Source organism: Macrotis lagotis, chromosome 8 (assembly GCF_037893015.1).
Source record: "Macrotis lagotis isolate mMagLag1 chromosome 8, bilby.v1.9.chrom.fasta, whole genome shotgun sequence".
NCBI classification, from domain to species: Eukaryota; Metazoa; Chordata; class Mammalia; order Peramelemorphia; family Peramelidae; genus Macrotis; species Macrotis lagotis.
In genome coordinates, this window is record NC_133665.1 from 111,307,717 (window position 1) to 111,379,805 (window position 72,089).

Below are 72,089 nucleotides of genomic sequence, written 5' to 3' on the forward strand. Positions count from 1 at the left end.
ATCTTCCTCTGGTCATTCCACATTTGAAGTATTATATTCCATACTAGACACCATATTTTAGTGTACAGAGACTCTGGATTTAACTCTCTCAACCCCATATACACTGGCAAGTCAAATCCTTAAGACTTGTTTGACTATTTCTCCCCCCTCAAGGTTCTACTGCTCTCCCTGAAGGGGAGCAGAATTTTTCTAAAGGTTTGTACCACTATCTGATATTACTCCACCATATAACTGATTGGCACACCAATTTCATTTAGCCTAATGACATCTTTATTAAATCACAAGCAACCAATTAATATCAATCAGCTTTTATAAAGCTAAAGATAAACTTTATGGATACAAATAATGCAAGAACAAAAGGGCAAACATTCTCACCTTCTTCCCCATTCCCTACCCCCAAATCCTGGAAACATATTCTGGAAACATATTCTCCATTCTACTACTTCAGTTCTTGGGAGAGTGGATTCAAACTGAAAATGATTCTACCAACATTCTTCTCATTCCACACACTCCACTCCCAGTTCTGGTTGGTTTTTTTTTTTTTGGTTGGTTTTTTTTTTAGGTTTTTGCAAGGCAAATGGGGTTAAGTGGCTTCCCCAAGGCCACACAGCTAGGTAATTATTAAGTGTCTGAGACTGGATTTGAACCCAGGTACTCCTGACTCCAGGGCCAGTGCTTTATCCACTGTGCCACCTAGCCACCCCATCCACTCCCAGTTCTGGGTGTGGCATAGTCAATGGATAATTCACAGGGCATCTTAGCTGCCAGATCAATTTACTGCTATCCTATCAAGTAGGTCACCCAAACCTGACTACTTTCCAAGTTAGCTTTTGGACCTCTGATGGTTCTCAACCTTTTGAAGCTCACAAGTTTTTCAGCCTTGTCATTTTGACTCCATCTTCAGCTAATATCAGGGAAAAAATAAAAAAGAAGAAATATCAGAGCCCATCTATTCACAGTCCATATAACATTTCAGGTGGGAAGGAAAATAAGGGCCAAAGGTCTCTCTTCCTATGCAGAGACTTACAGCATTTTTCCTCCATTTACCACCAAAAAAAAAAGTTCAGTTTGACAGCAGCCAGTTAAAAAGTTTCTTGACATTTTATAGTGAACAGACAAGAAATAATCACAGAATGCCTGCCCCTGCTCTGAACTAGGGTGGGGTCCCTACTTTATTCATTAAGCCCCTCCTTGGGTTGACGGCAAGCAGAGAGAGTACCCCTCACATTCTCTGAGAGCAAGGATCCAATCAGCCAGTTCTCTGTTATATTTAGGAAGATATCAAAGTTGGTGGGATTCTAGAGGCAAGTGGCCAGGATGGCAAAGGATCTCATGATCATGCCATATGAAGACTAGTCAAAAGAACTGAGAACATTTAATTTAGAGAAGAGATGACTGAGCAGGAAATGATGAAGTGTTTGAAAGGCTTTCACATAAAAGAGACATTAAATGTGCCCTTCTTGGCCCCAGCAGACAAAATCGGGAATGAAAGGTGAAAGTTGCAAACAAGTAGGGTTAAATTTCCCCTAAAATTAGGGCAATCCTAAAATGGAGTTGGTTGTTTGGGAAAGGGAAGGACTCCCTCTTATTTGAGGTCTTCAGGTATAGGCAAGACTTGAGAGAGAATATTTTATTCAAATATAGATTGGCCTCAATGACCAGACCACTGAAGTCCCTCTGAGATTCTGTGACTTGGGCTCTATAAATTAAGAGTCAATCCCTTGTATAGTTAGTTGTGTTCAGGTTGGGGAGCATAAAAAGTCATTATCAGAATGTCTGACAAGGAGATCTTTGCTGCCCTTCCCTTTCACATTACTTGGAAAAGGGTAGTCAGTCACCCAGACCACCAGGTACATCTTCTAAACTTTCAGAAGCTCAGATCCCTTCTGAAGGATTCACAGCCTCACAATAACTTGGAATAGTTCTCCCAACCTTCCCCCTCTTATGTAGGGCTTCCCCCAACAGCATAACCTCATTTATCACCAGCCTCTGCAGAGGTGACCCTTCTGGCATTCCTTTGGCTAAGGGTCTAATTCCAGTGCTTCATTTCAGGGGAACATCTTCCAGTTCCTTCCTGGGAGAAAATAGTGATTATGAAACTCCACCATCCAAAGAGGCTCTGAGAGAGCCCACCACTCAAGCATCTGCCTTCACTGTCTGGTAATCCCTATACCCACCAACTTGAAGGAGGAGAAAGAGAATCCACAGATCTGGTTGCCTCCTGATGTTTCAGTCATCTTAGGAAACCTCAGGGAACAGGTGGCTTTTGAAGGGAGAAAAGGAAAACTGGCTCCTCCTCTTCACAGGTCCTCCATGTTTACAATGGGAGTCATTGGAAAGCTCAACTCTGTCTATCAGAGCCATCCAGGACTTTGACAGAATGCAGCCCTTCTTTTTGGTCCAGGGGAAATGGCGAACATCCTACTCATCACCCATCCCAGTTTCCATATCTAGAAGCAAAAACACTGGGGCGTGTGTGACTACACTGAAACCAGGATAGGTAGTAGAGGGCAGACATTTGAAGTCATGTCCAATCAGTTAGAAGCATCCCCTCAGAAAATAACTAGTGGGCACTGCCAGCAAATCCACACCTGCTATTCACTCTTCTGTGAACCATTCCTGCTGGCCAGACCTTTCAAGTCTCACTCTCCTGGATGTAAAGTTCTAGAAAGAGCATTGCCTTGAGACACAAAAAAACCTGAATCCATCACAGTACTGGCTGTGCAATCTTAGCAATGATTCCCTTAGAGCTAACTTGTTTTGACTGGTGAATTAGTAAGTGCAAACTCACCTAGCAGGCTCCACATCAGATCATGCTTCACATCCCATTTGACTGCCCACCTCGGACCATCTTGCCATCTGCCTAGTCACAACAAATGCCTCCTCCCAGTTTTCTGCCTATTGCCCTGAGCATAGTAATCAAATTAATTATACCATTGTTGCTGGAAAGGATATGTCAGTTGGCTGCCCTATGGATCACTTCACCACTCTTGTAATTCCTCAAACCAATACTCTTCTCTGATTGTGACTTTCCCATGTATTCTCTCTCCCTATTAGATTGTAAGATTATGTGTTACTCTTTCAATTTATATTCTGGAATTAATACAATGACTGTAACATTGTAAATGTTTAATAAATGTTTCACTCATTCATTCAGGAACTCCATTTCTTTGAACCTCAGAGTCCTCGTTTTTCAAAGAAAGACAGCAGTCCTATCCTGTCTCCCTTACAGAGTTGTTGAAAGGATCACAGCTATCATAAATGTGAATTTTAGTGGTTGATGAATATGCATCATCATAGAACTGAGAGAATGCTCACAATGCAGCTGGGGAGAGCAATACTCACACCTGTCCAGTCCCAGATATCAATACACTAAACAATTCAAATACTACAGAAAGATGGCCAGCTCATTTTATACACTGGTAGTTTGCATTAAATAATAGAGAATGAGAGGAAGGCTGGCTTAGTAAATAGAGAGCTGATCATAGAGTCAGGAAGACCTGCATTCCAGTCCTTTCTCTGATATCTAATAGCTGGGTGACCGCAGACACATCACTCCCCTTCTCAGAACCCCCCAGGAAACTTTCTAAGACAAGAAGTTGCAGGGCAGATTCTGATCAATGAATTGCCAAGCATGCACATTAACCACACACCTCTTGAAATGGTTTTTTTTTTTTTTGGACATGGTCACTGTGTAGATTCATTCTCATTGATTCAGCTTATTTGATACAAGGTAATTTTTTTTTGGTCTTTCAGTTTTTAATTGGATCTGTGGAAAGGGAAATGAGTGTTAATGATGTTAAAAAAGGGACCATTATTTTCCAAACTTTACAGAAAAGAAAACAAGAATTTTGGCAGGAAGCACAGACAAGCAGTACAGTTTTTGAAAGTAACACATAGAGTTTTTTAAAATAAACTTTTAAAAAACAAGTGATATGAAATGGAAATGTATGTTTTGTGTTCTGTTACTTGTACAGAAATGTTCATGTGAATAATTAAATTCAAAATATCATATAAAATTTAAAAATATTAAAGAACTAGAGAAAAACCACTAATAAAAGTAAAAGTAAGATGAAATTTAAAAAAAAGAAAATGAGATTAATAATCTTCAGTATCTTCTTGATATCAACATACTATGATCCTATGAAGTCTACTCTAAGAGGCCTGTATTTATTTCATGTCCAGGAATATACAAATATGTATATATACTTGTATACATACATATATATATATATATATATATATATATATATATATATACACTATACCTGTGTGTGTATATCTACACATGTATAAATGTATGCAAATTTTATGTATATGTTGTGATACCAAATCTAGGCAGGTGTTAAACACTGCCATATAAAGAGTCCTTTCAAGGTTATGCTTAAATCACTGCAACTAGGTCAGAAAAACTAATTGTTAAATTTTTAGTGTATGCTTTATATTTCAGAAATCAACAAATGCTACAAATCATGATTTAATTTAACATTTTGTTGATTGTAAAGATTTACAAATGTGATGGAGAAAATGTTGATAATCTAGATTTAACTTTCAAAAATTACATTGTGTCTGTGTACATTTTTGGACAGGAGATCCAATTGTTAAAAATTTGCCAGCATAACCTGATGTTTTTCATGCCTTATCCATAGCATTCCTTGTACTTAGACTTTCCTCGTCCCTTTGTACCACTTACATAAATCCGAATCATCCTTCAATTTCTAGCTCAAGTACATTACTAGATGAAGCCATCCTTAAACTGGCAGCTGCATCTGGAGGTCCACTGTACTTTGTTTCTCCCTAATTGGTTCTTATCAAGCTCTATCTCTAGGGCCATTCCTCTATCTTATCTCTCTATAAGACTATGAGTTCCATAAGGTCTTCAGGGACAGTGTTCTGTACACTGTATTAAGGGCCAAGGATACAAAGAAAGACAAAATAATAGCTCTTGCCTTCAAGGAGCTCACATTATAATAGTGAAGAAAATCTGCAAATAATTAAGTGCATTTTATATAACTAGATAAAATGTAAGTATATATGTGATAGAGATATACATATTGTAAATAATATGTTATATAGAGATAATATACTTTGTGTAGATTTTAAATTTTAATTTCTATATTATATAGCTCTATATAATACATATGATGTATAGATGCAATATACAGCATTTTATATACTCATATATAACATATTACATACCTATATAATATATAGTATATTGTATACTTCCATATTATATATCCTTATGTATATTATATATTCTTACACATATTATATAGGGAGAATAGATAGAAAATAACCTATAAGATATTGTCAGTTGGGAAAAGTAGGAAATACCTCTAGAGGAAAATAGGATTTGAACTGCATCTGAAAGAATTTCAGGAAAATGAAGAAATAGGAGTGAGAAGGCATACCTTTCCAGGCATGAGTCCAGAGATGCTCCAGGGGCAGTAAGTAAGCCACTAGAACTAGAGTGTACAAAGGTAAAGAAGGTATAGGAAGGCTGGAAGAGTAGGAAGGAGAGTTTCAAATGAGAAATAGGGCCAAAGCTTAGCCTTCTTTGGACTCCTTCAATGCCAAGTGCAGGGGCTTACACACAATAGGCTTTAAGGAAACATTTGTATAATGAAGTAAGTTGCTTGCCTAGGTGTGCTGGAAATACCAGATAGATATGTTTTCAGTTCAGAATGTCCGGGTCAGATAGGTAACTTTAGCTTTGTTCCTTGTTCCTTCTTTCTTGGGACAGCAACTGCAACAATTTGATTTGAGGAAGACTGGGGAGGGAAAAAGGAAACTCATATGTTGTATTTTTCAAAATGAATGCGATTGAGAAATATTACTTTATATAATTTCAAATTGGTGAGATAGAAAGAATGCTGGGACTCATGCCTGAAATTCCACCATTCAAGCTTCATCCCCTTCACTATAGTTTCGCAAACATTTTTGAGAGAAATGGTAGACCATCAACATCATCAGTTTTTAACTGCTTGGAAATTTTTTTAAAGGTCTTTTCCAAGGCAATGGGGTTAGATGGCTTGCCCAAGGCCACACAGCTAGGTAATTATTAAGTGTCTGAGGTCACATTTGAACTCAGGTCCTCCTGACTCCAGGGCTGGTGCTCTATCCACTGCATCACCTAGCCACCCCTTGGAAAAATTTTTGATGGATGTAGAGAAGGAAGAAAACAAGAAATCCCTGTTTATGTATGGCTGAGAACCAAAATTGTTATCCAGAAACAAAACTACTCAGACAAAACCTGTCAGCCTTTTTGTTTTGAGAAAGAACTTGACCCTCTCTTTTTTCAATTCAATTTTTTTGATATTTTTATTTTTCCAACTATATGTCATGAAATCCTTTCAATATTCCTAAGTTACACATTGTTCCAGCACTCTCCCTTGCCACCCCCACCTCCCTCAACAGTAAATGGTCCATTGACCCACTTTTAAGAAATTTCCAGTGGGCAGTTTGGTGGTGCAATGGATAGAACATCAGCCCTGTAATAAGGAGGACCCGAGTTCAAAACAAGTCTCAGACACTTGATACCTGTTAGTTGTGTGATCTTGGGCAATCCCATTGTCTTGCAACCCCCCCCCAAGAAAAAGAAAGAAAAGAAATTTCCAAAAAAAACCTTGAAGATAATCATAATTTCAGAGAGACAAAATATGAAATTATTTTTACACAGCCCATGACAAAAATAGTCAAAAAATTAAAATGGCTGCCTGGTGATCAATAACAGAAACCAGCATGGTGAATTGGATAGAAACCCAGAGCATGATACAAGAAACCTGGGTTCATCAAGTCATGACTCTTGGTGATGATCAGCTGCATGATCTAAGGCAAATTTCTCCCACATGGCCACTTTTTGTCCTGTGACCAATGAGTAGGTCATACTAGGTGGTCTCCAAGGTCTTACTATGACCTTCTAAGTAATATGTATGAATCTATGCTTCTACCATTCTAGGGCCTAAGGTGCCCTCCAGTCTGACATTTTGTGACTTTTGGTATTCAAGTGAAGAGAGGCCAGGATCCTTGATCAGGACTAAAAGACCCCTTTCATTTCTCCCAATTTATTTAGTAGCAAATCTAAAATCATGCTAGGTAGCTAAAGGGTACTATGTATAAAACCCTGGACCTGAGGGTCAGATAAATGTGAGTTAAAATTCTACCTTCAACTCTTGCTAGCTGTGTGACTCTGGGCAAGTCATTTAAGCTCTGTTTGTTTTCTCATTCGTAAAAATGGAATAATAATAGTCCTACCTCCCAAGGTTGTTGCAAGTATCATTTGAAATAATAATTATTAAGTGTTTGGTATAGTTTATGGTACATAATAAGCTCTTATATTAACTGTTATTAAGCTAAACTAAACTTGTGTTGTTTTCCTGAATTTTTCATCTATTTCCTCCCTCTGTCCAAGTGGCCATATTGGTTCTCTTTATTCTATAGTTCTTTGCCCAAATAATTTTAATATGCTTCTCCCTTCGGGTTCCTGGATATTCTCACATTATCATCCAAAAACCAGAATTTATTAAAGGTTTACTATGCACAAGGAAGAATATATCTTTTGAAAATGTATCTCATCTCAGAGACTACTTTGATTGCTAGTCTTTTCCCTACATTATATTTATATTCTTCTTTCATTGAAAGCTCTTCTGATTTTAGATTTAGAAGACTTCCAGAAAATTCATTTTTACTAACTTTTGTTAGAAGTACTCCATTTCTGATTTTTAAAAATTCCTGATTTCCATATTTTAAGCCCGGGAAGCTAGATAGCACAGTAACTAGAATACTGATCAGGAAGTCAGGAAGACTCGTCTTACTCAGTTCAAATCTGACCTCAGACACTTTCTAGATGTGAGACCTTGGGTAAATCACTTAATCCTACTTGCCTCAATGTCTTCATCTGTAAAATGAACTGGAGAAGGAAATGATAAGCAGCTCCAAGAAGACCTTAGATGGGGTCATGAGAGTTGGATATGAATGAATACAGAATAAATATATAGAGATATGTAGACATATAGATGTAGATGTAGATGTAGATGTAGATGTAGATGTAGATGTAGATGTAGATGATCCAGAAATCCAACTTTTGTTTCAGAAGCTACTTTCTTAATTGGAGCTGTTTTTCCAAATTCTCTTCTAAAGCCTTTGTCTTCAATGGCAGCAATGAAAGAAATACTTTGGAACTAATGTCTTGTTTCTTGCTCATGGTTTTAAGATTCTAACTTAGCAATTCTTCCTAAATTTCTTCTAGAATCTACTTCTAGAATTACTTCTTCTAGAAGTAATTGGAATCATGTGAATTAATGTATAATAGTTATCAAGTCTGACATCTCATGGGAGGTTCTCTTATATCCCAGATAAATATCTTTGAAACACAGCAGAATCTCCTATTATTAATTTTCAGAGCAATGCAAGATTGATATACGTTCCCCCCCAAGTAGGAAGTCACTAGCCATCTCTATGTGTCTCTTCTTGCTCTAAACCTTATTGCAAAGTTTTCTTAAATGGTAAACTGCAATCTTCAGGCAGTGATAGAATAAGAACCACTCATGTGGGGTAGGTGAAGCAATGGCCCAAATTACTGGATATTTTCAAGTACAACCCCATCATACATATATCAATTTTTTTCAATAAACTTCATATTCAAATCAAAACCCACAAAAGTAGTGCTGAAACTTATGAATTCAGTTGACAATGAACATCACTCAAATTATTTAACTTGGTAAGTACAAAGAGGAACTTATTCAATATGATACTTTGGGTGTGATCTACCACCTGACAATTGGCATGAGCTTACCATACAGAAGTGATATTGTCATACAGCTAATTCTATCTGAAGTGGTGTATAAACTCCAAAATAAAATATTTTTGTAGAAGTTAAAGGTATCATAATTATATTTTTCAAAAATCATCCATTTTTAAAAAGATAACATAATAAGGGGGGGGGCTACATGGTGCAGTAGATAGAGCACCAGCCCTGGAGTCAGGAGTACCTGAGTTCAAATCCAGCCTCAGACACTTAATAATTACCTAGCTGTGTGGCCTTGGGCAAGCCACTCAACCTCATAGCCTTGCAAAAAAAACCCCTAAGATAACATAATAAGCCAGTTTACAAGAAAACTGCAATTTTTAAAAAACATTGAAATAAGTTATAATTTATTGAAATTTTCAAAAAATTAAATTTATATTCAATTATCTTACATTTTTGTCTGATCATTTTAAATGGTAAAATAAATAGATAATTTGTTTGAAGAGAAAAGTCCACTGGAGCAACTAAAAGCAGGAGGAAATTTAGTAGAGATGGTTTAATTAGAAGAATAACAGAAACACACAGACAAATCCAGAAAATTTACTATACTTTGTCATTATGATTAACAAATACTGTTATTGATGGAAAAAGAAAAGACCATTGTGTTTACTCTGTAAATGCTTTAGCTACAGATGTCATGAAATCTAATAAAATTAAACCTATTGAAAGTGTATATGCAATATAATATTGACTTAGATTGGTGTGAGTGAGAAAAGATATACTATACTTTGGAGAGTGCTGGAACCAGTTCTAACTGGCTTGCATGATTATTCAAAATCAAGTGAGATATTATTTGTAAAGCATTTTGCACAGAGCAGGCCCTTGATAAGTACTTGTTCTCAAAAATAAATGAATAAAAAAAACTTGTTCTTTTCTTTTCCCTTGTTAAATTCTCAATATGAGCACTTATACCTTACAGTAAACCACAGAAATCAGTGCTTGATTTATTACTTTGTTGGTTGTCTAAGTTGTTAATAATGTAATAATGTATATAATATAATAATGCAATAATGTATATAAATACATGTTTATATGTTCTAATTCTCCCTCACTTCATTCCGCATCCCCCCCAACCACTCATTTGTTTCTCTATAAACATGGCTTGAGTTTAGTTGGAGTATAGAGACTAGAGACCTGGTGACTATGGGCTAATAATAATAGTAATAATAACAATCATTCATATAGCACTTTAAGCTTTGAAAAGTGCTTTATTTCCTTTATCTCATTTGAGCTTCACCCCTAGATCTAGTGAGAAATAAACATATCACAAAAACAAAATTTAAAAGTCACAAAAACAAAAAACCCAAAATATAGCAATAAAATTTACATTTTAAAAATCATCATGTAGAGCATGCAAGTAAGGTCAGAAAACTTCTAAAAGGAAAATTAGATGCTTTTAATAAGCAAAAGCAAATTTTTAAAAAACCATGTTCTTGACATAAAAAGGATTGCTTGTGTCACATAAAGTTGCTTTATAGTAATGGCTTCAAAAGTGGGGACTCACATCCAAAGAGTAAAGAAATAAATTAGAACTTTCATTTGTTTATTTTTCATCTAAAATGTTAGAGAAAATGAGCTTTACTAATATTTAATATTTAGTTGATATTGGTACCTTCACTTGGTCAGAATGCCAGATGCTCCTTTATCATGTACCTTATACAAAGTATCTAAAGGAGAGACCACAATATGGTAGTATTGACAATGGTGCTCTCAATCATTCTTTCCCTTTCTAGTTTTAAGAAGTCCTGATTTCCAATCCCATCTCAGATACCCTAGGCAAACAAGTTAACCTCTCTCAAATTCAGGTTCCATATCTGTTTAAGAAGGTTAATAACAGCAACTATCTCTCATGTTGTTCAGTCATGTCCAATTCTTCATGATCCCACTTGGGGTTTTCTTGACAAAGATATTGCAGTGGATTGCTGTTTCCTTTTCCAGCTCATTTTACAGATGAAGAAATGAGGTAAAAAGAGTTGAGTGATTTGTCCAGGATCACACAGCTACTAAATATCTGAGGTCAGATGAGTCTTCCTAACTCTAGCCCAGAGCTCTATCCACTGTGGCACCTAACTCCTGTGTTACTGTGAGAATCAAATGAGTTAAAAAATAATAAAGCTAAAGCACTATATAACTGGCAAGCATTATCATGATTTCAATGTAATTTGATATACTAAAGTTCATGTGATAATAAATTTATGAATTTTGTGATTCCAACTAATCTCACCCTCAATATGGACGAGTAGTTTTAAAAGATTCCTGCAAAACAATCATGGATTAAAAATAATACTGATAATGTGAGCTTGAGAGAAGAGAAAATATCATAACACCAATTCTATCAACATAATCTCTCAACTATGATAATATCATCAGAGATGATAAATAGATGACAAAAAGGAAGTTCAAATAATTTTCTTGAAAATTTTGCTGTATTTTTTGGATAACTACTTGTCAGCTCTGATGAGAATATCATTATTCTACAACTTATTATGTATTTAATGAATTTATCCTCAATTTCCGTAATGTTGACCTTGACCCTAAATGGAAATTGTGTCTTTGGAGATTAGTTAATGAGAGTATCAGGTCATTAAGATTAGTGAGATGTTTTAAACTAGGCTTTGGCTGCCAAAATGATGTGTGCCACCTCTAACAACTCTCCTATCTGCCCAATTAAGCTTGTAAACAACATTTCCCAGCCTGTTTAAAAATCTTCCAAATGAAGCATTTCAATAGGTCTTGAACTCACTTGTGGGGAAAAAAAATAAAAATGCAGCACTTTCAAGTTCATTTGCAAAAACAAGTAATTGGCATTAAGGAAGATGGAATTTGATGAACTCTTTGGTTTCTACAAAAGCCTTCCTCTAAATGGGGAATGGTGAAGTAGATAGAGTATGAGGCCTCTGGTAAGGAAGACTCATCTTCCTGAGTTCAACTCTGACCTCAGACACTAACTATGTGACCCCGGACAAGACATTTAACCCTGTTTGCCTCAGTTTCCTTATTTGTAAAATAAACTGGAGGAAAAAAGGCAAGTCATTCCACTATCTGTGCTAAGAAAACCCCAAATGAGGTCACAAAGAGTAAAACTGAATAACAACAGTAACAACAAATTGCAAAATGAGTATCATGTCTTAGTGAATGGAGCCAATAAGTCCCTTCTCCTTTTTTTGTATCTCCAAATCTTTGGGTAGTTGCCTTTTCAACTATGAAAGCCATTAATAGCAACAATCAGAGGAGATTAACCTTGGGACCTATGGGCAACAAAGTTTTAAATAGAGAATTTTTTTTAAACAAGCTGGATTGGTTATATTATTCTTACCTAGATAGTAATACAAGCCAAAGCAAATATATCACATGTTGTTAATAAATAAAATGAAATATTAAATTATTTTAAAAATACTAATTATGTTAATCTTTAAAACTGTCTAATTGGGGGGGGTGTTTTCTAATGTACAAAATGTTCTAAAAGTCTTAGAGCAAATTGCAGTATCTGATACATAATGCAGCATATAAATCTAATTTACAAATGAATTTAGAGAGAGAGAGAGAGAGAGAGAGCACACACAGTCAAAAAATTTTCACCGATAAGTACAACAATCAAAAATTTGGGATGCTATTGCTTGATCCTCTGTGTAGGGTTCTGAACAAAGTAATAATAATTATTATTATAATTATTATTATAATTATAGTAGTAATAACAGCTAACATTTACATAGAGCTCACTACCATATCAGGCACTCTTCCAAGCAGTTTACAATTTTTTTCCTCTTATTTGATTCTCACAACAACCCTGAGAGGAAGGTGCTATTTTTTTTTTAGTTTTTGCAAGGCAATGGGGTTAAAATGACTTGCCCAAGGCCACACAGCTAGGTAATTATTAAGTGTCTGAGGTCAGATTTGAACTCAGGTACTCCTGACTTCAGGGCCAGTGCTCTATCCACTGCACCACCTAGCTTCCTGGAAGGTGCTATTTTTATTCTCATTTTATAAATGAAAAAATGGAGGCAAGCAGAGATGAAATGACTTGCCCAGAGCTACATAGCTAAGTCTGAGGTCAAATTTGAACTCAGATCTTCCTGACTCCATTATATTATCAATCCATAGTGCTTACTTAACAAGCAAACTTATCCCCATGCTTTGACAAACCTAGGTCATTATCCTGAGTCCAGTGCACTAAAGTTTGGTCCGAAAAAAGACTTGGGGGACAAGATATATATATGTGTGTATATGTGTTCCTGTATGCCTATATGTGCATGTATATATATATATATATATTCATTTATGCATTCATTTCAATATTTTCATATAAATAGTATGTATACATGCCTACATATTTAGTATACCTTTTGTTTTTCCTTTTCCATTATTATCCTTCAATCTGTACAGGATTTTCTGTGAGTTCATTTGTTTTCTGTGTGTCAGTTTCTTCATCTGAAGGAGATATAACCTTTTATCTGTGTTAGTGGATTCGATGCAATGGGGCTTAGAAATCCTCTAGGCAGTGTGAAACTGCTGTGCTCCTCTGAGAGCATTATGTATTTAGGATTGTGGGGGGAATGTTCTCTTTCCTGAACCTACACTTTTCTTTACTTTTGGAGAGGGAGGCCCCTCTCCCCTGACTTTGGAAAAGCCTGAATCTTTTTCCCCAGGTCATAGAGCTATAGATGCTCCCTAGATTCAGAACATATTGGAATGGGAAGGAAACTGTAAAACATAGGCAGACCGTAGAGCAAAGAACTGTCAGAGGACTAGATGATTTCCAAAGGCCTTCACTATGGGTCTATATAGTCTTTAAGCTACAGTCTATAGTCTATAGACCAAAGATCCATAGCTGTGAAGGTCTTTGGAAATCACCTACTTCAGCCACCTCCTTTTATTGATGGGGAATCTGAGATAAAGAAAGAACAAGTAGCTTAGATAAGAGTTATCTATCCCTTTAGTACCCCAGATTCCCTGAAAAGCCTATCTTAGGGACTGGAGCTAAACCAGGAACCTCCACCTTCCCTAGGCAGCAGGCAAGAAGAGAAAGTCCAGGCCCAAGCGAACCACAGGAGGACTGATCCCGATGGCCTGCCCGGAATCCCTTTATGGTCAGTGGGTGGTAATGTTTTCCTATCCGAGAAACACCCAATTAAGGGTATCAGCAATTTACAAAATCCCTTTTCTCCACCCAGGGAAGGGAAGACCCCGCCCCACTGAGTGCTGGAACAGGGCAAAAACTGCCAGAAAGCAACAAAACCCGGCCTGGCCTAGAGCTTCCTTAATAAGCCAGTTTGCTAAAGGTAACTCACACTAATGACTTCCCGAGGTTAATTGCCGTGAGTAATAGGCTCCTCTAATCTGCCTGCCTGGGGGCTGCTCCCACCGGGCTCAGGGAGGCCCCACGTGCCTGTGGTTCCCAGGACCAGGCCTAGTGATCACTGAGATGCTAGGGAGGTCTCAAGGCTCCCTCCCAAGTACCAAAGAGACCTAGAGCACCTGGGTCCTCAGACTTCTTTGGCAATGGCTTCTTGTTGTTAGTTGTTGGTGGTGGTGGTTGTCCTTCATTCTCAAAGAGGATCAATGGCATCGGGAAAGTGATATTTTTAACTTGCTAGTGAATTAGAGTTAAGTGAAATAGAACTGTGCAAAATCACCACTTTCACTTTCTTCTCCAGAGTCATTGGAATTCAGTGACAAAACATAGATTGGGACAACTGGAGATAACCCCAGATGCAGTGGGAGATGTTGGTCTTTTTAAAGCCAAGGTCTTTCCCAAGTCTTTGAGGCAACACCCATTCAGTGATGTAAGGCTAGGTAAGAAATTTGGCAAAAGATAGCCTAATTTGCCTACTTTAAAAAAAAACACATCAAATTGGGAGGAGGAGGAAATCCTCAGAATTTCAGGCTAGAATGGAAACAATTGTTAAAATTTTCACGCAGAGCCATCAAAACCCAAAGACCTAGTGAGGTTTGAGCTAGAACCTATCTTTGTCCAATCAGTGGGTTTAAGACATGGTCAGGTAACTCTATTTGAATCCTAATAGGCTTTATCAAAACCTGATTTTCCAGGGCAGCATATCAAGAAATCATAAATGAAACTACATGGGGGAGGGGAAGAGTTAATTGTCCCATTTTTTAAAATGATAGAGTAAATAAATAGGGAAGAGAAAAAAATTCTAGCCCACAAATCCCAAGATATCTGGTGCAGTTTCAGTGATCAAAATTTATATTCCTTTGGTCAGAGTACCCTCTATGATTCCCCATATGGACAGAGAAAGTGGAGGCAGGGAGAAAAGAAGGAAGGAAAAGAAGAAAAGGAAGGAAGGAAGGAAGGAAGGAAGGAAGGAAGGAAGGAAGGAAGGAAGGAAGGAAGGAAGGAAGGAAGAGAGGGAGGGAAGGAGGAAGGAAGGAGGGAGGGAAGGAGGGAGGGAAAGAAGGAAGGAAGGAAAGTGAAAGGAATGAACAGTTGCATAAAATCTATCTATAGTTTGCAATAGAACTCAATGGTTTTAGACAACAAGGCAAGGTGGCCTACCAAGATCCTGCCCAAGGGAGGGATGGGAGTAGAAGAGACTGGGCTACAATACAGCTGCCTCAAGAAAGTGGGGTGGATTAGGTACAAATTTGCGCCATATTTCATAGTAGATTTTACAGTACAGTCATCCATAGAGGTATCAGAGTAGGGTTGCTAGGAAGGAGTGAACCCCACCTCCTAGGTTGCATATACAACCCAAGTGAAGGTCAGTATATAAAAATGCAAAGGCAAAGGCTGCAAATTACACTAAGAGATTCTGGAATGTCAGTACAGTCCTAGACCTGCCATATTTACATCCCTATCCCCTAGCTAGCCCCCAGAGCTAGACATTCTGAAGCAATCCCTTCATTCTATCCTCAGCATCATCTATTCTTCAACCCTTTTTCTGGTTCCCTTCATGAAATGAGTTCTAAGGCAGAGAAAGAAGGCACTGCTAATCTCTTAATCAGCAAGTCTAATGACTCTTTCTAAGACTTCCACATTTTCCAGCTCTCTAAATCATTTTTCATATGTCCTCTTGGATACTTTCCCATCACTGGGTTTTTGAGGCAATGCCCTTCCTTGTTTCTCCAATCTGTCTGGGTTTCCATATCCCACCTCATGTCTAGGTATATCTTAGAACTCTGTCTTGTATCTTCTCTCTACACACCCTGTCTTTATGACCTCAGTAGCTCTCATGTATTCAGTTATCATCTTATTTTAGATAGCTCTAATATCTATATATCAAGTCCTAATCTCTCTCCTGAGCACCCAACCTATATCACCAACTGTTTATTGGACATTTCTATTTAGATGTCCCATTGTCAATTCAAACTTAACATGACCAAAACAGAACCTGTTATCTTTTCCTCAAAACCCACTCCTGCTAAATTCCATATTTCTGTCAAGGACAACATTAGTCTTCTTTCTTTTCTCTTCTAACTCCTTTATTTTGGTTTGTTTATTTTGTATTATTACAATAATCTTGTTATAAGTGTAAATATAAACCCCCTCCCCCCACCCAAGAAAATGAGAAACATCAAGAATAGTGAGAGAGAAAAAAATGCACTTCAGTCTACAACATTAATCTTGTGCCATTATTTTCCTGGTCACACTTGACGCTTCACTCTTTTTAACACTTCACTCTTTTTAACACACCGCCCTCCTCCCATCCAATCAGTTGCCAAATATCTCGGATTCTACAAGTCTATGACATTTGACGTTTCCTCTCTACTCTAGACCATTATTCTAGTAGAGGTTTTTATCACTGCTTATTTAAACTATAAACTATTTCAAATTTTAAATTAATACCTCAGCCTTAAGTTCTCTTTCCGATCCATCTTCTCATAACTACCAGAGTGATATTAATAGTAATAAAACTAAAATGGTCAATCAACTCCAATCCAATCCCTCCAGGATTAAGTTATTCTTGTCATTTTTCAGTCATGTCTCACTCTTGTTGATCCCATTTGGAGTTTTCTAAAAAGATACTGGAATGGTTTGCCATTTTCTTCTCCAGCTCATTTTACAGATGAGGAAACTGAGGCAAACAAGCTTAAATGACTTGCCCAGGGTCATAGAGTTAGTAAATGTCTGAATTTGAATTCAGAAAATGAGTGTTCCTGACTACAGGCCTGGTACTCCATGCATTTCAACATCTAGGATTAACTATATACTACTTTGTTTAGTTTTTAAAGCTCTTTACAGTCTGGTTCCAACTTAAGCCTTCTCGACTTTCTGTTGTTTTAAGTTCCAGGTAGATTGGTTTACTTTACCTACTATCCCTCACACACAAAATTCCATCTCCAATCCCTGTGCCTTGACTCAAACTATCACTTTCACCTGGATTTCACTCTCCCTCCTCTGCTTCCCAAGCTTTCTTCAAAGATCAGCTCAAATCCAACTTCCTCCATAAAAGCTTTCTTGATACCCTCCCTATCTCTCTCTATCACCTCAAATTAATTCCTATTTCTTTTGTATATAATTTTATTTACTTAGGTAGCACACTTATTTACTTAGATAGCACACTTAGGTAGCATACTCTACTTAGGTAGAATTCCATAACCTAACTCATACTTAGTCCAGTTCCCAGAGAGCAAGCTATTACATTTTCCCTCAGAATTCTAAGGGTATCCCTGAGGACAGCTAGGTGACATAGTGGATAGAGCACTGGCCCTGGAGTCAGGAGAACCTGAGTTCAAATTTGGCCTCAGAAACTTAATAATTGTCTAGCTGTATGATCTTGGGCAGGTCACTTAACCCCATTGCCATAAATAAATTTTTAAAAAGCATCTTCATAATGCTAAAACTCACCATCATTTTAAAGGGATGCCAATTATTCAGCCACACTCAATCAGCTTTTAAAAAGAGGTGTTTTACAATAGACATTTGGTGATATAAAATATCTCTTAAAAGATTGTAACTTATTCTCTCACAAGTACAATACAGAATCCAGGAGAACATAGATTCAAACCTAGAGAGGATAAACACAGTATCTGGAAATCTTTTTGCTCAAAATGTTCCCCTCAGGTTTCAAATAATTTGTTTCCCCCCCCCTGGCTTCCTCTATAGAACTCTGAATCTGCATCCAGTTGTCAGCTATTCCTGAAACAGTTAGGATATCACTGGGAAGATGGAAAGTCTAAAATCCTTTGGAGCCTTTAAGCTCACAATGCCCTCCACAGGGCAAGGGGATAGTAGGAAGGAGACCAAGATTGAGGTGGAAGAGCTGACACATAAATGATTTTCAGGGTCCTTTCCAACTCTTAAATTTATGATCCCAGAGGTAGAAACTGTGGCAGTATCAGACCGGATCTAGAATCTGGGGTTCCCTGGGCTTAAGAGACAATACAAACAAGTAGTCTAACTTCTTGATTCCTTTAAAATTATTTGACTCTTCCTAACCCAAGTGTGGGACATTTTAGATGGGCTCAGGAGTCAGGCCAAGAATTCTCCGCTAGCTAGCAAGGAAACTGAGATGTGAAGGCCAAGGAAGATCCTTTTTAGTTAAAGATCTGAAGCACAGGAAATTCAAGGTTTCATGGAGAGATTCCTTCCCCTTCTCCCAAACAGTACCCCCTCCCTCCATTAAAGAACTGCTGAACAGAGATCTCCCTGAGGATTTGGTTTTTGTGCACAAAAAGGATCTAGGGGCAACTAGTCTTCCTCCTTCAGTAGGAGAGAGATGATTCTGTCTTTTCTCCATAGACTTGAAGTGTAGGTGGCCCCCTGTGCCAGGAAAAGAACCACAAAGACTGTTCAGGTCAAATGTTCCAACCACAAGAAGATTCAAAGCTAATCATGGGCTCTGGCTGCACCACTGGGAAATCCCACCTAATTATTAGTGCCTGCCCACTAAAGCTGTACAAGATAGAAGGCAGGATGGAGGTTCATAGAACCACAGATTCACAGAGATGGAAGGACCCTTGAGAACATCTGCTCCAAGTGCAAGTTTGAAAACTGAGAAACAGAAAGGAGAAGGGATCTGTTAGTGGAAACAGAAATAGAACCCAAATTCTTCTGACTTCCAGTGCTTTTCATGGCTCTTCTGGTTGGCTCTGCCCCAAAGAAGGCAATGCAGCAGAATGAAAAGATCTGTAATCAGAAGATGGTTAATACCTATGTGACCTTAGGTAACTCACTAGGCCTTAATTTCTTTATCTGTAAAAAAAAGAGGAGGTCGGACTACAAGGCTTCTGAGGTGCCTTCCAGTTCTACAACTGGGATCTTGAACCTAAGGAAGGGAGATAGTTAGAGCTTGGTGGATATGTGCATTGCCATCTTGGTGGGATGCCAATATGGTTTGTACCCTCAGATATAACTGGCTAAGGTAGCCCTGGACTATTCCTTCTTCCCTTAAATGAAATATAAAACCAGTAACACACCACTAGCAAAGGATCTATCTTGTCTTAGTTTACCCTTGCTATGTTCTCCACCAGACCCCAATGGAGAATAGCTCAGTCTTGTTACCCAGGATTAGATCAGGAGATAGGGACTGGAGTTCATTGAGCATTCTAGTTTGTGGGTGGGTCTTAGGGATGGTTCAGTGTGATGGATAGAGGCTGTCACGCCACAATTAATTTCAACTCATCCGCCAGAGCTGGGATACTCCTCCCATAGGAACCAGAATAAATATTATTTTTAATTAATTGAGATCATTTCATGATCTCCATGTCTTCCATATCACAATCTAAAATGGGGAGTCTGAAGAAAGAAAAAACAGTGAAATAGGCACCTGAGGTAGACAAAGGACCTATTATTATCTCCCTCCTCCTATCACAGACAAGAAAGCAGACATAAAGAGAGAGGAAAAGACTTACTTAAATTCACATAGCTATTAAGGGAAAGAGAAGAGATTAAAATCAACATTTCCTAACTACTCAACACTTTCTCTCTTTCTCTTGCACCATCAAATGAGTTAATGTGCTTGAAAACATTTTGGAAAATGTAATGCTACATAAACACCAGGAAGGACTTTTATCAAACAGTTAGCTCAAGATTGGACCCAAGAAATGATTTCCCCTTATAAGTAATGGAAGTGATGTATTCTATTCTGGTTGAACTTCCTGGGAACACTTACATACTAGGCTTAGATTTCAGCCTTATATGGCAAAGACCCAGAAATGAATGTAAGAGCACAAAAATACAAACTGATCCCTATAATAATGAATAATCGACATTTATACACCACCTTAAGGTCTATAAAGTAATTTATAGATATGATCCCATTTGATCCTCACAACACTCTTGTGAAGTCAGTGGTATTATTTTCCCTATTTCATAGATGAGACTGAAAGAGAGCTGAAATGACTGTACAGGGTCACACAGCTTATCCTATCTTCCTGACTTCAAGTCACATTCCATCACTGAAAATTCTCTCAAAAAATACCCCAAAAATCCTTTGTATTTTTATGAATTTAAAATTTCAGTGATGGAATGTGACTTGAAGTCAGGAAGATATCTGTATCCCACCAAAATTGTCATGTTAATCATATTGACTGTGGAGCAGATTTTAGGATAAGGAGGTACCATCCTGGATCCTAACTTATGAATGAAATACCAAAGGGATGCACGATAAGGTAATCTCAACTAAGGAGGTCACATACTAACATGGAAAGCACCCAGGATTTAAAATGCAGCTCAATATCCAAATTCCAGCTGGGGTGGCACAGTAGATAAAGCTCCAGCCCTGGAGTCAGGAGGGCCTGAGTTCAAATATGGCCTCAGATATTTAATATTTATTTAGCTTAAGCCCATTGCCTTGCAGAATTTCCCAGAACAAAAACAATCACAAAACCCAAATTCTCTCCAAGTTTAGAGGATGATGACTTTCATAGACTTGGAAAATTAGAAAGGGCCTCTCATTCCAAGATTTAGTACATTCAAAACACCAAAGAAAGCCTTTCTATGACACACAGGAAAAGTCGCCTCTCAGCCGCTGCTAAAAGACCTCCAAGGTGGGGGGAGGGGGGCAGGGTCCCAACCCCTTTGTGTAGAACATTTATATATTTCTTTCTACCTACTTTAAATGATGGTCTCATTTGATCTTCACAGCCCTGAAAGGTAGGTGTAATTATTACAATTATTTAAAGATGAGAAAGTTGAGGCAAACAGGGTTTAAGTGACTTGCCCAGGGTCACACAACTAATGAGTCTCTGAAGGCAGATTTTAGACAGATATTGCACTGAATGGAGACCTGAATTCAAATCTGACCTCAGAAATTTACCATGTGACCCTGGGTAAGTCACTTTACCTATGTTTAGCTCAGTTTTCTCCACTAGAAAATGGAAATAATAATAATAGTATCTACCTCCCAGGGTTGTTGTGAAGATAAAATGAGATGATATTTATAAAATGTTTAGCCATGACCTGACACATAGTAGACATTATAGAAATACTGCCTATTAATATTCTTAAACTATCTTTTCCTTCAACTAATACTCTCCTATTACCCTCCTCTGGACATTTTCCAGCTTACTAATATCCTTAAACCATGGTCCCCAGAACTGAACCCAATTCTCTCAATGAGATGTGACAAGGGCATGGTGCAAGAGGGACCTCACCTTTTTCCTGGAAGCTCTGCCTATCTTAATGCTGTCCAATATTGCATTAGCTTTTCAGCTACCATGTCACCCTGCTGGCTCCCTCTGAGCTTGCAGCCCATAAACCTCTGAGCTCTTTTTTGGATAAATTGGGATCTAAGCTATGCCCCCTCCATCTTGTACTTGTGAGACTAATTTTTTATTTCATCCAAGCATAAATTTCATCTTATTAGGTTTAGTCCAATACTTAGCCCACTGGCATCAAACTCAGAAATGGGAACCAATGGGTTGCATATTGACTTATTTTCAAATGGGGTATTATCGCTGTTTCATTGTATTTTTTATTTATTTTGTTAAATATCTCCAGTTACATTTTAATTTGGTTCTGTTTTACTCTGGAGAGTTGCAGGTTGTTTATCTGATTCTGCTGGTCATAACTGTCAAGGTCCTAGATGTCCATTACACAGTATGTTAGCTCTCTCACACAGTTTGGTGTTATCTGCAAATTAAATGCATATAAATTCTTGACTGTATCTAAGTCATTGATAAAAAATGTTAAACAGGACAAGGCCAAGCACAGATTCCTTAGATACTAAAGTGGACATCTCCTGCTTTGTTAACATTGACTATTCATAACCACTCTCTGAGTTCAGTCATCCAAAGTTCTAAATCACCCTCATTGTATTGTCATCTAGTTTATGTCTCTCCATTTCCTCCTCAAGAATAATATGAGATGCTTTTTTCAAAGGGATGGGGACTAAACCTGTGATTTTATTGATACAAGGATTCATAGGTGAAAAAACCACCCCACCTCCACCCCGACCTGTGCAAGTCAGCACCTTCTTTGCAACTAAAGTACACAGAGTCTATAGACTCTGCCACCCTCCACTCCAACTTCGCCAATGGAATATATTTATAGATTTCCTGATGTCTGTTATTTTTTAAAATTGTGATGAATATTTCAATATAATTTGTTTTCTTTGCAATCCTTTGTATTTTTATGCATTTAAAAACATCATTCTAAGACAGGGGTTCATAGACCTAATAATATAAACTAGCATATTATAGGAGACAAATAATAAAGGATATAAGGAATAAGGGTTTTCTTTCCCTTCTTTCTCTCTCTGCAAGTAGTAGTACTACTTGGTAATCCTCTCAACAACTCTGGGAAAGAGGTACTACTATTATCTCCATTTTGTAGATAAGGAAACTGAGGCCTAGGTTCAGTGACTTGCTTTGGGTCACATAACTAGTAAAGATATGAGACTACATTTGAACTCAGGTTTCTTTTTTATTTTTTATTTTTGCAAGACAATGGGGTTAAGTGACTTGCCCAAGGTCACATAACTAAGTAAGTATTAAGTGTCTGAGACTGGATTTGAACTCAGTTCCTCCTGACTACAGGACTGGTACTATATGCACTGCAACACCTAGCTGCCCCTCTCAGGTTTACTTTACTCAAGTCCAACTCCTGGTTTCTCCCCAGGACCATCTAGGTGTTGTATCATCAGACTTTCAAAGGGGTCCATTACATAAACCCCAAAATAGTTGAGAACCCCTGTCATGGAGGATAATCTAGAGCACTAAGTTACATGACTTACTGAGAGTCCCACAGGCTGTATGCATCCTCTGTTCCCAGGTCCTCTTGGCTTAGAAAGCAAATACCCATCTACCACAGCCCCTACTTCAGCAAGAGCTTTGATAAATCCAGATAATATTTGTAAAGCACTTAACAAACCTTAAATGTCTGATTGTTATTATAAAATGTTACTTATTTAGCCTATGCTGAGGAGGCTAAGGTTAAATAGACTGTCACTGACCTTGGGGACCTCCCAGCATCTTTGGCCCAATTCAAAACATACTCACATGCTTAGAACACATAGACCTAAATCAAAGTGTTATGGGAGTTCCAAGGGTGGGGTCATGTAGGGAATGAAGATCTCCATGGGTATCCCCAGTATTGGCTTTGGAGAAAAATATAGGGAATATAGAAAAGTTCAAGGACAGTGAAGTCCCTGTATACCTGCCTCCTATTTAGAAGAGGCAGGAAAGGAGCTATTTCCTAATTGATATGATCCAAGAATTTGGCTTTTTTGCCAGAGGAAGGAGATTTCTTGGGCAGTGAAACCTTAAAGGTTGTCTCTGAAGTTTAAGAATTTAGTGATCCAACTGTCTATTCAGAAAAGGAGAAATGTATAAACAGCATGCCTTTTGGAAGAGAAAAGGATTACCAGCATGGTGTTCTTCAACTGTCTTTTTTTTCCCTTCCCTTCACTGCCGCTCAAAGCTGGAGGAGCAAAAGGGGATTATAGTCTCAAAATGGTGTGTGTGTGTGTGTGTATGTGTGTGTGTGTGTGTGTGTGTGTAAAGACTTTGCTCTTTTTAATTACTATGAATTATTTGAACAGTATGGTTCTGATGGGAAGAGAGTTCTCTGAACACAAAAATGTGTTTCTCTTTCAGGATGCCATTATACAGGATGCCAAATACAGGATGCCATTATAAACCAGAATAAATGATTGTTTAGGAGCCTATGTAAAAATAGGATCCTCAAGAAATGGAAGAGAATTGAGATTAATATATATATAAACTATTGTGAGTTCCTTTGAGTTTTTACTGCATAATGCATGGCTTCTAGTGAGTCCTTTCAATTTTCTGTGGGGTGAAATGAAGACTATGCTATATCTAATAATGATTGCTTTGTTGTGTTCTGGAATAACAGATTTGAGGGCATCCTTTTACCTATATCTCTCACAGGCAGGGGAAATTACAAGATATAGACTAAATCCCCTACCCATATTGGACCTGGTCCATATAAGCCCAGAACTTAGGAGGCCCTAAGCCATAAGGGCACAAATTATTCTGCTCATGTTACAGATGAGACACCTGAAGCTCAGAAAAGTGAAGAAACTTGCCCAAAGATACTTGGTAAGTGGCAAAGGTAAAAATTCCATTCAAACTTTTAATAAAACTCTACTGTGTTTGCAGGACACTATGGTCAAACTAAGGATTAAAGATTAAAAAAGGGTGGAGCTTACACAAATGTTATAAACATATATAATACAAGATAGAATGGGATAGGAGAAAAGAAAAAAATCTGGAGTGTTCTAGGAGAATTTGAGGACCACTTTCATCTGGGAGATCAGGGAAAGTTTCATGAAGGGGATAACATAGGAGGAGCTGGATCTTCAAGAAAAAAAGAATTTTCTTTTTGTTTTTTAAATAATTTATTTTTTTAAGTTCAGAATTCTCTCCTTCCTCCCAATCCCTCCACCATTCATTGAGAAGGCAAGCAGTATGACATCATTTATACAAATAAAATCTTGCAAAATGTATTTCCTATTAGCCAATTGCAACAAAAAAAGCAAGAAAATAAAGTCAAAAAATTATACTTCAATATGTACTTAGTTTATTAATTCTCTTTCTGGAGATGGATAGCATTTTTGACCATGGGTTCTTTGGAACTATCTTGAATCAATATATTGATCAGAGTCTTTCATGATTGATCATCATACAATATTGCTTTTACTGTGTACAGTGTTCTTCTGGTTCTGCTCATTTCACTTTGCATCATTTCATGTTTTCCTGAGATCTTCCTGCTCATCATTTCTTATAGCACAATAATATTCCAACTTCATCATATACCACAACTTGTTCATCACTTCTTCAATTGATGCGTATTCCTCTTCATTCTTCAATTCTTTATCACTACAAAAAAAGAGCTGCTATAAATATTTTTCTATATATAGGTCCTTGAGAAAAGGATGCCAATAGATAAGGATGAGGAAGGAGTGCATTACAAATGTATGGGATGGCTTATACAAAAAAAAAAAAAAAGCGAAAGTAGATCAGTAACGGGTGAGATGGGATAGCCAGTAGTGCAGTTCGGTTGGAAAAATAAGCAACGTGAAAGCCTGGCAAAATAGAGTGGAAAAGAATAAGACAAATAAGTTTGTATTTTAGACTAGAGGCCAAAGGGAGAGACTCAAGGTATCTGAGTAGAAGAGAGGCACAGTCAAACCTGTTTAGTGGTGAGATTATTTTATTGTCTGTGTAATGCATTTAGTTGAACAATTTGAGAGAGGAGAGTATGGAAACCAAGGGACCAATTAGGAGGGCACTATTATGGTAATTCCCCCTTAAGCACTTTCTGAACTCAAGCCTTAATGAGGGAAGTAATTATGAAAAGAGGATGGTCCTTTGCCTTGGGGAAGCTTACATTTAGTAGATAGATGAGATGCAAAGACAGAAGAAACTACAACCGACTCTTGCAATATTGTGACTACATAACTAATTCCCATTGTTTAGTGATCTCTGCCCCAGTACAAGGTGACTCCGGTTGGCTGGGATTAATCTGGGAAGACTAAGGTCAGAGCAAAGAAAGAACGACTTTAGGGCTGGTGTTTGGTAAGCAGTGGGGGATTAGGACATGCATGGGTTCAAGCAGAGAGTCAGAGGTAAAGGAAATAATGATAATAACATCTGCTCACATTTCTATAGCTTTTAAAAGTTTACAAGGCACCTTTCTCATAACAGTTGTGTGAAAAGAGAAATATAATATAATTGTGACCATTTTATAGAAGAGGAAACAAAGACTCAGGAACATGAGGGGATTTGCCCAAGGTCACACAGTCATTAAGAAGTAGAGCTAGAATTCCCCCTCTAGTCATTTTATTTTTCTTAAACAACCACTGTCCCTGCCTGACCTGGCTGCATTGTATGAACACAGCCTTCCATTTCTCTTTAGGATCCCTAGATAGATATGAATATCTTTTTGTTCCTTAGTCCTCTGGCTAGTGTGTGTGTGTGTGTGTGTGTGTGTGTGTGTGTGTGTGTGTGTGTGTGTGTAAAAGAGACACACACAAGAGAGACATAGACACAGACTTTGAGAGATACATATGTTGACAGTCTGAGACAGAGAGACTCATAGGGAGAAAAAGAGATAGAGATGGAGACAGAAAGACAGAGATAGACACAGAGACAGAAATACGGAGAGAGATAGAGAGTTTGTGTCTGTGTCCCTCTTTTTTTTTTCCTCCACAGTGCCTTGTATGCTGTTTGGGGATTGATATGATTCCATAAAACTTTAATGAGGACATTTTAATATGTTTGTTTGATGCTTTTATAGCTAATGGACAGCTTAATCTCTCTAATTAATATAAATGTTACAATTACCTGCTCTGGGCAAACAGTCCAAACATGGGGCTCTGGCCAACCGGGACCGCCAACCATCCTAGCATGATCATGCTTCAGGAATGAATCTGGGATTCAATTTCTACATAGCAGTGACATCATGAAACAGTTTAGGTGGGTCTTCTTTTGTTTCTGAAAAAAATTCACTTAAACTGAATTTTTGAAAGTTAAAATTTTCAAATTGTTGAATCATAGATTTAGAAGTAGAAGATAACTTCAGAGGTTCTCTGATATAACCCCCTTTTTTGATTTGTGCAGGACCACACAGGAAGCAGGGAGGAGGACTGGGATTCAAGCCAAGGCTCTTTGACTGTGCCCAGAGTCTTTTTCACTGCATTCTTCTCCTTTGGTCTTATCCTGAGATCTTTACTTCTAATGTTCCTTCTAGAGGCAGTAACTTCTAATATCATTGTCTTTGCTTTCTTTCCTCTCCCTCCTTTCTGTGGAAGAATAAAATCTAGAAGTTACACCTATGTGGAAAAGTAGAAGGAGTCCTGGATCTGGAGCAGTTGTACCTGAATTCAAATTCTGTTCCAACATTGTATGTGTGTGCTTGGGCAAATCATTTAATCTTTCTGATTCAACATCTTCTTCCTCTTTAAAATAAGGAGTGGGATGGCTGGGTGGTGCAGTGGATAGAGCACAGGTCCTGGAGTCAGGAGTACCTGAGTTCAAATCCAGTCTCAGACATTTAATAATTACCTAGCTGTGTGGCCTTGGGCAAGCCACTATTGCCTTGAAAAAAAAAACCCTAAAAATAAAATAAAGAGAAAAAAAAAGGTGATCTCTAAGCTGTCTTTTAGCTCTTAATCTAGGAAACTTAGTCCTTATGACATTCCTGCTCATGCTTTGATGGCAGGATAGAGGAAGGTGGGAGGAGAAAGGGATTGTACCAGACCTTCTTGAACAAGCATATTAGGTAATTGGGAAAGGATGTCATGAAAGGGGGACTTGGAAGCCTGGGGGAACCAAGACTGTGTTCACTAATATCACACTTACTTTATCCCTTCCCCTCTCTTGTACTCAGTTTTCCTCTCTGCGCAAAGAAAGAACTGGATTGGATGGTCTCCAAGTTCTTTGATATTTTGAGGGTTTAAGATTTGCTTGGGAAGAAATGTAATTGATGGAGGCTCTGTGGAATAAGCAGTGGAGGATACAAGGCCACTATGTGACTCTGTGAAAGGGGTATGGTAGGGCAAGAGGATCTATCTTCATAAATGGGATGATGAAAGGTCCAGTTATTAAGGAGAAATAGAATTTAATGATTCAATTTCTCAGGGAGCAGACTAGTTTCAGGGTTCTGGACACTGGAGTTTGAAACTCCATAAATAATGGACAGCTTTGTGTTCCCAGGGATGGATGATGTATCTCATCTACAGAGTGACATGGATCAAACAGACCAGCCAGGTGTTTCCTCTGGTGAGTGATGTATGCATTCATTTTGGACCAGGTCTTACAGGTTTTAGGTAGTGACTGGGGGATGGGAAGATTGAGCCAACCTAGCCTGTTTCAGAGGACACATATAGTCACAATGTTTGTGGACAGCCCTAGGAAAGGGACTTTGTACTGGGCAATGAGGAGACAGTGTAATGGAAATAGCCTCAGGCATGGATCCAGGCAAATTTGAGCCTGATCTCAAGTCTGAAACTACCACTGGACCCAGAGGCAAGGTATTTTTTCTCTCTTTAAATCTCTTTGCCTTAATTTGGAGAATGATTCTTTAAAAAAAAGTTTTATTAGTATAGCTTGTTTTTACATAAACTGCATTTCCTAAGATGCCATTTTTTCCTTTTTATTGTGAACTTAAAGATTATCAAGAAACACAAATTTATAAACAATACTAAAAAAGGAGAAAAACTGTAAACTTCTGTTATATCCAATATACCTTTCTCTTAGTGAACCATCCCTTATAAAAAGAATTAAAAAGGAATAGTAAAAAGTTAGTAAAACTAACGAACACATCAACTAAATGTGACAATGTTCCACAGACTTCCAACTCTGTAAAAAAGGAAGAAGGTATTTTCACATTTCTCTTCTTTAGGGCTAAGTTTGGCAATTAAAACTTTGAAGCTCTGTCTTGATTATTTTTTTATTCTCCTTTCTACTTACATTGTTGTAGTCATTGTGTAAATTATTTACCTATTTGTCTATGTTTCTTTGTCAGGGAGTATCTCTATAACAAGTTTATTTTATTCTCCAAATTTGACTGTGGGACTTTATGATCCAGCTCTTCATCTGGAGATTCTTTCCCATCATAGCAATTCACATACTGGAAGAATCCTCTGCTGTGTGGTTTTTGTCCTCTAATTGAATGGTTCCTCCAAGGAGAGACATCAAGGCCAGCACGCAAGTTCTTTGAAGGCGGGGACTATCTTTATTTCTGCTTGTATTTCCTACAATAAGTACAGTGCCTGGTACACAATAAACACATAATAAATAGTTGTTGACTGACCAACAGATTCTGTTTATTTCACTCTGTATTGCTTAATAGTCTTCCCATATTTTTCTATGCAAAATTTGTCTGTCTTATTTTTGCCAATAGAAAAGTACGGAAAAAGAAGACAGTTATATTAGAATCACTCAAAAAGCAACCCCACAGAGAATAGATGCTCAGAATAAGCATAGCCAAAGTTTATAGTTTCCCAGAATCTGATTTGCATATAACTGATATGAGGGTTTTGAGGCTGAACACTGGAAAACCCTGATAACTGCAGCTACTGATGACTATGGGACAACTGTTTGTTGCATGTTTGTGGTATGGCAGAGAGAAATGAGGGTTTTGGCTTGTCATTCTGAGATAATGGTGAGTCATTTTACATGAGACCTTTCTTTAGAGTAGTAGATTGGTAGTACAGGGAGCATGCCACTAGCAGTAGAGGCCCCAGCATAGAAAGTCAGTGCTGGCCCCCAGAGCAAGAAATGTGGGACAGAGTCTCTCATGCTCCAGGAGCAGAGCTCAGTTTTTTAAAAATGAACCACCCCCCAAAAAAAACTACTTTGAAGACAAAAATACAAATTCAGAAAAGGACATCAGTGTCAAAATGCCTACGTGCAAAACTTCGAAGTGGAATGTAAATTGGTCTCAAACTCAAAAAGTCTTTTTTGGAAGAGCTCAAAAGGGTTTTTAAAAATCAAGTAAGAATGGAGAAAGAAATGAGAATTGTGAAAGAGAATTATAAAAAAGAATCAACAGTTTGAAAAAGAAAACACAAAAAATAACTGAAGAAAACAAATTCTTAAAATAATAGAGTTGTACATTGGTCAAGAGTAGACTCCCAAGAGGTAAGACAAAATCTCTGAGTAGGTATGCAGAGAATCCTCAAAGCTAGACTACAGAAAGACCTGTTTGGAAGAGCAGATAAGAGGAAATATCATTGTTGCTGAACACAGCTGACTAGAAAAGCAAGGTTCTTCCTTTATCTTACCCTATATTTCCATTTGACTGAGAAGTCAAAGTCCCTCAGAGACTAGCCAAGGGAGCAGACATGCAAAATCTTTGCAGTTGTTAGGTTAAGGACTCTGCTTTTCTGAAAGAAGCTTAACACTGCCATAGTAGTCAAGAAATGGAATGATGTATAACTACCTAGATTTTGTACTTTGTTCCCAGGAGTGTGTATTTTCTGCTCTTGTGACTCCATGCTATGGTTCTGTAAGTTTTCACTCACTCTCCTCCATAGACATTTGGGTACTTTGGGGAGGGGATAAGTCTCAACTATTAGAAGAATGTCAGTAGAATTAATAAATGTTACAGTTGAATTATTCTTGCTTTTCTTTCCACTTAGCAATTCTAATTGATTTTAATTAAGTGCCAAAAGTTTTGATCCAAAGTGTTTTTGATCTAAAGTTTTTTTTATCCCAGAAATCATCATCATCATCAAATGTTTAAGAAACACTATGTAGTAGTTGTTGCATGGATTATTTTCCTGTTTGTCATTGTTTCTTTGCTGTTAAGTCTCTCTGTGGCAAGTATGTTTTCCGCTCTGAGGTTCACTCTGAACCTTCTCTATCATATTCCAGTTCTTAATTTTGAAAACTCATTCCTACTGGAAATATTCACATATAGGAAGTATCCCCCTCTTGTGCAGTCTTGCTTCCTGATTGATGGCCTCTAGAAATTTTAACCAAAGTGGGGTGCCAAGACTGGTGATTAACTCTTTGAATGTGCCAGGGAATAGGAAAAGAAGCAAAAGATAATGTCTGCCCTCAGGGAGTTTACAATCTAAAGAGGAGACAACATGTAAACAATTCTATACAAAGCAAATTACATATAGAATAAATAGGAAATAATTAACAAAGGGAAGGCACTAGAATTAAGAGGATTTGGGGAAAGTTTCCTGTAATAGGTGGAATTTAATCTGAGACTTAAAAGATGCCAGGAGGTCAGTATCTAGAAAAATAGGAGGTACCTAATAGATGCTCATCAAATGATTTGTTGTATAAAAAAATGAACCTAACTCTGGAATAGCGAGAGCACTCAATTCATTGAACTGATGTCAAAAGCTATAGGAGAGAGGCTTCCTGAATAATCCAAAGATTCCCCCAGATGAACAAGAGTTTGAAGTATTGCCTTTTCTTTGGTTTTGCATTGCCATCTATTTATCTCCTGGGCTAGGATCTAGGGAGCATTTGTGTTTAGCTAATTTCCAACAAGAGGACAGCTAAAATGAGTTAGAGATTATCCAGTGGACACAGCAGACATTGACCTAGGACCTATGGAAAATAAATGATATCTGATCATGTTTTTTTTTAAAAAAAACCATGATAAAATTGGAATAAGAGACTCCACATGAAAAGATTCAATTCCTGATTTCATTGTCAATTGCCTGGTGACCTTGGGCAAATCCAGTTTCTCATCTGTGAAAATCTATCATTTGATCAGATGACCTCTTCTGGTTCTAAATCTACCTTCTAATGAACAATGATTTATTTTAAAACATTATATGTACACACATTTTATCTAGGCCTGGGATTTCATGGGCATTAGGAACTTTGGGTAAGAAAACTCTGTTTACCAATTGCAGGAAAGCATCCTCCTATTTAAAGTCTAGTATCTAGTTGGGGAACTGAGAGAGCCCAGAGTTTCAGAGGCAGGATTTAAACTCAGGTCTTCCTGGCCCCAAGGCAAATTTCCTACTCACTACTCCTTGCTTCCTTTCAGATCTATCTCTTTCTCTCTCTCTCTATTTCTCTAATACAAACATGTAACAAACACATAGATACATATAATATCATGCCTTCTCTCTCTCTCCCTCTCTCTCTCTCTCTCTCTCTTTCTCTCTCTTTCTGTCTCACACACATATATGTATACTAGAGAGAGATAACCAGGGGTAGTATATGTGTGTATGTATGTATGTATTTATGTATCTATATATATGAGCTATGTATGTATGTAAATATGTGTGTATATACATATATAAACAAACATATATATGCCCCCATATAAATAGATACACACACACATATATAGAAACACTTCACACTAAAGATGGCTTCACCAAAAGGTCTCTGAATTCAAAATTCCTGGGGCCTACAAAGACCCAGATCTATCCCTGAGCATAATGGTAAAACTAGAATGGGGCTGGAAATCCCACGTTAGAACTGGGTTCTTGTGAAGACTCTACCAGTGACTTGTCCTGTGTCTCTTCCTCTTTAGACAGCATGAACTGCAAGGTCTCTCAATTCTGACAATCTGTGAATCTAGGACAAAAAAGGAGCAAAGGAATGAATCTCCTTGTAGAAATGAATGACTGTGGTGTAGATAAGGAATAGAGAGGGGAACCTCAGTAGTTCCCAAATGCCACCAAAGTAAACAGTTACTCATTCTATTTCCTCAAAAAATTCATCCAGTCCTTGCTTTCCCCATTCCTACCTCTCAAAACTGTACTCAGTAAGAATTATCTGTGCTTATAACTGGATGGATAAAAAGAAAATTTTAAGTGTTGACTGTCCTTCCCACTTTTCTTCCTTCCCTCTGTTCTCTTCCTTTTTATCCTGCTTCTTCTGTCACCAATTCCCCTTCTCTCTGAGATGAATGCAACTATGCCAGATCAGTAACTAAGTCCTCACAAGTCAGAGATGCCACCATCAGACCACAAACATATAGACAGTCAAGGCAAGGCTGCCTCCTGGAAAATGGTACGGACTTCCTCTTTTACTGGACTCTGAGTCAGCACTAGCACACAAACCAAGTTCTTGCTTCTTTGCCTTTCAGGGTCTATTGCCTCTCAAGTGGATGAACTCTGTAAAGTCCCTGCATCTAGCCCTATGCTCATCCATTCTCTTTCCAGATATGTGCAGCACTGTCCCCCAGTACCAAGCACCCCGAGGTAGGGAGGTAGGAGATTTCTCAGCACAGGAAATGTCTGTATTTCCACCTTTCCTCCCTTTCCTGACTCTGACTGTCTCTGTATATAATGAATTTATCCAAAGTCAAACAATAAGTTTAGGGATCAAAACTAGGTCCCCTCTTCTCTTGGTCTCCAGGCATCCTTCCAAATAGATTTTTTTAAATTACTCATTTTATTTTTAAAATTAATTTATTTTTACAACTATATGTAAAGATAGTTTTCAACCTTCATTTTTTGGGTAAGATTTAGAGTTCCACATTTCTCTCCTTCTTCCCTTTCCTCCTCTCTCCCCTTGACAGCAAGTAATCTAATAGAGGTTATACATGTATAACTATGTTAAACATATTTCTATATTAATCATGTTGTGAAAGAAGAACAAATGGATTTTTTGTTAACAGAGGAGGCTTAGAACATCTCTCTGGAACCATCAGTATTTGGCCAAGTCCTAGCCAGATTGAAAGGTGCTTACTAGAATTGTTAGGACAGATGATAATAATAATGTTTAACATTTATGTAGAGCTTCAAGGTTAGCAAAATACATATTATTTAATTTGATACTCTCAACCATCCCTGAAGTAAATGCTATTATTACTCCATCTCACAAATAAGGAAACAAATAAGTGACTCCCCAAGGGTCACACAGCTAATAAGTGTCTGAGGAAGAATTCATCCTCAAGTCTTCCTAACTGTAGATTCTTACTATCCAATATGATAGGGACAGGGCCTCTATCTTTGAGGGATCCTTCATTTTTACTTGGAATCTCAGTCCTGAAAAGGAATTTAGAGATCATCTAACCTCCATCCTCGCCTAAACAGGGATTCATAATCCAGTCTGTTAACTTTATTTTATTTTATTTTATTGGTTTTTGCAAGGCAAATGGTGTTAAGTGGCTTGGCCAAGGCCACACAGCTAGGCAATTATTAAGTATCTGAGGTGGGATTTGAACTCAGGTCCTCCTGACTCCAGGGCCAGTGCTTTATCCACTGCACTACCTAGCTGCCCATGTTAACTTTATTTTTAAAAATTATTTTGACAGTTCAATATAATTACTTCTTTTGAAATCCTGTGCCTTTTTACTCAATCACTCACAGCTTTTTACTAGCTTTAGTGAAAGATTTCACCTCCATTAATAGATCACAGTGCATTCCTTTATTGAACAACCTGGATTGACTGAAAGTTTGTCCCTACACTTCTGCCTCTCTCTAATCGCTACTCAACTCTGTTCCCCAGGACCTAGCTAAGCAAACCTACTTCTAAGTAGGGAGAAAATCATCCCTTCATTTCAGATTCTCTTCTTTGGACTAAACAGCCTCAGTTCCACTTGTGACTTCCTGATCTCTCCAACTTTTTCATGCTTTTCCTAAAAAGTATTGGGTATATTACTTCATGTGGAATCTGACCAAGACAGAAGCCAACAGGACTCTCCTCTTCTTAATTATGGGCACCATCCATGGAGTCAACTTGAACTGATGAAATCAAGAAATACTCAAGAAGGAGAAGAATGCGTATCTTGAGACCCTTACCTTTTCCCCCTTTCCTCCCTCATCCACGATTCCACAATGAGAGATTAAAATCTGAAAGGTTAAAAAAAAATCCCTTCTTATAGTCCACCTCTTTCTAGGTGTAAATGGGGATAAATTCTACCCATATGACTGGTCTGATGCTAGGCTCTTAGGACTGTAGCCTCTCTCAAGTATCAGTAGTCATACAATCCTTGGAAATGATCTCCTACATTCCTGGTATCAGTGCTATTCAATGACAACCTAGCAGGGAAGCCCCACTGACCATTTAATGCGGTAATAAAAATGTAAATAGATATTTATGGCTGGTGGAGTTTGGAAGTTTTTACAGTGATACAGGTTCTCCTTTTACAGTGTCCCATAAATATAATTCTTATTACTGAATGTCAGCAGAACAGGTCAGCTGAGCTGTGATATTTAACTTAATGGAAAATGGGTAACCCCATTAGAAGCAGATTAAGGGCCATTTGTGGAAGGACCAGTTAACTTTGCAGCCTAATTATTGCCCAGTATGCTCAGGGTAGAAAGAGGAAGCTGAAGGGATACTAAATCACTCTTTTTCTTTTCTTGGAATTACTTTGATTTAAGGTTGGAGTTTTTGTTAGTTTGTTTTTCATTTGTTTGTTTTTGTTATTCTGCATTTGTGGTTTGATCCAGATCTATGAGTTTATCCAAGTGCTGTGTGGGGAGGTGGAGTATTTTGTTGGACAGAGAGACATTAAGGAAGTTCTAGATTCAAATGTTTGATTCTGAGCAAATTACTTCATAGTGCTTAGATGACTCTTCAATAATAATAGAAATAATAGTAGCTAGTATTTTACAAATACTAAGATGAAAAGAAGGTTCTACGTGAACATTGGTACATTGTGTTCATTCTGATGAAATCAATCATCTAGGTTTTTTTTTCCTAACAAATCTACTCTCCTATTTTCAGACTGGTACTTTGTTATTGTTGAATCATTTCAGTCATGTCCAATTCTTGGTGGCCTCTTCTCGGATTTTCTTGTCAATGACACTGGAATGGTTCCCATTTTCTTCTTCAACTCATTTTACAGATTAGGAAACTGAGGGAAACAAGAGTTAAGTGACTTATCCAGGGTCATACAGCTAGTATGTATTTGAGGCTATATTGCAACTCAGGGCTTCCTGACTTTATCCATTATACCTGATTACTTGACTGCTAGAATTATCTGGGGGCACTCAAGGAGTCAAATTACTTGTCCAAATTACTTACTCATGCCGGCAATTTCTCAGAGACAGAAATTGAACCCAGACCTTTATGATTCTATTACTGTTCTTCTATCCATAGGTCATGATGCTTTACATTACTTTGATTTTGCTTAAATGTGAGTTTTCTTGTATCCTTTCAGCAGAATCAAGGTTTTTAGGACAGTAGGAAGGGGTGGCTAGGTGGCGTAGTGGATAAAGCACCGGCCCTGGAGTCAGGAGTACCTGAGTTCAAATCTGGTCTCAGACACTTAATAATTACCTAGCCGTGTGGCCTTGGTCAAGCCACTTAAACCTGTTTGCCTTGCAAAAACCTAAAAAAAGAAAGAAGGTAGGGACTGGTTTTCTTTTTCACTTTGTATACCTAGTTCCTAATATGATAGGCCTTAGCTGTATTTTTTGCGCAATTGCACTTAGCAAAAACTTGGTATTTTTTCTGATGATTTTAGTTGAATTACCAGGCAGCTTATCCTGAAGAGGTGACTCTGTGCCCTAGGGCTGCCCTGGAGGGAGTTCTGCCTCTGTCTAATCCTGGCCATGCAAAGGCAAGGCCTTCACTCCATTGTAAAGACACTTTACTAAAATTTCCCCAAGTTTCACATAATTGTATTTCTTTGCTATAAGGAAAGTTCAGCCTGGAGAAGTGGAAGCTTTGCTTCTTTGTGACTTAAAGACAAATGTATCTTTTTTGAAAATATTTTATTTTTTCCAAATTATTTTAATCTTTTTTTTTAAAAAGTTCTGAGGGGCAGCTAGGTGGTGTAGTGGATAGAACACCGGCCCTGGAGTCAGGAGTACCTGAGTTCAAATCCAGTCTCAGACACTTAATAATTACCTAGCTGTGTGGCCTTGGGCAAGCCACTTAACCCAATTTGCCTTGCAAAAACCTAAAATAAATAAATGAATGAATAAAGGAATAAAGGAATGAATGAATGAATGAATGAGTAAATGAATGAACCAATGAATAAATAAATAAGTGAATAAATAAATAAATAAAGTTCTGAGCTCCAAATTCTTTCTTATCCATTATCACCTCCCCAATCATTTGAGAAGGCAAGAAATTTGATAAAGATATATATATATATACACACACCATCATGCAAAACATATTTTCATATTAGTCATGTTATGAAGGAAAATAAAAACAAAAAAAGAAAAAATAAAATATTCTTCAAACTGTATTTAGATTCCATCAGTTCTTTCTCCAGAGGTGAAAAACATTTTACATCATAGATCTTTTTTTTTTTAGGTTTTTGCAAGGCAAACGGGGTTAAGTGGCTTGCTCAAGGCCACACAACTAGGTAATTATTGTTTGAGATGGGATTTGAACCCAGGTACTCCTGACTCCAGGGCCAGTGCTTTATCCACTGCGCCACCTAGCTGCCCCCATCATAGATCTTTTATGATTGCCTTGGATCTTTGTATTGCTGAGAATAGTGAACTCATTCATAGTTGATTATCCTTATAATGTTCTTATTATGTACAATGTTCATTCTGCATCAGTTTATGTAAGTTTATGTAAGTCTTCCCAGCTTTTTCTGAAAGCACAATGAAGTTCTGTCACAATCATATACCAGAACTTGTTTAGTCATTCCACAACTGATGGGCATCCCCTCAATATTCAATTCTTTGCTACCACATAGTTCCAAATTGCTCTTCAGAATGGTTGAATCAATTCACAACTCCACCACAATGTATTGGTGTCACAATTTTCCCACATCCCCTCCAACATTTGTCATTTTCCTTTTCTGTTATATTAACCAATCTGATAGGTATGAAGTGTCCCTCAGAGTTATTTTAATTTGTTTTTCTCTAATCAATAGTGACAGAACATTTTTTCATAATTATAGACAGCTTTGACTTCTTCCTCTTAAAACTGCTCATTCGTATCCTTTGACTATTTATTAATTATGGGATGACATATTCTTATAAATTTAACTCAGTTCTCTATACAAAAATTATTTCCTGCAAACTTGACTATATAGGATTTGTTTCTGCAAAAATTAAATGAATCCTTAAAAAGAAAATTCTATTTGCATATATCCCAAATGTATAAAATGATGAATCTTTTTTTCCCTTTCCCTTTTCCTTTTCCCTTTCTTTTCCCCCTTTATATCTTCCAGTGATTAGCATAACATTGTACTCACAGCACTAAATCAATATTTGTTGATTATTGACAGAAAAAGAAAACTCAACAAAAGAATGAATTCATAATGCTAAAGGAAAGGAAGCCAAAACTGTGTTAGTTATGGTGACTTTCCCACTCCACTGTAGGGCAAAGACAACAGGCATTGGAGTGCAAAGGACTAAATGCAAATTCTGACCAGTTATATGATCCTGGACAAATCATTTAACTTCCAGAGCAGCTCATTAATCCAGAAAGTTAAGGAGGAGGAATCAGTCAGTGTGGGGGAACTTTCTACACCAAGAATTCCCCAGTGGTATACACTGGGGATAAAATGGATAAAATGATAGGTTTACTCTAAAATAAACAAAAACATCCCCAAAACAAAGGAGAAAGTGAATAGGTGGATAACTGATCTTAATTTCAGTTGTTTTCATCTGTAAAGTAAAAGTTATAACACTTGTACAACCTACCTCAAAGAGTTGTGAGGGAAATTCTGGGAAAAATTCTTATAGAAAGGAGCCCAACTCATTTTCAGAAGGCAGGCACTGTGTCTGGGCAGAGTGGGGGGGAACTCAGGGCTAAAGTTACTTGGGAGTTAGCAACACAATCATATTTAGAGTCTAGTTTGTGACTCCAATTGAAGTCCTCTTTCCATCCACAACATTATCTGTGTATCTATTGTGTGTCACACCCATAGGCTCACTGTACAGACACACACACACACACACACACACACACACACACACACACACACACACACACAGAGCTGCAGCTGTCCAAAGGTTAAGGAGGGGAGTACTTGGTTTTAAATTCTGCTCAGCTGCTAATTTCTATCATTGCCTCAGCCCCACCTCCTCCCGTGTCCTGGTCACAAAAGAAGACAGAAAGTAGAGTCTGACCAATGGGACATGACTTTGGATCTGCCTAAGGTCTGTAGATCATTGTGAGAAGCCAGGCCATCTCAGAAGAACAGGCCTACCAGAGAAGTATCCAGGACTCATGCCTATTCATTCCCCCTTTTGAGCACTTCAGGACCCATCCCACTGGCTGAAGACACTCTGTCCCCTTTTCCGGGAATGGAGACCAGTGTTTTGATGATAGCTTTCACTTATTAATTAAAGTGTGTGTGTGTGTGGGGGGGATTCTTTTTTTCAAGCCTCCCCTTGAAGTCCTCTAGAGAGGGGCAGCCTATTATGCTTTTAATCATTAATGTCTTTTCTTATTATTCTTTCTAATTTTTAAGTCTTTTCCTTCCACTGAGGCTAAATCTACTTCTCTTCAATTTCTAAGGAGAGATGCCATGGGCCTGCAGTCTGGAAGGCCTGAATTAAAATCTGACCTAAGACACTAGCTGTGTTACTCTGGGTAATTTTAATAACCTAAGTTGGCCTGAGACTTAAAATGGGGGTAATAATAGCCCTCACCTCCCAGAACTATTGAGAAAAATCAAGATAATATTTGTAGTGTCCTTAGCCCATATGTACCAGACTTTGGGAGGAACTTTAATAAATGCATGTTCCTTTCCCCATTCCTTTCCTACTTAAGGCAATTAGATCTATCTTATTTGAGGTCAAGCCAAATATCTTGATCATCACTTTCAATACTAGAAGGTAGCTACCCTTTCCCCTTGCCCCCCATGCCCTTTCTCTTCCAAACCAAATATCACTCCTTCCGTGGATCCTCCTAAAGTCTAAGAGCAGACATTTAGAGCTAGGAAAGACCTAGAGATTATTTCAATCAACTTCTTTATTTTACAGATGGGGAAACTGAGGCCTAGAGAAGAAAGTGACCTGATTTCCAATTCCCTTTGCACCTTGATTTCCCTCTTCTAGATGCAGTCCAGCTCATCAATATCCTTTCTAAAATGTGGTGCAGATCTGTGCATAATATCCCTGATGTGGACTGACCAGGGCAAAGTCATAGATGGACCATCATCTCTGTTGTTCTAATATAGACTTTATCTTGAAATAACTGTTAGACCTCTTGCCACAGGGATAAACTGATACTAAGCTGATGGTCCACTAAAACCCTCTAATCTTTTTCACTTAACTTCTAGTCCTATTTCTTCCACCTTTTTTAAAAATTCAAGCATATAATTGTTATTGCTACTCCTTCAGTAATTAAACTCATGAACACCATTAGAGTATGTTGTCTCTAAACGAATTTGTTTGGAGAAATACAAAGGCCATTCAATATAAATCATAAAGAGGAAGCAAAGAAAGCTTGCTGGGCTGGTCTTGGAGTGAAGATCTAAGTCCGAGTCCAGCCTCTGACACAGTCCAGGGATGTGACTCCGACAGTGTAAGACTACTAAAATGCGATGAAGTGTCATAAGAGCAGAGGAATGGCTAATTTAGTTGGATCCTAGAGTGAGTTCATTGCTCATTTGTTTTTAATCTTGTCCAACTCTACCCCCTTTGTGGGTTTTCTTGGCAAAGATATTGCCATTTCTTTCTCCAGCTCATTTTACAGTTGAGGAAACTGAGACAAACAAATAACTCATCCAGGGTCACACAGCTAATGTCTGAGGGCTTGACTCTAGGCCAGGCAATCTATCCACTGTGCCACCTAGTTGCCATAGAACATGTTGTAGGGCTATAATGAGCTTTGCCCTCTGGGGTCTTAAGTCTAGAAAGTCTAATTTTCAATTCAGCCAGTGGTCCAGGCCTTTCCTCCCCTCTGTGATTCCCTTCCTCATTCAGTCCTTGTGTCTATAGGTCATAAGATGTCACTGAATCCTTGAAGAAACTTGGGTTCATTTTATATAGCAAACCAAGGTGAGGTAACAAGCTACAGGTGAATCTTTGTGCAATTTTGGGGGTTAAATTGTTTGCCTCAGTTTCCTGAACTATAAAATGGGGATAATAATAGAACTTACCTCCCAGGATTATTATAAAAATAAAATGTGGTAATGTTTATAAAGCACTTAGTATAGTACCTCTCTACACAAATGCTAACTATGTTTATTATTATCATTATTAACATCTATTTCATATGGCACTTAACCTTTCAGTGCTCCTTGACAACTCTCTTAGACTATAAATTGTAGGTCTCCATACATAAGTGTGGTTTTTACAAAGAGAGTTTCCCATACCAATAAAATCACTGATCCAGACAAAGAGTACAAATAAATTGACTTGGTTTTTTTTTTTTCCACAAAGCTTGTTTTGTTGTACAGACACACTATAATTTCTATGAAAATATTACTTAATTTTCAAAAATTAATATGGAGCTGAATGTCTGGTTTTCTTTTTTAAACTATATTTTATCTAAATATATGTATTTGTTAAATAAGTTATCATTAATATTATATAATATTAATTATCATTTTATAAAAACATGGAATTATTACTACACATATTATTATGGCTCTACCAAAAAAAACTTTTAAAAAAGAAAGAAAAAGAGAAAGATGAAAAAAATTCACCAAAACCAATCAAATACATAGGAAAAAATTAGACATTATATGCAATGCTCCACACTTGTAAACCTCCCATCTGCAAAGGAGTGGAGGGATATGTCTTTTTATAATCTCTTCTTTGGGACCAATTTGATTCTTCATAATTTAACAACATTCATTGTCAGTGGTTGTTGTTCTTTCCAATTATGTTGTTGTAATTATTTTCCTGAATCTACTAACTTTATTTTCCTTCTGTTCATGTAAATCTTTCCATGTTTCTCTTTATTCATCATGATACATTGTTTCTTATAGCTTGGTAATAATCCATTTTATTCCTTTAGCATAATTTGTTTAGTCATTTCCCAATTTGTGGGCATCTACCAGGCTTCTAATTTTTTTAACCACAAAAAGTATTACTAAAAATATTTTGGTGTATCTGGAAGTCTTTTATTTTGTCAATGACATCTTCGGGTCTGTGCCTAACAGTGAGATTGGGCCAAAAAGTTATGGACATTTTTGCCATAATGCTTTTTTTTTTTTAGTTTTTGCAAGGCAAATGGGGTTAAGTGGCTTGCCCAAGGCCACACAGCTAGGTAATTATTAAGTGTCTGAGACCGGATTTGAACCCAGGTACTCCTGACTCCAGGGCCGGTGCTGTTTTCCACTGCGCCACCTAGCCGCCTGCCATAATGTTTTTGATTTCCAAAATGGTTGTACTAATTCACAGCTCTATCAACATCATATCAGTGTGCCCATCTTCTCACACTCTCTCTTACATAAACAGTTCCTATCTTTTGTTGTCATTGCTTGGTATGAGGCATTAACTCAGAGTTCTTTTGATTCACATTTTTTCTTATTATTCATGATTAGAGATTTCATATATTTGTTAATAGTTTACAGTTCTTCCTTTGAAAACCATTTGTTCATATCCTTTGAGACTTAACTACTAGGATATGACTTGTAGTATTATATTTCTGTAGTTGTTTATATATCTCTTACGATTAAAATTATCTATTTCTCGAGGCAGCTAGGTGGCGCAGTGGAAAACAGCACCGGCCCTGGAGTCAGGAGTACCTGGGTTCAAATCCGATCTCAGACACTTAATAATTACCTAGCTGTGTGGCCTTGGGCAAGCCACTTAACCCATTGCCTTGTAAAAAAAAAATTATCTATTTCTCCTTTGAAATTTTATCTTTCCCTTGTTTGGTTAAAAATTCATGTCCTATTCATAGCTGTGATAAGTATATGATCTACTTCTCTTCTAATGTTTTAACAGAATGGTTTTTAATAATCAGGTTTTTTTTTGTTCATTTTGATTTATTGTGTGTGAGATAATTGGCCTAAGCCTAATTTCTACCAGATTGCTTTCCACTTTTCCTAATAGTGCTTATCAGATAGTGAGTTCTTTTTTAAGTAATTTATGCTTGGGGGGGGTCTGTCAAACACAGGGTTATTTAGTTCCATTATTTCTGATTCATCCTTGCTTAGTGTGTTCTACTGGTCTATTCTTTAGACTAATACCAAATGTTTTTGATAATTGCTGATTTATAATAAGTCCAGATGTGCTGTCCTCTCTTCATTTCTACTTTTTACAAGTTATTTCCCTTGATATTCTAGATTTTTATTTTTAATTGAATTTTGCTATTATTTATTTATTTTTGTAAAATATTCTTTAATAATTTGATTGACTTAGAAATAAATCAGTAAGTTAACCATGATGGTATTGAAATTTTTAGCATATTGGCACTGTACAGTCATGAGTGCTGAATGTTCCTCTAGTTATCTAAGTTGTTCTTTATTTCTTTAAGAAACATTTTGTAGGGGTGGCTAGGGGGCACAGTGGATAGAGCACCGGCCCTGGAGTCAGGAGTACCTGAGTTCAAATCCGGTCTCAGACACTTAATAATTACCTAGCTGTGTGGCTTTGGGCAAGCCACTTAACACCATTTGCCTTACAAAAACTAAAAAAAAAAAAAAGAAACATTTTATAATTGTGTTTACACAAGTATTGAGTATACATTGATAAACAGGCTCTACCAATATTTTATGTATTTTATATTATTTAAAATGGGAATTTCTCTCTACTATTGCTTCTTGGTTTGTTGTTATTCCATAGAAATGTTATTGATTTCTTGAATTCCCCTGCAACTATGCTGAAGATAATGTTTCAATTAATTTCTTTCCTGATTCCCTATGTAAATTATATTATTAATAAATAAAGATAATTGTATATTTTCCTTGCCCATTTTTAACTTTTATTTCTTTCTTTATTGTGATTGCTAGTATTTCTAGAACTATTTCAAATAATAAACCTTGGAGTAGGCATCTTTGCTTTACTGCTATATTTCCTAGGAACACCTCTGGTTTGTGTATATTGCTTACTATATTTTCTTTTGATCTTAGATATTTTAAAAATCTCTCTGTGCCTGTATTTTATAGGGTTTTGGCCTAAATAAATGTTTTACTTTGTCAAGAGTTTTTTTTCCTGTATCAAGAAAATCATAAAGTTTTGGCTGTTTTTGTTTTTAATATTATTATGTTGATCATTTTCCTAATATTAAATTAGTTTTGCATCCCTCGAATAAATCCATGAATTGGTTTTTTGGGATAAATTGCTATAGTTTATTTTAGAGACTTTTATTTTAAAAGATTAAATTGATATTCATGAATGATATTGGTCTATAATTCTTCCTTGCTTTATTCTTCTCTAGTTTAATATTAAAATTATATTTGCCTCATCAGAGGGATTTGGTTAAGTATTATCTCTCAATTTTTGAAAATAACTTGAAATTATTCTTTTAAAATTTGATAAAATTCTCCTGTTAATTCATCAGAATCAGTTTTTTCTCCCTTTGGTTTTTCTTTACAGCTGATCCTATTTGCTTTTCTGATATTGAATTATTTTAGATCTCTTCTTTGATATCCTATTAGCTAGGGTGCTTTCTTTTTTTTAAAGAAAATCCTCTATTTCTTTTGTATTCTTAGTTTTGCTGACATTCAACTTTCCATCATAGGTTCTGATAATTATTTTTATTTCTTCTGGTTTTGTGATTTCACCTTGTTCATTTTACATGTTATTGATTAGATTTTATGCCTTCTTAATCAGGTTAAAGTTAAGGTCCAACAATTTTGATAGTCTTTTCAAAGAAGCAATTTTAAAATTGTTTATTTTTTTCTCTAGTCTTTTTTGCCACATCCTAAAAAGAATGAGGATCAACCTATCCAAAGTAAGAGAATCTCCTACCTAGGTGAGTCATGGAATGATGCATTTTTCACTCACAACAATCAACACCATCTATACTAAAAGAGTTTATAATCTGCTTCAATGTTAGAAATATCTATATTGATGAAAAGATCCTTGAAGCATTAAGCTTGCATCATAATTGGGGCTGCTAGGTGGCGTAGTGGATAAAGCACTGGCCCTGAAGTCAGGAGTACCTGGGTTCAAATCTGATCTCAGACACTTAATAATTGCCTAGCTGTGTGACCTTGGGCAAGCCACTTAACCCCATTTGCCTTGCAAAAACCTAAAAAAAAAAAGCTTGCATCATAATCTTGTGAATTGGATTTAAGGGAAGCAGGGCTGTGCAAAGTCATCAACTTCCAAAAGAGAAACTGTAGAGGTCCCTGAATGCAGTGGAAGACTTTGGCCTTAAGTTCAGTTTGACTGTGGCAACACCGATTCAAGTGCTTAAAACTGGTAAGAAAGACTGTTTTGAACTTAGAGACTTCTGTGAGTCCTTGAAGTTTATCAAGTAGGGGTGTGATTTAGACAAATTTATGTTTTAAGAAAGTTAGTTTGGGGGCTGTGAGTCATATGGTGAAGCTTAAGGACAGTAGTCTAGGTAACAGGTGATAAGGTCCATGCTCTCTTCTGACTAAGCAGGGAAATAAACATTCTGTTTCTCATATTGAGTCACCAACAATTTAAATTAGGTCTCAGGAGTAATTCACTTTTATCTTATTTATGATATGGGGAGAGTTGATTGGAATCCCATCCAAAAACTTCAGAGTATTTGTCTCTCAAAATAATTCACGCCTTTCCCTTTCTCTAAATTAAAAAACTGAGGTAGGTAACAGAAGATCTGAGTTCATTGTCAGCTTCTAATTTGGATAATTCCCTTTCCCTCTCTCTCCAGGCCTCAGTTTCCCTCTGGGAAAGGAAGGGTTGAACTTTATGATCTCTAATATTATAGGGTCAACTCCTTTCTATTCCTCAAGGCCTAGCTCAAGAGCCGTTTCCTAACTTCATTCTAGCCATATTGGCTTATTTGCTGTTCTATAAATACAATGTCTCATCTCCTATCTTTGTGCTTTGTCCTGAGTGCCCCAAAGCTGATAGCCTGTCCAGGATTACTGAATAAAGTCTACAGGATTCCCTTCTTTCCTAACCTTTCCACTGATGCCCCTTTTCCCATCCTGGTTGAACATAGATTTCCTTAACTTCATCCCTTTGTGAGAGGAACCAGAACTCTTGCTTAGATCCTCTGGTCCTTTCCCCTCTTTCTGATGGGGGCTAATTTGGTCCTCCAGTGGACAGGACCACTCACATTGGTTGGGTGAAATCTAATCAGCTGTTGGTAAGATGGTATCCTGTTGGTAAAATGGAAGATTTATCAGCCCTTACTATATGCCCTTTGACTGAACTATCAAATACTTTAGGCCTTCATTTCTACCCTAATTCTATGCCCCTTTTTCCTCTGGGCACTGCCAAGTACCCTAAGATCCCAGAGCTTCCCATCTACCCTGATGCTATACCCTTAGAATTTTGGAGGGGCAAAGAAATGGGGTTAAGTGACTTGCCTATGGTCACACAGGTAGGTAAGTATTATGTGTCTGGGACTGTATTTGAACTCAGGTCCTCCTCACTCCAGGACCAGTGCTCTATCCATTGCATCACCTAGTTACCCCTACCCTTAGAATTTATACGTCATTCAATTTGCCTAGACTCTAAATCTCTTAAATGTGTCATTTCTGTCAATTACACTGAGTTTCTTGAGAGCAGGGACTGTCTTCTTTTTCTATTTTGTGTCCTAAGCTCTTAGCATGACAACAGAATCATCCATCATTCTTCCACATTTCCTTCCCTGATCAATGTAACCTCCAGTGAGCTTTCCTTTCTCTGTCCTACAGTACATGCTTTCTAGATCACTTTTCTGCATTTAGTAAATAAGACCTTGCAATATAATGCATTAGTCTTATAATACATTATTCCAGTTCTTTCATTTATGATCTAACTAAGCCAGTCTCAGCCTTCTTCTTCATGACTTTGCATAGTTTTCCATGTCTAGAATGTATTCCCTCCTCATATTTATCTCTAAGAATCCTTAGACTTCTTCAAAATTCAAGTTTCACCACCTGATTTCCCCAGTTGCTAGTTCCTTCTCCTTGAATAAAGAATTATGCATATGTTTTATATATTCTTATTTATCTATTATCTCCCTCTATAGACCATAAATTCCTTGAAGACAGTACCTAACATAGTAACCGGTATGTAGTGGGGTAAATAGTACAGTCATTATGGGAAATTTTTATTCCTTCCACTAGTGCAGACTAGCAAACTAATTTCAAGTCTTAGAGAATCATTCATTGATGTTGGCATTTCCCAATCAAAGTGAGTATGCACTCCAGAGGTTTGATTATAACCTAATCACAGTTTGGTTAAAACTCCTGAGTTGAAAGGCAAGAAAATAGTTTTCTTTTAGCTCTGTCATTTATTTTCTATGTGACCTTGGTGATCTCTTTTACATTCTAGACCTTGGTTTCACCCTCTGTCAAATAAAAGAGATGGACTAGAAGGTCTCTAAGGTGCCGTCAAGTGCTATTATTCTTTTTTAAATGGGTGCTCTTATATTCGCATATTTTTAGGGCATGTGTTTATTACTAAGGGGGTCTATGAATTCATGAGTCTATGTTCAAGTATGGCCTATAGAACAGACTTCTAGAGTTGAAAGGAAAGAACATAGGACAAGACAGGCAATAGATACACATAAAGTATTGATTCATTCATTAGATCTATCATCTAACCATGGAGACTAGTAGCAAATCTCCTAGAAAACTTCAAATGAAGAGGGAAAAATAGCCCTGAAGGCTTCAGAAGAGGGGATTTGAAGGTTTGTCTCCTCCTCACTGGGAATTGCTCTCTCCCTTTGCTTATATTAACATAATCAGTAGGTGCCTGTCTTGGGTCACTGTCCTATGGGGAAAGTATGGGAAGGTCTTGCCCTCTAGTGGTCACAGTTTAGAAAACCTCTCAGGGCCAAGTTCAGGTAGTGACCATGGTCCTGCCCCCTGGGATTCTCCCTCCTCACTCAGTCCCTGACTTTGTATTGCTCACATTCTAACTCCATCCCTCACTTGGGATGTGCCTATTTTATAGAGGAGTGAATAGAGGAACCCAATGAGCTAAAAGTGATTTTTCTACATCTCTTGCCTCATTTGTGAAAGGAACCATGCTAGAATAGGGACCTGGTGACTATAGTTATAGAAATAAGGATAAAAATAATTGGGATTCTTAACCTTTTGAGTGTCATGAACTCTTTTAACAGTCTGGTGAAATGTATAGATTGCTTCTCAGAATAATATTTTTAAATGTATAAAATAAAATATAGATTACAAAGGAAACCCACTTATATTGAAATACAATCATCAAAATATTAAAGATGTTCACAAATCTCTTTATAAGAACATTGGCTATAACTTTATAACTTAAACACAGAAAGGACCATCAAAGGTGTTTGGGTCCTGGGCAGCTAGGTGGCCGAATGGATAGAGAACTGTCCCTGGAGTCAGGAGTACCTGAGTTCAAATCCAGCGTCTAACACTTAATAATTACCTAGCTGTGTGGCCTTGGGCAAGCCACTTAACCCCATTGCCTTGCAAAAAAACTAAAAAAAAAAAGATTGTAGCCCTACCCTCTCACAGAGAGAGAGAGACATCTCACATGCATGTGTTTGCAACCTGGTCTCTACTCATCAAGGGCAAATCCAGGATCAAATGAGATAATTCAAGAAGATGTTAGGATTCCTGATTAGATCCAATGAGATCTGTTTGGAAAGGAAGTTATTGATTCATTTGATGAGTTCCCAGTCAAATTGATAAAATTGCAGGGTATGGGATCTTGTTTGGAAACTTTTAAAAGGTTCTTTGCCTAGAAGACAGGGAGAGGTTATGAGAAGGTTTAGATCATGCCATTGCTTCTAAGATGACTCAAGGGGATGGATTGTTATTGGAAGAGCGTCCTACTCTGTAGTCTATAAAAGTGAGCTACAAACCAGTTCATTCTCTCTTTTGGATTTTCTATTCACCTCTTCATACAAAAATTTGATCTTTAGGATAGTTGATCCTTTCTGCCAAAAATGACCTTAGACAAGTCTGTCATTATCCTTAGTTTTCTTATCTATAAAGTGAGAGGGATGAAATTTGAGGTAGGTCTCAATCTATGATCTGATTATCCTCTGAACAAACCACAAGACATTTGAGCTAAAAAAAAACCATCAAAAGTTGCAACAAGTCCTATTTCTATAGCACTTTAAAATATTTACAAATTATGTGTTCCTAGAGAACTCTGATATCATAATGTCCTCTGCATCCTCCAGCTGAACAACAGTCAATGGAAAGACATGGATGAAATACTAATAAGAATGACCAGCATTTACATACTGCCATAAGGGTTTGCAAAGTGTTTTTTACATAGAACTTATTAGATTCTCATAGAAACCCTTTGAGGTTGCTGCTATTGTTTCCCCCTATTTTTACAGATGAGGAAACTAAGACAGAGAAAGATTAAATGACTTTCCCAAGGGAACAGTCAGAGATGTAGTGCCATGGAAGAAATAGCAAGAAGGTCAATTTGGCTGGGCAGCATTGTTGTTCAGTTGTTTTAGTCATATCTGACTCTTTGTGGCCCCATATGTGATTTTTATGGCAAAGATAGTAGAGTGGTTTGCCATTTCCTTCTCCAGTTCATTGGACAGATGAGACAACTGAGGCAAACAGGTTAAGTGATTTCCCCAGGATTACACAGTTAGTATGTGTCTGAGGCCAGATTTAAACTCAGGAAGATGAGTCTTCCTGATTCCAGACCTGGTACTCTAGCTACTATCCCTCCTTGATTGCTATTGGGAAGTAGCATGTGGTAAAGGTAGTAATTTATAATAAGATTATCTTTAGATTAGGTTTTTCTCATAATGATCCAATAAGGTAAGTAATGTAAATAAATAGTGCTATCACTGTTTTATAGATGAGAACCTTGAAGCATTGTGCCCACTGTGTGGACCAGGTTTTCTAAATTTTAGAAAGCATATAATACATACTAGTGGATAAAAAATATCAATCTAATTCCCCTTTATATAGGTTCTAATAGTTACAAAGCACTTTCCCTATAATAACTCTTCAAAGTGAGTATTTGCAAGTATTATTTCCCATTTCATAGCAATGGAAATAAATATTTCTTAAAATATGACAGAGTGAGTTGCAAGATAACTTAGGTCTTCAAAAGAACTTCAAAAATAGCCATAAAAGTACTGAAAGAAGCAAAACACTCAGAAACTTTAAAGAACAAAATAAACTAAGATCCTTTTCAAACCTTCAAAAATAAACACAGGAGTTCTAACATAAAAGAGCAATATGATGGATGAGAGACACAAAACCCATCCAATAGCATTTAGTACAAATATACTAAAAATCAAAAGAAGTGCTAGAAATAAAACAGGAATTTCTTTAAGAACAAGAAAAATGGATATTAAATTATTTGAAGGAATTGAAGTGAATTAGCAAGATAATAAATATAACTAAAAAACCTCAGGTTAGGATGATGATAAAACTCAGCAGATTGGAAATCTGCCTGGAATATATAAACAAAAAAACCAAAAGACAATGAAAAAGGTAATTTTTTTTCACTAAAGAATGGTAAAAAATAAGACAAAATTATACAACTGGAAAACCATTTATGTAGATAAAAGTGACATCTGGAAGACAAAGGAAGGAGAGAAAATTCAAGTTATCATTCTGCCATACTCTGATGGCTAAAGCACAGGAAGGCATATGAGAAAATTTCCCAGAAATATCAAAAAAAAAAAAAGAAAAACAGATTAAAAATTGCCAAAATTCAAAGAATGCTTATGGGCATGAAACTCAAATTCTCTTCAGTCAGGCATGTCATCCTTTGTTAAAATTGTGAAACCAGATAATGATTTGACAACTTGCAAAAATTTTAGTGGATGTGTAATGTCATTGATAAGAGTATTGGGGGTACCACCATCCTTCTTCTCATTTAGCATTATCCTAGACTCCGCTTTTTAAAAAATTTTTTTGCAATTACATGTAAATAAATATGAAAATGTAACAGTCATTTTTGTGAGATTTTGAGTTCCACATTTTTCTCCCTCACCCTCCGTATGACACTGAATAAGTTACACATTTATAATCATGTTAAACATATTTACATATTAGTCATCTTTTGAGAGAAGAATCAAAAGAGAAAAAATATAAGAAAAAACACACATGAATTTTTGGGGGTTTTTTTGTTGTTTTTTGCAAGACAGTGGGGTTAAGTAACTTGCCTAAGATCACACAGCTAGGTAATTAAGTGTCTGAGGCCATATTTGAACTAAGGTCCTCCTGACTCCAGGGCCAGTGCTCTATCCACTGTGCCACCTAACTGCCCCCATGAATTTTTTAAAAGTGAAAATAGTATGGTCTGGTTAGCATTTAGGCTCCATGGTTCTTTTTCTGCATATGGATGACATTTTCCATCACAAGTTTTTTAGAACTGTCTTTGATCACTGTATTGCTGAGAAGAACAATATCTAAAAATAGTTGATCATCACATAATGTTGCTGTTAAAGTGTACAATGATCTCTTGGTTCTGCTGACTTCACTTAGCATCAGTTCATGTAAGTCTCCAGGTTTTTCTGAAATCCACCTGCTCATGATTTCTTACAGAAAAACACTATTCATATTCATAAACTATTCATATCAAATTCATAAAACTAATAATTTGTTCAGCTATTCCCCAATTTATAAACACCTCCTCAGTTTCCAATTCTTTACCACTATAAAAAGAGCTGCTATAAATATTTTTGTAAATGTGAGGCATTTCCCCTTTTTTATGATCTCTTTGGGATACAGAACTAATAATGATATTGCTGGATCAAAGGAGTACATCCAGTTTATAGTTCCAAATTGGTTATAGTTCCAAATTGGATCAGCACACAGCTCCACCAACAGTGAATTAAAACTGGATTTTCCTTTTTCGCACAATTATGTCCTTCCTACATCTATATCACCACTCAAATCCATTCACTTTTTCTCTAATTCAGCACTCATCACCTTTTTACAAGACTTTGGGAATAACTTATTAATGAGCTTCTTTGCCCTAAGTCTCTTACTCCCCATCCTCCACATAACAGTCAAGGTGATTTTCCTAATGTGATGAGCTGGCACTGTAAACTGCCCCACATATTAAACTGGAATGACTGCCTCTTGCTCTTGTGTTTAACTTGTATATAAGCACTTGTGTTTAACTTTTGAAGTTCTCACAACCTAGTTCAAACCAACCTTTCCAATTTTTATTATCTATTATTGACCTTCCAAGAAGCTACAGGTCAAATTGGTCTTCTTGTTAATATTCCCATATCCATACCTTTGCACAGACTATTTCCTAAACTTGAATTGCACTCCCAGCTCAGTTCCACCTCTTAGAGACCTTATTTCCGTCAAAACTCTACTCCAGTGATATCTTCCACATAAAATCTTTTTTTAAGTCCCCCGTGGCTCTCACCAGTCCCAAATTTTATCTTGTATATATTTTGTCCATAGTTATATGTATGTTGTCTGCCCCCAATAGAATATAAGCTCCTTGAAGGCAGGGACTGTTTCATTTTTATCTTTGTATCACCAGTGCCTTGTACAGGGTTTGGGACAAAGTAGATGCATAATAAATCTTTGTTGATTGATGGTTGTTCTACTAAGAGATTACTCAGTGTATAGGAGGTGGGAGGGAGAGAAGAGAAACACTGCCACTAAAAGGGGTTTGAATCCTGACTATTTCATATACCTTATGATATGGCCTTGAACACATCACTTCTACTCTTGGAGAATGAGTTTCTTCATCTGTAAACTGAGGGGATTGGAACAGATGAGCTTTAACACCAACAACAATGTCCCTATTTTAGAAAATCAGTCTAGATCATCAATATTTCAAAGGTTCCATGATCTCTCATCAATTAGAGAGGATCATAGCCCACACAGTTTGTTTTCCTGTATAATTCTGGTTCCCATCTGCCTTTCCAGACTTTTTTCCCCCACACCATTCTCTTTCACACACTCTCCATTCCAACCTAACTGGTATACACACCATTCTTTATACATAACATTTCATCTCCTGTCTCTGTCCCCTTACGCCCGCTGGCTATCCCTGATTCTTGGAATGTTCTCCCTCTTGGAATCTTTAATTTCCTATAAGTCTTAGTTCACATGTTACCTACTCAAAAACTTAGCCTGATCTAATTAATAGCTTTCCTCTCCAACTTTCTTTAACCTTATTTGTTTTGTATTTACTTATGGGTACACATTTCTTCCCAGTTGAATATAAGACACTTGAGGACAGGCACTATATCATGTTGGTCTATCCTCAACACAGCACAGAAACCATCATCATAATATTTACAATCATTATTATAATCATATATAACATTAATATAGCCCTTTAGAGTTTGCAAAGTAATTTATATAAATATCTCATTTTATCATCACAACAACCCTAGGAGGAAAGTGCTAATGTTTCTATTTTACAAATGAGGGCCTTGAGTGACTTACATAGCTACTATTCCTGATGCCAGGTCCAGCCTTTTATCCACTAAACTACCTAGTGGCCACACATTGCATAGCATGGGTGCTTATTAAAACACCTGTTGAATTATTGCTAGTCCCTAGAGAAGCACCATAGCCTTGCTGTCCAAAATGGAGGTCACAGCAAGACCCCAACCAAATGGAAGGAGAAAGAGAAGATGGATCCAGCCCACTTTCCCTGTGATAGCCAAGTATAGGTCTTCTTTCTAGCACAACTCCACTAATCATTATTTCCCAACACTCCCCACTTTATTTCCTCCTTCTGCTAATGAAATTCCAATCTGTCCTCTTCTAAGCCAGGTCACTAGGCAGCCAGGGCAGTAACTGTCCAAGTGGCATTAGGAAGCTCCACTTGAGCAGCTTCTACTTCCTCTATCATCTTCTGGCTGTAGTAGATATTTGTTGGAGAATGGCCTCTACATTCTGAGGCAGTGATCAGTAAGAGTCAACTTTTCATTTTTGGTGAGAGTGAATTAAGCACAACTAGCTAACATGAATGAGTCTGCATAGACCTTCCATTATCTCCACCTCTCTTCTGCACTTCTTTATTATTGAGGGCACCAGCATCCTTTGAGTCACCACTGGATTGGTTCATTCCTTCTTTAAATAACCTGGTGGTTCCCTGCTCCCAAGAGTTTACCACATTACTTCAGTGTTATCCTCAATTCCTCACTTCACATATTGTATCAGCTGGCAAGCTTTGTCATCCCTAGTCTCACCATTTCTCTTGCATCTTCTCTATTTTCTACTCATAGAGCCTTTCTCATCTTTCCTGGACTCTCACAATAACTTCCTAATACTTTCCCTGAACTGTTTCTCCTCTCTCTAGTCCATCTCCCTTGAAACCACCAAATTAATAGGCAACTAGATAGCTCAATGGATAGTGTCAGTTCAGGAGGTGGGAAGACTCCACTTCCTTAAATCTGACCTTAGACACTAGCTATGCAAACTTGGGCAAGTCATTTAATCCTATTTGCCTAAATTTCTTCGTCTGAGCTGTAAAATCATCTGTAAAATGAGTTCCTACCCCAGGATCTTTACCAAGAAAACTCCCAGAGAGAACACAAAAAGTTGAACATCACTGGAAAAAAGTGACTCAGCAAAAAACAAAATGATTTTCCCAAGAAGCATGTCACTTTCTATTCAATAAACTCCAGTGACTCTAGGATGAAACATTATTTCATCTTTTATTCTTTTAAAATTACTCTTTTTTGTAAGCATATAATTATTATTTTGGTATACATATATATAATTTATAAATATATACATATTGATGGCACATATTCAGGTTTGTTTTTTTTTAACTGATGGAGTACATGGTGGAAAAAGTTTGGAGTCCGCTGTACTTTTAAATTTTGGGGGTAGTAAGCTAGTATTCAGACTATCTATTTGTTATCCTTCATTCTTCCTACTCACCTTCCTCCACAATCAGTATTCCTAGAGTGGTTTTGGATTTTATCTTGTTTTTTGATACTGTGCCCCTATTTTTTCCATTTTAGAAGGCAGCAGCTAGTCAAAGGCTGGCATGATGGCTGGCATGAAAGCTTTATGTTGTTCCATTCCTGATCCATACTGTTTCACCCCTCCTTAGGCTCTCTAGGCTTCATGAAATTTAGTGTAGACATCCAATCAACTTTAGCCCTGGTGAACTCAGAACTCCGGAGCTCTAGCAAAACCATAACTTTAGGGGTGGCTAGGTGGTGCAGTGGATAGAGCACCAGCCCTGGAGTCAGGAGTACCTGGGTTCAAATCTGGTCTCAGACACTTAATAATTGCCTAGCTGTGTGGCCTTGGGCAAGCCACTTAACCCCATAGCCTTGCAAAAACCTAAAAAAAAAACCAACCCATAACTTTAGCCTCCCCATTAACAGGGATTATAAGCAGGAGTCACTGTGCCTAGCTTGAGTAATGTCTTTTATACTGCTGTGGTCATTGATAATATACCATAACTTATTTGTGTTCTTGCCTTCTAAGTCACCCACCATTTTTGATTCTTCAGGATTTTGAACTTCTGTGATACCTGGACTTATGGTATTATCAGAATACCTCACTGGATCTCTGATCTCATTGGATTACCACTTCCCTGCAATGATATAGTAATCACCTGTCCTGTGCAGCCTGAAAATGTGCTTTTGTAAGGTCTTTCTGTGGATGTCTTGACAAATTTGAGGATACCAGAGGCATATTCATCCATCTACAAGTTGTCTGCCTATGGGAGGAGCAGCTTATTTTTTGTCTTCCCGGGCTCTTACATTCCTCTGAAGACATCTTTTATTCCTCTTCTCTTCAACAATTCTCTATTTAGGATGTGTTGCAGTCAGCTCATGACCATGTGGCTCTCCCTTGCTCTTGGGGTAACACTCAAGTATTCTTTGGAGACTGATATTCCATAGCTCTCAGTCATGTAGATGAAGCTGAATCTTTCTTTCTTTCTTCCTCTTTCTTTTTTTTCTTTTTCTTTTTCTCTCTTTCTCTCTCTCTCCTCTTTCTCTTCTTTCTTTTTCTTCTTTCTTTCTCTTCTTTCTTTCTCTCTCTTCTTTCTCTTCTTTCTTTCTCTCTCTTCTTTCTCTCCTTCCTTTCTTTCCTTCTTTCTGTCTTTCTCTGTCTTTCTTTCTGTCTTTCTTTCTGTCTTTCTTTCTGTCTTCCTTCCTTCCTTCCTTCCTTCCTTCCTTTCTTTCTTTCTTTCTTTCTTTCTTTCTTTCTTTCTTTCTTTCTTTCTTTCTTTCTTTCTTTCTTTCTTTCTTTCTTTCTTTCTTTCTTTCTTCTTTCTTTCCCTTTCTAGCATAGCCCTGATTACACTGGTCTAGGGAGAAACTGTGGAGAACCATCCCTGAAAACTGTAAATAAACCTCTTCCCTACAAAGGGAAGTCTTAGAGCGGGGCTTCTTAATCTGGGGTCCACTGATCTTTCTGCTTCATTAAGCTGTCAGACCGTACACCAATACACAGAGGCCCCACATAGATGCAGACATGCACAGGCATGCAGGGATCTACAGCTTCTCTAAAAATGGCAGCATTTCCAGGAGAACCTCATCTGTGACAGCCGCCAAGGCTGAGGCAGGCAGGTGCTATTTCCATCCTCTCCCCCATAACTTTGTCTCTTCTCCTCTCCTTCTCCAATTACCACTAATTGGGCAAATGGGAAAACTTGCCTAATGTGTAACAATAAACAAGTAAGTGGAAGAGGCCCCGGAGACCAAGGGTGGGGAAGGCTGTGGAGCCCCCAGCCTTTCTGTCTCCTCTCGGGACCCCTAACAGAGATAGCTCAGGGCATAACCTGACCTCCAGAAGTCTCTCTTTGGGGGATATTGGGTAACAGAGTGCCATCTGCCCTGCACCTTGGGACAGGAAGTTGCCTGGAAGCCTCTCCCCCCACCAGGGACAGGGTCCCCAAGGCAGTAGAGGAGTGGGAGTGGGGGATGGGGGAGTCGGAATCAGATGAGAAGCCCAACAAACACTTTTCAGACTTTGTTCAGAATTCGAATCTTGGGTTCCAGTCTCCCTGTCCAAGTTCTGTCTAACATTCTCCAAGTGCAGACTTACTCCAACCTTTTTCCTCTTTTGGACTCTGCTCAGATTCATTTAATTGAAGTCTGGGAGAGCCCAGGCAGAACGGAGCGCTACCATCAGAGAAAGCTCTAGGGAAACAAGTCCTGCCTGGGAGGTGGGGGGGAGGCTTCCGGTTGTTGATGATATTTGTCCTTGTTCTGGGGAAAAACCCATGACATCAAGGAGGTGATGCCATAGCAAGCCTGTGAAATTGGATTTGAGTAGGAGGGTGCTGTGCTAAGTCACAGAGCCATCTGAGTCCAATGGCCAGCTGTGAAGCAGGTGACTGGAGGTGGCTGAATTGGAGGCCATCAGGGTTAAGTGACTTGGCCAAGGTCATAGCTAGGAAGTATCTGAGGTTGGATTGGAACTCCCATCCTCCTGACTCCAAGGCCAGCACTCTATCCACTGCGCCACCTAGCCGCCTAGGCATGGGGGAGGGGGGGTCAGCATGGTTGGGGATGCTGGCTATGGGGGGAGGTCAATCTCTTCGGACCTTTCAGGAGTTGGTAAACAAAGGCCGCTCTCCCACACTGCCCTCCCCCGCACCCCTCCGGTCCGATGGGCCTCACCACTGCTGGGTGGCCACGATCTTCTCTCCCTCCCCCGTTCCTGCCTTTCTTCTGAGGCTGCTGGGGGGGGGGGGGGAGAAAGGAGAAGGGGGAACGGAGGGGAGAGTTTACCCCGGCCACCGGAAGGCACGCTGAAGCAGCTGGCGCGATTTGGCTTTGACCTTGACCTTGGTTCCAGCCCTGCTCCGGCCGGCCCCGGCTCTGGCGGTGAGGATGGTCTGTATCTGAGTGTGCAGAACTCGGGTCTAGAACGCCTGGAGCCACAGCCGCTCCTGGACCTGCGGCGCCCCCACAATCGGGGCCCACAAGCGACCCCCCGACCGTCCAGCTAGGTTCCCTGTGCTGACAGCGAAGAGAAAGGAAGAAAATCGATTACCAAAAAGCAGGAGCACCCAAGCCATTTTGTGAGAAGGTCTTCGGAAGGGAGCAAAACCCTCCATAAACCTTTCATTCATTTATTTTTAAGATGGGAAAATGGAAACCAGTTTATTATGGCTTCTGCTCACAGTTGGCCCCAGACAGGAGAGGGGGATGTGCCAGGGGAATGGGACTCACACCAGGGTGGCCACCCCTCAGGATGACTCACAGCTATCAGGTTCCCTCCAAAAGGAACATATTTTCCAGGGACTGGAAACTCCCCTGGGGAGCTGACCTTGGAGAAATACCATGAATCCACTGGTGGGAATCAGCCTCTGAGATCTCGGCAAACCTGTTACAGTCAACACCATCCACATCCAAAGGAAAACAAAAAATCAACCAACCAAACAAACAGAAAAACCACAGGATCTGAATGGAGACTATGTTAATCTTTTGAAAAACGGCTCATGTTTTTTCTTTGTATCCCATGGTGTTCTTTCTTTTCCCTTAGTCCTCATACACAAAATGATTAATATGTAAACATGTTTGACACAAATGTACAGCTCTTATTAGACTGTTCAACACTGAGGAGAAGGGGTTGGGAAGGGAGGGTGATAGGAAAATGTGTAACTTATAAATATGCAAGTGGATGAATATTGAAAAACTTTCATAACATGTAATTGGAGAAATTTAAAAAAACGAATCTGCCTCTGGGGTCTATTCTGTCTCCCCCTAGTAAACAAATATCTCTATAGGCTCCTCTCTTTCTACTCTGCCCAGCAAGAACCTTTCCTTGTTTTCTTCTGAAAGTCTGGGCTTACTCCTTTTCTTTTTTTTCTTTTCTTTTCTTTTCTTTCTTTTCTTTTTTTGTTTCTTTCCTTTATTTATACTAATTCATCAAACATAAACATTTCTTTATACTAAAATGAAAAAAAAGCATTGTACATGATGCTGATTCTGTTACATATAGTTTCTTAAATATACTGAGTGTCCCCAAAAGTCTTAGTGCAGTTTTAAGTTTTAAAAACTTAATAACAAAAAAAAAATAAATCTTAATAACTATTCATTTAATTCAGGTGTTCCATTACTATCCTGCCTATCAGTCCCCTTTTGTGAACTTCTTTATTTCCTCTGTGTAGTTTTTTATGTTTCAATGACATTCTTTTCTTTCTTTTCATCTTTTTCTTTTTATAATACTCATTAATCACCTCTATACCTCTCTTTTTTGGCATGACAATCCATTAAGTTAAAATTTATTTATTTTTTGGAGTTTTTTTTTTAGTAAGGTAGTGCTGTTAAGTGACTCACCAAAGTCACACACTAAGCAAGGACTAAGTATCTGAGGTCAAATTTTACTCAGGTCCTCCTAACTCCAGGGCTGGTACTCTATCCACTGCACCACCTAGTTGCCCCCTAAAACTGTAAATCTAAAGAAATAACTTGCTGGATTTAGATGCAATCTGGTATAATGGAAAGAATTCCGGATTTGAAGTTAAAAGAACTAGATTCAAATCCTGCTCTTGTTACTTGCTTTTGTGATTTAGAGCAAGATACTTAATATCTTAGGTTTCGATTTCTTCTTTGGAAATTTGATATTCTATGGGGTCCCCTCCAACTCTAAATTTCGAAGTCCTGTTCTTGACCTAGTGACGCTTTCAGACCTTCCCTGTACTACAGTTACTCATCAATTACCTTTATCTATTTTTTTAATGGAAATTCATTTTTTAAAAAATTTTATTAGGGGTGGCTAGGTGGCACAGTGAATAGAGCACCGGCCTTGGAGTCAGGAGTACCTGGGTTCAAATTTGGTCTCAGAGACTTAATAATTACCTAGCTGTGTGGCCTTGGGCAAGCCACTTAACCCCACTGCCTTGAAAAATCTAAAAAAAAAAATTTATTTAAGGCAATGGGGTTAAGTGACTTGCCCAAGGTCACACAGCTAGGCAATTATTAAGTGTCTGAGGCAGGATTTGAACTCAGGTCCTCCTGACTCCAGGGTGGGTGCTCTATCCACTATGCCACCTAGCTGTCCTTAGAAATTCATTTTTTAAGTTTATTTTTAGTTTTAAAAATCTATTATCTCTCCCTTTAACTCCCTTTCACCTCTACTTCTCCCTCAGTCATTCTGAGACCTGTGAAAGACTTTAAGTTTAAAAGACCAAGTTCTCCAACAGCATTCAGGGCCAGTTGTTCTGAATGCTCTCTGAACATAGAGAAAGACTGATGACTTTGCACAGCTTAAGTCAAATTTTCTTGCAAACCACGGAATCACCCTCCTGATGTCACCAACCTCCTCTAATCTGAAGAAAAAAAACCTCTAACCTCCCAAAATGAAAAGAGAAAAAGCATATGCATGATCAAGAAAAAAAACTTACTGAATTGACCATGTCTAAGGTTCCTCTCAACGCTAATCTATAAACCCATGATTTTTCCAATGTCTCTCTTCCTCTTCCCCTAGAAAAAATTCACCAGAATTTACATGTATTCTTGTTAGTTAATTTAAAAAAAATTTTTTTTTTGCTTCTTCATAAAACAGATTAAATCTTCCAAGTAGAGGAGAGAGGGGAGGAGTAGCCATGGTAACCACCTCATTTCAGGATGTCAATGATCTCTATGCCCTAGTGTTGGTCAAGAAGGCTATTTCTGTGGGAGGGAATCTCTTATTTCTTACTTCTCCTCTTTCCTCAGAAAAGAAAAACAAAACTCTTGTAATTAATATTTAGAGCTAATAAAACAAATGACTGAATTGGCCATCTATGAAAATTCTCCAGTCTGCCCTCTGAATCTCTCACCTCCCCTGTGGGGAGTTGTTGTATTTTGTTTTGCCATCTCTGGAATCTTCTTCAATCATCTCATTAATCAGAGTTCTTAAGTCTTTAAAATCTGTTTGTCTTTACACGGTTGTTATTATTGTATAAATTTTTCTAATCCTGCTTACTTGACTCTCAATCAGTTCAAACAGATCTTCCCAAATTTCTATCAAACCATCTCCTTCATCATTTCTTATAGTACAATAATATTCTGTTACATTCACATATATTTTGTTCAGCTATTTCCCAATTGACCAACATCCATTCTTTTAATTTCCAGATCTTTGCCACCATGAAAAAGAGCCACCATAAGTAATTTTGTACTTAGAGGTCCTTTACTCTGCTTCCGAAACTAATTTCTTAAAGGTATAGCATCCTAGTGATATTGATGGGCCAAAGGGTGTGCACAGTTTAATAACTTTGGGGGTATATCTCTCCTTTAAAATTCCCTTTATCCCATCCAGTTCCTTGTTGCTCTCATATCTGGACCTCCAGGTCACTGTCCTTTCTCCTTTGTACTTCTCTTCTCTACTCAACTCTTGACCATACCTTGGCCTCCTAGGTCCTCAACTTCCCCAACTCTCATGGCTTTTGTCTACAGTTGGCTTCAAGAGTGGTCATACCTTAAATATATTCCTCCACCATGGAATTCCTAGCGATAGTTCTGAGATTGGGTGAGGGGAGTTTAAAATGACCATAAATGGGGCAGCTAGGTGGTGCAGTGGATAGAGTTACCAGGCCTGGAGTCAGGAGTACCTGAGTTCAAATCTGACATCAGACACTTAATAATTACCTAGCTGTGTGGCCTTGGGCAAGCCACTTAACCCTATTACCTTGCAAAAAAAAAAAACCTAAAAAAAAAGTAAAATGACCATAAAGGACTACAGATTTGTTGCACTTCTCAACAAGATTAGTAATGTAACAAATAAGCCTCAGAAGTATAATGGCACATCATCCAATCTAATTTTTCTCATTATACAGAAAAGTAAACTGATGGCCAGAAAAGGGCAGTATTGGCCAAGGTCACTGACAAAGCCAAGGCTAGAACTCAAGCTCCCAGACCAGAGTTCTTCCCACCACTGCTCCCAATCACTCCCTGTTCTGATCCTTAGTCCTTAAGAGAGGGGTGGGGGGAGGAGAGGCGACCTCCATGGGAGGGAACAGAGCCTTCACCCTCATCAAGAATGCCCAATCCTGCTCTACCATTAGTCCCTCACAAGAATCATCTGCCTGACCAGCACTGAGGCTTAGAGATCACTGACTCCCTGAAATGAGGTGGTTGCCATGACTACACCTCCCTAGCTTCCCTACTTGGCAGATTAAATCTGCTACAGGAAAAACATAATCAACCAACAAGAACACATGTAAATCCTGGTGAGTTCTCAATGGGGAAGGGGAAGAGAGACACTAGACAAATCACAGGTTTACAGATTGGAGTTGAAGGGAAACTTAGAGAATGTCTAGTCCAATTAAATAACTTCTTTTGGTTTAGCTCAGTCTCTTCTGCTGTAAAATAAAGAGGAACTAAGGAATCTCTAAAACCCTTTCAGCTCTAAGTCTATGAATCTATGAAGGAGAAACTGGAGAAAGGAAAGAGGAACAGAGTAGACCGGAAAAAAAGGGATAGCATAAGACTTTTCAGTTAGTATCCCAATCAATACCCTAGTTTCCCCTCTCTCACCCTCCCTACAACTATTAAATTAAATTAATATTACTGGAGTACACATCTGGAAAAGTCGCTCCCCTGCACAAGAAACATTAGTGATTTCTCATGGTCATTACCACAAAATGAAAATTCTTCTGTTATAAATAACAGAAAAAAAAGTTCTCACAATTAGATTCCAACCAACCTTTCCAACCTGATCTCCTGCTACCCCCCTCACCCATTTATAGTCCTTTCCTATTCTTCCCTTCACAAGACTGATTGCCAATGCCTTTTCACAAACTTTCCCATGCCTGAAATACTGTCCCTTCTCATTTCTGTCTTGAATATTCCTGAGCTTTCTTCTGAGTACAGCTCCCAGTGACCTCTAAGGAAGGACTTTCCCATCTTATTGCTGCTGCCTTGCCCAACACCAGGAAGCTATCTATGCCTGTGGTTTCTCATTTTCTTTTCTTCCGTTTACTTCTCAAATCCTCAAAGCACAGTTCTGTTTTCTCACCCCTCAAATGAAACTGATCTCTCCAAGGTGAAAAGTGAATTCTTAGTGGCTAAAGCCAATTTTTCTTTTCCTCAGTCCACATTCTTCTTGACTTTCCTATAACATTTTACCATTTTACACTGTGGAATTCCCTCCTCTTAGATAATCTCTTTCCTTAGTTTCTATGTTTTATCCTGCTTCTCCTTAAGAACCAGAATGAGCTGATTATTCCTCAATCTCTTTTGATGAATTGTTAACCATTTTCTTCATCCTTACCCTATGGCTCTGTCCTGGCTCTTCTCTCCCTGGACCCTTTGTTTTAGTAATCTCACTTGTTTTCATGGGTTCAGTTATTAACTCTATTGTTCATCCATCTTTCCATCCATCTATCCATTCAATCCGTCCAATATGTCCATCTCTCTCTCTCTCTCTCTCTCTCTCTCTCTGTCTTTATCTATCTGTCCAACAATAACATTTTTTTTAGGAAAACTCAACTTTTAATTATAACCAGTGTTGCCAAGCAAAAATCAAACAGAGGTTAACATGATACAATTCTTCTAAAAGGAAAACCAAAATTGCTCTTTTGCCCTCCAGGTTGCAGTGGGATCAAGAAGGCACCGGACACAACTGATCCCTTTGAATTTCCAGTGGTTCACTCCATGGAAGAGTATTTCCCAGAATATACAATGGCAGTGAGAGTAGGGGTTGGTCAGAAGTACTTTGGGTTTCAAAGAGGGCTGGAGTTCTGATCACCACCACCAACAACTTTTAACAGCATTTTGGCAATGAGTCGTTGTTGACCAGGCAGTGTCAGTCTTGTTTTTTTCAACTCCCAAAGAACAAGAAGCTCTCCCAGGTTAAGCTCATCACCTCTAATCTCATCACAAAGCTTCCAATTCAACATCTAGCTATCTAGAGTCCACTCCCCTTTCCTACCTCCTTTTGTGTGTTATTTACTCCCATTAGCTTGTAAATTCCTTGAGGGCAGGTTCTCTCTCTCTTTTTTATTAATTGTATCACCAGGACTTAGCAATATTGACTCATAGTAGGTATTTAATGAATGTTTATCGGGTTGGACATTAGAGAGAAACCTAGGGCATTGAGATGACATAGTGAATAGAGGATGGTCTTGGAATCAGTAAGAATCATCATGAAGAGTTCAAATTCAGCCTCAGATACTTCCTGGCTGAGTACGTCATTAATCCTATTTGCCTCAGTTTCTCATCTGTAAAAGGAGCCAAGAAAACCTCAAAAATGGATCCTGAAGAGTTGGAAATGACTCAACAACAAAACTGGAATGAAAAGCTTGAAAAGATCTTTAAGGACTTCATTAGTTATCTTACTCAGAGAGTGGTGGTGGTGGTATTTTTCCAGATCAAAACAAACCTCTAATATAACATACTGACATCATCATAGAGAGTTTAGCAGCCATTTTATTCCAGGAAGGCAATGGTCACCAGTCAGCCATTGAATTTTGCCAGTAAAGGTTTATTGATAGTGAAACTAATTGCCCCATTCCCATCATAAGTTGGAGTTTTGGCTTTGAAATGGACTGTCTTCAGTAAGTTCCAAGACAATGTGTACAGCTCCAGCAAGCCACTGTCCAATTTTATCAAGCGCTTGCTTAGCTGGATGCTGCTCAACAGGGATGGAAAATTCTTTGATTTCAAAGCTCATGAATATAGATGCCCTGTCCTATAAGCCTAGTGAACAGAATCCACATTCGTTCTCTTTAAGGGAGTGAAGGTGGTCTGTGACATATTCCTAGGACAATTCAATTCAACAAACATTTATTATACATCATGAAATGTACTGAATACTGGTGCTACAAAGCAGTCTCTTGCCTTTAAGGATTTTACATTCTATGGGGGAGAGGGAATGGGTACAGAGAAATAAATAAATATAAAATATACACAAAATATAATTTTCTAGATATTGGTAGGGCACTAAAATTGAGGGCATCAGAAAAGGTCTTTAGTTGAAGGTGACACTTGAGCTGAACCCTTGAAAGGAGCTTGGGATTCCAAGAGACAGAAGTGAGGAAGAAGCACATTCAAAGGTTTGACAGACAGCTTATAAACCAGCACAGAAGGAGAAGAAAAATGCCACATACAGGGAATATCAATTAGACCAATTTGGATAGGATATATCATGTGTGAAGGGAGAATAATATGAAATTAGTTTGAAAAGATGGATTGGAACCATAGCATTAAATGCCAAATAGAAAATTCTGTACTTTGCCCTAGAGACCACAGGGGAAACAGGGAAACTTCTTGAGTAGGGGAGTGACTCGGTCAGGCCAATTCATTAAGAATATCAATTTGGCAGTTGTGTGGAGGATGAATTGAAGAAGGTCAGTCCTGGAAGCACAGAGATCAATTAGGAAGCTATTCCAGTAAGCCAGGTGGAAAGGTGATTAGGACCTAATATTCATATGAATGGAAAGAAAGGGCTTCAGGGATGAAAAAATTGTTGTGAAGACAGAACTGACAAGATTTGACAATTGATTAAAAATGGGACACATCCACATTTGGAGAAAAGAAATAAGAAAGAATAAAGAAAATTAAAAAAAACCCAAAGAATAAAGAGTTCAGAATAATTTCAAAGACAAAAATTTGGATTGATGAAAGGATGGACAGCTAAGTGATATAGTTGATAGAGCACTGGTCTTAGAATCAGGAAGTCCAAATGAGGTTCAAATACTAGCTTTGTGACCCTGGAAAATGCATAGGGTTACTTTATGTCTCAGTTTCTTCATCTGTAAAAATAAACTGGAAAAGGAAATGGCAAACCACTGCAGTATAGGGTCATGAAGAGTTGGACAGGACAAAGCAACATCATACAGGAAACACAGAATTAACTTTGACAGAAAAAGGAAAGTTAGAAGGGGAGATAGATTTAGGGGGAAAGATATGCATTCAGTTTTGAACACATTAACTTTGAAATGCCTAAGTGATATTCAAATGAACATGTCCAACAGGCAGTAGTCCTATGGGACTGGAGCTCACAAGAGAGTCCTCTTTGTAGAAATGAAAGTCAAATCTGTGGAAGATGATGAGGTCACAAGAAGATAGAAAAAGAGCAAGGTCAGAGCCTGGGGTGGTTCCATACCTGGAGAGGGGACTTAGAAGATGATCCCACAAGGAGATTGAGAAGGAGCAATCACACAAGGTGGAAGAGAGCCAGGAAAGAGCTTTGCAATAAAAACCAAGGTCAGATTGGGAAAAAAACAAAACAAAACATGGTAGGGGATAAACCTGGAGAGGGCATTTTCAGTTGTGTAGTAGGGTCAGAAGTAATTTTGCAAAGGGTTGAAAAATCAATGGGAAGGGGGATGAAGAAGGAAATAAGTGTAGAAAGGTTTTGGGGGTTTTTTCCCTTTCTTTTCTCAGGAGCTTGGCTATCAAAGACACAAGATATAGGATATATTGAGGGAATGGTCAGGTCATGTAAGGTTTCATCTGAGAATGATGAAGGTCTAGACAATTTTGTAGGCATCAGAGAAAGAGCCAGTGGATAAAGACAAATCAAAAATTAGAAAGAAGAGGAATGATTGAAGCAGGAAATTCTCTAAGGAGATGGGAGGCAATGAGATCCAGGACATAAATAAAGGAAATGGCCTAGATAAGGAGGGAAAAAATGCTATGTACTGCTCCCCCTTTTTATCCAATCTCCCCTTACTTTTCTTTTTTTTTTTAATTTATGCTCTCTTTAACGTTTCAATTACTTCCCAAGGAGCTCTCCCTTATAACAAAGAAGTGCACTTAAGCAAAACAAATGAACAAGTTGGCTGTCTGACAACGCCCATCTTTTTCAGTCACCTCTAGATATGGAAAGCAGTTTCAAAAGACAGCAATACTGGTCACTGCACTCATTAGAGTTGTCTTATTTTCATTTCTATCTTGGTCCTTGTCTAAATTGTTCTCCTGATTCTGCTTCCTTTCAATGAGGGATTCTCTACTTGCTTCAACTTCTAGATGTGGTATACCCTCCACATTTGTGTGTAGATAGCCATGGCCATGGCTTGCAATACTGGCTCCTCTTCTTGGATATTGGTGCTTGAAAATCTGTCTCAACCATATCAGCAGAAATCTGAGTAGTTTTCTCCTCTTATTCACTTTTCAATTAAAAAAAACCTTTTGATCAGATTCATGTCTCCATCAAATATGCATGTAGGCCTAGGAATCTGGGATTTAAAAAGGGAAGAGAAGGAAATAGCCATTTATATATTGTATCTATTATTTTCCAGGGGCTGCTAAATGGTGAGAAGGATAAGTAGACTACCAAGATTGCTGGAAAAACTCATCTTCCTGAGTTCAAATCCAAACTCAGATACTTACTAGCTAAGTGGCCCTGGGCAACTCACTGCTTGCTTCAGTTTCCTCATCTAAAAATGAACTGAAGAAGGAAATGGCAAACCACTCCAGTATCTCTGCCGAGAAAACCTCAAATGGGGTTACAAAGACTTGAGCATGACTGAAAAATGCCTAAACAGCTATGTGCCAGCCAATATACTTAAGCTGTTTTACAAATATTATCTCATCTACTCCTCAGAAGAATCCTAGAAGGTAAGTGCTGTCATTATCTCCATTTTGCAATTGAGTAAACTGAGGCAAAGGCAGACTAAATGACTTGTCCAGGATCACACATTAGTAAATGTTTAAGCCCATATTTGAACTCGGGTCTTCCTGACTCCAGATCTCACATTCCATCCACTGTCCTACCAGCTGCCTCAGGAAGATTTGAGTTCAAATCCAACCTCAGATGCTTTGTTGTTCAACCCTGGGCAAAGTCATTTGACTTTCCTCTTCTGTGAAATGGGAATAGTAATAACACCTGCCTCCCAAGATTATTGTGAGATAATATTTGTAAAAAGCATTTTGAAATCTTAAATCCTTATGTAAATCCTAACAACTATGATGTATTTTACTGGTCCCCATTAGATGCATTTCTTCTTGGTTCAAGAACCCATCATTCTTCTATTTGAAGCTGCATTCCAGAAATTTAAACTTCATGCTTAGAGATCATCATCTCAAAGGATGGGGTGAAGGGGTGGGGGGAAGACAACAAGCATTTATAGATCACTTATACATGCCTTGACACTATGGTAAACACTCTAAAAGATTATCTTATTTGATCCTCACAATATCCCCTGGGATGTTGCTGCAATTCTTATCCTCATTTTGTAATCGAGGAAACTGAGACAGAGTAAAGTGACTTGCCCAGGGTCACTCAGTGTTGGATTCAGCTCTTCCTGACTCCAGTGCTTTATGCACTACATTTCACTCCCTAGCTGCCTCTATCAAACACTCATCCCAAATCTGCCTTTTTTTTTTTGAAACTTCATGGGCAATAATGATGAAAATCACACTTGTGCTCCTGAGGCCTCTGATTTCACAAGTGTTTCCTAGTGTTACTTCCTAATCCCTAGCCACATTTTCTGTCTTCCTTCTGACAGTATTCCTTGGCCTCATGTAAGTCACTAGAAGTGGAAATATTCATATCCAGGATGTACACTCCAGAATCACACCATGGAGACAAGGCCCAAGGAAGGGAGTCAGTCAATCACTGCCACTTGTCTCTTCTGCTCTGGATGAATGAAAAAACATTTATTAAGCCCTCACTATGATCCAAGCATTACTGTGTGAACTGGGGTTAGAAAGAGAAAAACTGAGATTGTTCCTGCTCTCAAAGAGTTTGAACTTTAATTGAGAAATCAACAAAAGAAAAATTCAATCACAGGGGGACAGTGGAAGGTAAAATGTCAAGATTCAGAGAATCCTTACATGACTTCAGGACATTAGGAGACAGTTACACCTAGGCAGCTAGGTGGCACAGAGGAGAATCAGGGAGACATCATCTTCCTGAGTTGAAATTCAGTTTCAGACACTTACTAGTTGAGTGACTCTAGGTAAGTCACTTAACCTTATTTGCCTTAGTTTCCTTATCTATAAAATGAGCTGGAGAAGGAAATGCCAAACCACTTTAGTATCTTTGCCAAGAAAACCCCAAATGAAGTCATAGAACTGAAAAGAGACTGAAAAATCACATGGAAGCCTGGAAGGAATAGTCAGAACAGATGATACAACCTCATGGTCTTTCTCCTTATGGTTATTGGAGGGAAGAGAGTTGGTAATTCCTACATCACCTATCTTCCATCATTACTGAATAACTTTGTTCTCAGATGTATCTATGGAGCTCCATCATGATTCCTGGAAGAGTGAGAAACTACTTCTTCCTTAGAAACTTCAGCTTAAATAAAACTGATCATATCCTTTGATCCAGCATACCAATACTAGGCCTATGTTCAGAAGAAATCATAAAAATTGGGGAAAATCCCACATGTTCCCAAATATTTGCAGCAACTCTGTAGTGGCAAAGAATTGAAAATATGAATGTTATGGAGTGTTATTGTTCTATAAAAAACCATGAGTGGTTGAACTCTAGAGAAGCATGGAAGGAATTTCATGAACTGATGCTGAGTAAAGGGAGCAGAACCAGGAGAACATTGTGCACATTATCAATAATATGGTGAGTTGATCAACTTTGATGGATGAAGCTCCTCTCAGTAGTGCAGAGAGCTAGGACAACCCTGACAGTCCTGTTATGGAGAAGGCCATCTATCTCCATATAAAAAAAAAAAACATACCCAAAACCCACAGAATCTGAATGAACACTATGTTCACCTTTTTTGAATTATAAAGATTTTATTTATTTTGAGTTTTACAATTTTTTCCCTAATCTTATTTCCTTCACTCCAACCCCCACAGAAAGCAATTTGTCAGATTTTACATGGTTTCCATGGTATACACTGATCCAAATTGAATATGATGAGAGAGAAATCATATCCTTAAGGAAGAAACATAAAGTATAAGAGATAGCAAGATCAGACAATAAGATATCAGTTTTTTTTCCCCTAAATTAAAGGTAATAATCCTTGGTCTTTGTTCAAACTCCATAGTTCTTTCTCTGGATACAGATGGTATTCTCCATTTCAGATAGCCTAAAATTGTCCCTGGTTGTTGCACTGTTGGAATGAGCAAGTCCATCAAGGTTGATCATCACCCCCATATTGCTATTAGGGTGTACAGTTTTTCTGGTTCTGCTCATCTCACTCAGCATCAGTTCATGCAAATCCCTCCAGTCTTCCCTGAATTCCCATCCCTCCTGGTTTCTAATAGAACAATAGCATTCCATGACATACATATACCAGTTTGTTAAGTCATTCCCAATTGAGGACATTCACTTAATTTCCAATTCTTTGCCACCACAAACAGGGCTGCTATGAATATGTTTGTACAAGTGATGTTTTTACCCTTTTTCATCATCTCTTTAGGGTATAGACCCAGTAGTGGTATTGCTGGATCAAAGGGTATGCACATTTTTGTTGCCCTTTGGCATGATTCCAAATTTCGCTCCAGAAAGGTTGGATGAGTTCACAGCTCCACCAACAATGTATTAGTGTCCCAGATTTCCCACAACCCTTCCAACAATGATTATTGTCCTTTCTGGTCATATTGGCCAGTCTGAGAGGTGTGAAGTGGTACCTCAGAGAAGCTTTAATTTGCATTTCTCTAATAAGTAATGATTTAGAGCAATTTTTCATATGACTATGGATTGCTTTGATCTCCTCATCTGTAAAATGCCTTTGCATATCCTTTGACCATTTGTCAATTGGGGAATGGTTTTTTTTTAAATATGATTCAGTTCAGGGGTGGCTAGGTAGCGCAATGGATAGAGCACCGGCCCTGGAGTCAGGAGTATCTGAGTTCAAATCTGACCTCAGACACTTAATAATGACCTAGCTGTGTGGCCTTGGGCAAGTCACTTAACCCCACTGCCTTGCAAAAAAACTAAAAAAAAAATGACTCAGTTCTCTGTATATTTTAGAAATGAGTCCTTTGTCAGAAACACTAGTTGTAAAGATTATTTCCCAGTTTAATACATTTCTTTTGATCTTGGTTACAGTGGTTTTGTCTGTGCAAAAACTTTTTAATTTAATGTAATCAAAATCGTTTAGTTTGTTTTTAGTGATGTTCTCCATCTCTTCCTTAGTGATAAACTGCTTCCCTTTCCATAGATCTGACAGGTAAACTACTCCTTGATCTCCTAGTTTGCTTATAATATTGTTTTTTATGTCTAAATCCTGTGTCCATTTTGATCTTATCTTGGTAAAGGGTGTGAGGTGTTGGTCTAATCTAAGTTTCTTCCATACTAACTTCCAATTTTCGCAACAGTTTTTATTGAAGAGAGAGTTTTTATCCCAATAGCTGGACTCTTTGGGTTTATCAAACAGAAGATTACTCTAATTGTTTCCTGCTATTGCACCTAGTACTACTATTCCACTGGTCCACCACTCTATTTCTTAGGCAATACCAGACAGTTTTGATGACTGATGCTTCATAATGTAGTTTTAGATCAGGTAGGGCTAAAGCCACCTTCTTTTACACTTTTTTTTCACTGAATTACTGGAAATTCTTGACTTTTTATTTCTCCATATGAATTAACTTACAACTTTTTCTAATTTATTAAAGCAATTTTTTTGGAATTTTGATTGGTAGGGCACTAAACAGGTAGTTTAGTTTGGGTAGAATTGTCATTTTTATTATATTAGCTTGACCTATCCATGAGTAGTTGATGTTTGACCAGCTATTTAAATCTGATTTTATTTGTGTGAGAAGTGTTTTGTAGTTGTTTCCAAAAAGTTTCTAATTCTGCATTGGCAAATAGACTCCCAGGTATTTTATATTGTCTGAGGTTACTTTGAATGGGATTTTTCTTTCTAGTTCTTCCTGCTCTATCTTACTAGTCATATATAGAAAAGTTGAGGATTTGTGAGGGTTTATTTTATATCCTGCAACTTTCCTAAAGTTGCTAATTGTTTCCAGGAATTTTTTGGATGATTTCTTAGGATTCTCTAGGTATTACCATCATATCATCTGCAAAGAGTGAGAGTTTTGTCCCTTCCTTCCCAATTCTAATTCCTTCAATTTCTTTTTCTTTCCTTATTGCTGAAGCTAACACTTCTAATAGGATGTTGAATAATAGTGGTCATAATGGGCATCCTTGTTTCACCCCTGATCTTATTGGAAATGCCACTAGTCTCTCCCCATTGAATATAACACTTGTTTTTTTTTAATTTTTTAGGGTTTTGCAATGCAATGGGGTTAAGTGGCTTGCCCAAGGCCACACAGCTAGGTAATTATTAAATGTCTGAGGCCAGATTTGAACTCAGGTACTCCTGACTCCAGGGCTAGTGCTCTAGCCACTGTGCCACCAAGCCACCCTGAATATAATGCTTGTTGATGGTTTCAGATAGATACTGCTTATTATTCTAAGGAACAATCCATGTATTCCTACACTCTCTGGTGTTTTTAGTAGGAATGGGTGCTATATTTTGTCAAAAGCTTTTTCAGCATCTATTGATATAGTCATATAATTCCCTGATAGATTTGTTATTGATATAATTAATTATACTAACAGTTTTCCTAATATTGAACCAACCCTGGATTCCTAGGATAAATCTTACTTTGTCATAATGTATTATCCTAGTGATAAGTTGTTATAATAATTTTGCTAAGATTTTATTTAAGATTTTTACTTCATCAGGAAGATAGGTCTATAATTTTCTTTCTCTGTTTTATAATT

General features: G+C 37.8%; 1 long non-coding RNA gene across 1 annotated transcript; it reads right to left on the bottom strand.

Moving 5' to 3' along the window:
- Positions 1 to 24,598: 24,598 nt before the first annotated feature.
- LOC141494932 (uncharacterized) lies at positions 24,599 to 57,469 on the bottom strand. Its single transcript, XR_012470587.1, has 3 exons — positions 57,245 to 57,469; positions 26,519 to 26,668; positions 24,599 to 25,051 (listed from the first exon to the last, which is right to left on the bottom strand). It is a non-coding gene; the product is annotated as an uncharacterized LOC141494932 (long non-coding RNA).
- Positions 57,470 to 72,089: the final 14,620 nt, after the last annotated feature.